The 54,564-nt window shown below is 37.2% G+C and overlaps 4 protein-coding genes and 1 long non-coding RNA gene across 5 annotated transcripts; 2 read left to right on the top strand and 3 right to left on the bottom strand.

Annotated features, from left to right (window-relative positions):
* Positions 1-2,788: 2,788 nt before the first annotated feature.
* LOC116177226 lies at positions 2,789-3,767 on the bottom strand. Its single transcript, XM_031496137.1, has 4 exons — positions 3,634-3,767; positions 3,430-3,585; positions 3,224-3,385; positions 2,789-3,175 (listed from the first exon to the last, which is right to left on the bottom strand). Exons 1-4 carry the CDS (start codon positions 3,673-3,675, stop codon positions 3,005-3,007), a joined length of 531 nt encoding a protein of 176 aa, XP_031351997.1. The 5' UTR covers positions 3,676-3,767; the 3' UTR covers positions 2,789-3,004.
* A 5,999-nt stretch (positions 3,768-9,766) lies between these two features.
* LOC116177503 lies at positions 9,767-13,739 on the bottom strand. Its single transcript, XM_031496489.1, has 2 exons — positions 13,564-13,739; positions 9,767-13,504 (listed from the first exon to the last, which is right to left on the bottom strand). Exon 2 carries the CDS (start codon positions 13,436-13,438, stop codon positions 9,866-9,868), a length of 3,573 nt encoding a protein of 1,190 aa, XP_031352349.1. The 5' UTR covers positions 13,439-13,504; positions 13,564-13,739; the 3' UTR covers positions 9,767-9,865.
* A 72-nt stretch (positions 13,740-13,811) lies between these two features.
* LOC116177424 lies at positions 13,812-14,457 on the bottom strand. The gene is made up of 5 exons (XR_004146670.1): positions 14,322-14,457; positions 14,195-14,266; positions 14,064-14,132; positions 13,937-14,005; positions 13,812-13,874 (listed from the first exon to the last, which is right to left on the bottom strand). It is a non-coding gene; the product is annotated as an uncharacterized LOC116177424 (long non-coding RNA).
* Positions 14,458-20,610: 6,153 nt separating this feature from the next.
* Positions 20,611-21,729, top strand: LOC116176251 (uncharacterized protein F54H12.2-like). Its single transcript, XM_031494735.1, has one exon. It carries the CDS (start codon positions 20,611-20,613, stop codon positions 21,727-21,729), a length of 1,119 nt encoding a protein of 372 aa, XP_031350595.1.
* A 6,282-nt stretch (positions 21,730-28,011) lies between these two features.
* LOC116176250 lies at positions 28,012-29,029 on the top strand. The gene is made up of 2 exons (XM_031494733.1): positions 28,012-28,335; positions 28,386-29,029. Exons 1-2 carry the CDS (start codon positions 28,161-28,163, stop codon positions 29,027-29,029), a joined length of 819 nt encoding a protein of 272 aa, XP_031350593.1. The 5' UTR covers positions 28,012-28,160.
* The last annotated feature ends 25,535 nt before the right edge of the window (positions 29,030-54,564 follow it).

Below are 54,564 nucleotides of genomic sequence, written 5' to 3'. Positions count from 1 at the left end.
GTTACAGACAAATAATTGTGCATGCTGGAAATGAGAAAGGATTCATACCTGGTGCAAATTTAATATTATTTGCATCAAAAACTTCAAGTCCGTTTTTCCCCCTTTCCTTTGTGCGATACAACCCATTTTCCGATAGCTGATTAATCGTTTGTGTGATTTCAAAGTCGATTCGATAGGCCCCGAATCGTGAAGCGTGTGGCCCTGTGATTCCTTAGTACACTCTTGTATACCCCCACGTGGCTTATGGGCTTTGATCCCGAATAGCCTATAAAAAAAAAAAAAAACTTCAAGTGGTGATTATCACGGAGAAATGAACCAGACGAATTTCTTACATTGGTTTCAAAATCAATTGCTTCCAAATTTAAGTGAACCGTCTGTCATTAGTTTCCAGAATTAAACCAGAAAAAACATATTTTGTTGACCAATTAGCGGAACAATATGGTCATAAAGTGTTGCGCCTTCCACCCTACCATTGTATTTTTAACCGTATAGAGTTAATATGGGGTATAACAAAAACTTATTATAATAAACATATTGCTAGAGATGGGAGAACAGAGGCTGATTGTTTAAATATGTGGCAAGAAGCAGTTAATGTCGTGACACCAGATATGTGGAAAAATTCAATCAAACACACTGAAGGTGAAATAATGAAATGGTATGAAAGAGAAAAATTGTTAGATATTATGCAAGATATACTGCCAATTATAATAAATTTAGGGGAAGACAGTGACACAGAAGATTCTTGTTAATTTGCAAATTAAGTAATTTGTATTTATTTAATTGTAAGATTATAAAATAATTACATAAAAGTGACTTATTACTGCAAAATTGTAAGCAATTGATAATCCCCTGGCTTTGATGGTGAAGTATGACATGTAAATTGTGAAGCCTTTAAACCATGTAGAAAAGTTAATTAATGAATTTATCGAAATAACCTTACATTCTTGACAGGAGACATTTCTAGAGACATTTAACTGTCAGACACTGATTGTTCGAACACGCATGCGTTACAAGTTTTTCGTTTTCGTTATGGAGAAAATATAATTACGTGTTTCAGAACGTAACCTTGTGGTGGACATTACACTAGGGATGTTCTACATCCACAAACTGGTAAGTATATTGTGCTGATTCCTGAATGTTAAAAATTATTTGTTAAGGAAAATTCTGCTTTAACACAATTTTCTTTATTGTAGATCTTAGATTTGCAACTAGTTTGCTGCAAAGTGCTTTACCAGGGAATGCGAATGAGACTCGTATAAATGGTAATGCAACGATTGATGAAAATGAGAATGCACGTTAGTTTTGAATGAAGAAGGAAATTGTTTTCGAAGCAGCATTCCCACAAGAAATTCTGGGGAGGTGTTCATTATCATCGTATTAAGTATGGCGGCAACATATATGATAGAAATTCAAAAGTCGTCTTCAATATTTTATTAACAAGAAGCAATATCTTGTGTAAAGCGAAGAAGTATGTGTCAATAATTGGTACTGAAAAATAAAAAAATATTTACTAAGTTAATGTGACTTTTGAATTCATAATCCACCCCACTTTGTATCCTTTACGCATTACGATCTCCTCAACGGCGTCCATGTTGGAAAATTGTTCACTCACACGTGACGTCACAACGTACTCAAAAGCGTTCCACTTAAGGTTTCGCCCACAACGCCTCTAAGCTAGTGGAACGACAAAACCGCGGTCGCGGTCGTGATCGTTACGGGCGTTAAGTGGAACGTACCCAACGTATTGTCACGTCATATTCGATTGAAATCTTATAAAATACACTTTTATAGCTATTTCTATTTATATACCAAGTACATAAACTGAGTCTTTATGGACGAGCCGTTTATTAAGCCGAGCGAGCTTGCGGGCGAGGCACAAATAAACAAGGCGAATCCCCATAAAAGGTTTTAAGGTCTCGTCATAGTTTGTCGAGCAATCTTTGTGATCAAATCACATTAGATAAGTTTAAGAACAAATTAACGTAGTAGTCGTTATAGTGGTTTTTATCTCGTTACGTAACACACTTCAAGTACATTAAATGCAAATGGCTCACTTGCGAAGAAAAAGCAAAAACACCTTCTCTATATCGGAGAAAAGATGAATCCGTCCGGAATCTCCCAATTAAATGAAATCAATTCCCAAAGATGAATAAAATATGGATGGCGGCAATTAAAATTCCATGCGTTTTCAACAACGCCTCAGCTGTTTTTCAAACTAAATACACTCTGTTACAGCTCTCACAAACGAAAGAAAAAGACAAAGGTCGACAACCGATAACCAAGGAGCGGCAAATTGCGTGGTTAAAATTACAACGATAGATTGAGTTTGAGCATTGTAATGAAGAAAACAGTGTGCGAGAATTGCACGTTTTTGAAAGATGAAGAGGGCCGTGTTTTCATGTTCGTCTTTTTCGGATGGCTTATGAGGTCCGAACGCCAGTTCGAGTAGGGTCATGGCTTCGACCAGGTGGAAATGGTCTTTTTCACCCCTTGCCACGATGTCGCGGCGTCCATTTCAAACAACACTGCGAGTTTTTTCGTTTGTGTCCTTACATTGCTTGTTACGTGGTAATCGGATCGATAAATGCTTGGGCGTCCTTCGTACGGTGGAAGCTGGTGGTAAATTTTGCCGGTGGTGGTCTTCTGGTCGGTGAGAGTTCGAAGGAGTATTTCCATTGTGACTTGGTGGGTTTTCTTCGGGCATCCTTGATCTTGCTCTTGTTATTGACGGAGCCTTGAAAAACACAGTCCCCCGTTATGGGCCACTGTTGCTGGATACGGGTACATAAATATTACACTGGTGGGCAAACTAACTTTATTTATTTACACACACGAATATCAAACTATATGACCGCGTACGGAGGCGTGAAGGTGTTATGTGGGTGGCGTGTGCACTTACTGTAGATACAAACTTTGTGTTTTACTATTACTAACATTAAAACACCACAACTTGCTATCCTACTAGTATTTAAAGTGTAAATAGGAATATTATGTGGTTATCGCATTACTTCCATTCCATTTTAAGCTTGTATTTCAGGGCACAGTACCAGTTAAGAGACATGATATGTATCCCGTTGAACGAAAAAAATCGCATCCCTATTTTCCACCTTCCCTCTGGCATGCCCGGAGGAAACTTAGAACTGTCAGGCACCCAATCCCTTAATGTATGTTTAACCTACATCGATGGTTACAAGACTTGTGGGCGTGTCTAATTGAATCTTACCCCTTTAATGACAGGCCATTCGATGCGAGGTGTCGTACAGGATTGCATCATGCGATCTATATCAAAGTACTTGAAGCGAATTGCATCTTTGAGTGTCAAGTTGAATTGAAGGATGTCCAGGCGATAACGATTACTCAGCCATTTGTAACCCGTTATCAAAACCTAAAAATTACTTAGTATAGCACGTAGGGTAAGTCAGTTCTTACGAGATCTCCTTCAGTTGCATCAAATTTCAACGTTGCCGTCAAAATAAACGTACGCGTTGTTCGGTTATACTTGTAGTTAGTGCAGGAAACGTTCAAAATGGTGGGATCGTAATATTCGACTTCCATACGTTCTGGAAAAACATCGTACGCATTTTGCTTAAAAAAAGTCCAGTTAGTGGTGATTTTAAAGGCAGTTACCCTTACAAACGCGTTCACTTGCGCGAGTAGTGCGAGTAGCAGCAGCATTTTTTTTTAATGATTCAATCACTGTAGGTACATCATTGTACATTTGTATAGGTAATTCATTTTTGATTCGAATTTAATTGCTGCGACAGACGCTATCTGTAACAGATTAACCATTTTCAAGTCTGGTCATCTGTTTATGATGTCATTCAATAAAATTATCTAACAGTTTGGAAATCCTTTAAGACAGGTCTAATAAAATATTACTGATCACTAATCTATTAGATAAAGTCATGGAGTTCCTAAAAATATGGAGTGTAATAATTAAATCCTCCCCACCACCATATATGAGTCTCTGGAGACAATGTCAAACTTCGGTAGAGACATATCGCTATGGGGTCCATTAGTGTACAAGACTTAGACCATATAGTACGTGGACTGCTATTCGCCCTATGCTTTCAATACAAAATGGATGGTCACGGGTAGAGGGCACTGTAGTCGTGGGTATGTGAATCTCAGGGTAAACTAAAGTCGTGTAAACACCACTAGGATCGCTTAAAGAACAGCTTTATAGTAACCGCGTAGTACGGGAAGCTTTAAATACTCTTTATTATTTGCTATACGTCCACAAATAAGAATAAGTTTGCTTTTTTTGGGATATCTAGGCGATTCATTAATTGAAGTTTGTTAATTTATAGGTTGACAGTCTCAAATCGTGTCTCATCGGACAACTTCGGACAGACTCGTTTACTCTGAAACTCACATACCCAGGCGATGTCCTTGACCATATTTTAGTTACAATTAGCAGTCCATGTACTATATGGTCTAAGGTACAAGATCATCGTAAAAATTTGAAATTGTAATAGAATAGTTATTTGTGTACCAAGGCCGTAAAGTGACCTTTTTTGGCCGAAGCTGCTGTTTGTGGCCGAGGCGGTAGCCGAGGCCGCAATTCAGATGAGGCCTAACAAATCACTTTTGGCCAAGGTGCACACAACATTTTTTAGGCGATCATCAAAAAAGAATTCAAAAATTTTCTCATAAACATTTTTTTTCTGAAAATCATAGTTATCTTAGACAATTAAAAACAAAGCATTTCCTGTCATATGTAATTATAATTAGCATCTTTGCGTGTGTTTTGTGCATATCAAAATGGATGATAGCGACAGTTCATATACCCCAAATGAAATTTTGGAAGCTGCAAGCGTTACGCTTGCGACCCTAAGTCATATATGATATAAAAGCAGGCGTTTGAGAGTAAAAGTACAATCGCAACTTCCTCGGTTGCACAAGATTTTAATAATGTCAAATGCAATAGGTCCTTCGTAACTGTGGCTTCCAAGACGTTATAGTTAACGTACAATTATTAGAAACCTGATTACCTACTTTGATGGTAGGTATAAGTAGCTACTTGTGTTCTCGGTTAATTTATTGCTGGTGATTCTTCGTATAATAATGTAAGCAATAACATCTTCCTCATGTTTTGGTTCTACACTTCAAAAAGGTCTGCAAGCAGCAAAGATTGAAACGTCAAACTATAATTTTAAATGTGAACATTGTGATTACGCAAAATAGTGTGAAACATTCCTACAAGTCCGAAAATGAAAAAAAACGCACGTGGATGGACCAATCCTTGATGTGGGCAGACCAGATAGACGCTTTCTATCAAACAGATTACTGGTTCTCACACATCAGTTTCAAATAAATCAGAAGCGCGGATCCCATATAACAGTTTGTGACCATGTGCCAACTGGCCGCCGCTAGGAGCAGTTCGATCGTTTGAAAGTCCGTGGGCGATCGAAAGTGGAGCGTTACATTGACATTAGATGGCAGCATTACAAACCATTTATTTTGACCATTCGAATATTTTCCTTTTTAATCGTCAGATGTCAGGAACTCCGGATGTTTTTTGTGTTATCATTGGAATGGTTTTATAAATAGGATTGGAATGTTCTAAAAATAGATCCCTTAAGAAGCATTGCGTAAATTTGTAATGTAAATAATAATACATTTAGACGAACGAAGCTTGCAGTCCTTGTCCTTGAAGGAATGCAATTTCATACATTCTATTCACAGGCAGTAAAATAGGCAGGTTCCACATTTTTACTGAAAGCGGGAGATTTTGTTATTAAAAAACGATCAAAAAAAATTTTAAGGCAAAATATTGTCCGTTGCAAGCAGGCAGCTACATCATTTCCACATTCACATTTGATAACTAAATTTCGCGAATCAGCTTTTTTTATAACCATGCAGCATTGTGCACAAATAAATCGGTCCCAGTTTACGTGAATTCGTATACCTACTAGAGCTGAGCGATAAATGAAATTGTTATCGATTTATCGATAAGTCTGTTCAGTCTGATAATTATCGATTAATCATTAATTGATAACTATCGATAATTATCGATAACTTTAATCACTTATCGTTAACTTTCGATAATAATCGACAATTATCGATAAATCGTAAGGCTAATTTTCGATAATGATCGATAACGTTTGATAATTATCGATAACTTTTTATAATTATCGATAACTTTTGAAAATAATTAATAATGATTGTTAGCTGCTGATAATAATCGATTATTATTGCCACGAAAATTGTCTATCTCTGATATTTATCGATTAATAAATAAGTAGCGGAAATTATCAAGAGAAAACTATCGATACTTTTTCATAAATCTCATCGATATATATTCTCAATCGATATATTACATCATCCATGCGTACACTCGCTAACATTTTTGTTTTTTTGGTATTGATATTGCGAGAGATAATTTAAATAAAACAGGATCTTTTGATGCTCAAGTTGTCTGAAATCAAAGGTGATCAAGTGGACGATAATCCTCAAAAATGAGTACAGCAGTAGGTTGTGAATTGTGATCATATGGCAACTCAACAATGCTCTTACATCGCTTTTGTTGGAAGTAAACTGGTATCCTAAACATTGAAAAGTGTATGTCGTTAAAAATTCTCTCGATAATTATCTATCTTAATAGTTTATAGTTGTGAGATTAATCGATAGATTATCGGTAATTATAGGTTTATCGACCAATCCTTTAACATTTTCGATAAATTACACCGGTCTACAGCATTTTTGCGCATGGGACATATATACCTTATTTTTATTGCTTCTATAGCCACAAATAAGAATTAGAACAAAAAATGGTTATGTATTTGTTTTTGTGTGAAAAAAATGCAAAAAACCAAAAAATAAAAATACCTATAGAATCCTACTTACATAGGCATGATTTATTAAATGGTAACGTTTCTACATTTATAATTTGTTTATCTTAGAGTCTAAATGTTTAAAAATGGAACAGTTTTGCTGTTTTTGTCATGTTCAACTGAATCTGATCTTCCATCATGCTTCCAACTTCCTGGCCTTGGGAAGGTGCCTAAGTTCCATTGTCTCGAGAAAGTGTTGTCCTTATTCCGAATAAGCTCCCATATTATCCTTAAATTGATCTAAATGAGAATGTAACCTGTGCATCTTTATTCTTTAGAGACATTCTATACCCCATGATACAAAACCAAATCCTGTCAGCTCGTCATAATTTTCAGCTCTATGGTTTCCCAGGAAACACTGAACGGGAAACCATGGACTATTGCCTTAAAACTGTTCCAGGATTTTTTTTCCTCTTTGCTAAGTAACCGCGGAAAAATATCACCCTCCATTTTTCTTTTTTTTAAGGGAAAACAAAGATTCCAGCTTTAATTTTCGTCCCTGAAAGCTTTCAATCAAATCGCTGTAACTTTTGTAAAAGCAAATATTTTCGATGTCTTAATCGCACTTTTTATTTATTTTTGCTTATTATAGTCAGAATATATATTGTGTAAATCCCATGGGCAAAAAATTCTTTTTTTGTTGACCGGTCGACCATTTTTTTTTAATTTATCGATTGACTATCTATTAATCGATAATTATCGATAAGTTATCGATTAACCATTGAGAACAAATTTCAAACGTCAGAATTTAAAAGAAAAGAGGTTAACGACCTTTTTATTTTGTATCAAAATTGCCAGGTGTGACGTGTGATCCTAGATCAGGGGTCGGCAACCTGCGGCTCTTTTGATACCTATAAAGTTGCGGCTCTCCGTATTTATCTAAAGAAATTAGTTCATTTGTTCGAAATTCGCCTTTTTAATTAATCTTATTTTGTATCAAAAGTATACTTGCAGCAAATAATTTTTGACACTTGTTTACTTTCTGGTATTCTTTTGTTTTTTTTATTATAGCCAGCCTACTCCGATGTATAAACACGTAATTAATTAATGAGTAGGTACTTTTGTGAAAAATATTGAATAACCTAAACACTGCGGAGTTTAAGCACAGGGCACCCCTTATAAACATTTAAGAGAAGACAAAAGCGAATAGCGAAATAAAATAGTGGTAGTTCCATTTGAAAAAGAATAGTTATAGCACTTTGAACAAACGGCATTGAAACAACCAAATATTCAGGATGTTCTATTTAAAAAGATCAGTTATTAATTGACATCGTAAAAATGGAACACCCTGTACATTCAAAAATAATTTCTGTAGATCCGCAACCACCAATATTTTTACCAGGTATCTATCAGCTATGTAGGAAAAACCGACGGACTGTTGCAGGACCCTGTATATAGCCAAAAACTATAATATTGAATCAAAAATTATTTGTGGCTCTTTAAGAATTGGGAAATTTTGTAAATTGTAATTTTTAGCTCTTCCGTTTCAATAGGTTGCCGACCCCTGTCCTAGGTAGTTTAACCGGTGGCAACGGTTTAACCGACACACACAAAAATTAAGAATAGATAGGTAGGTACATTTAATTTCTGTTACAGTGATCAAGGATGCCTGCGTATTTTTGCTTTCCTGTTCAAATGTAATTCAATCTTCCTTAAGGAATGTTAAGTAAGGTCACGATTCATGAAAGGAAGAATGTTTATCTTACGTCATTCAACATCCTGTGTGCCACATAAATGCCTTATAAGTACGTTTCTTGGGTATCTAGAATTCTGTATACAACAATTACAAATCGAGATAGTGGGTTCATTACAGATTCCTGTATAATAATTAACAAAGGTAAAAAACTGACATTATTATTCATCTTTCTCGATGGTAGAGACATCTACGTCTTGTAATTTAAACTATTGAAAACAGTCACATATCCTGCCATTTAACCTGCGCTTCTGATAGTTATAAATTCAATGGTATTGAATTCAATTGACAGTTTTATCCTTAACAAAATTGTATATTTCCTTCCTCAAAAAGGCTGAACTCCCAACTAAAGAAAACTGGATGTAGGTATTACCTGCATTTGACAGTAGTAGAACCCTGACACTTTTGCCGCCATCTTGGATTTTATTCGCGGGGTCAATCAAGGTCAATTAAATTGATTCGCGGGTTCGCCCCCGTGGGCGGGGGTGTTTTCGGGGGAAATTTGCTTAATTTCTTGGAATTTGGGTTTAATTAATAAAAATTTTGTAGGATTTTGGTCTTTATTGGCATTTGATTTGATTGATGACGTCATCAATTAAATTGATTAGTGTGGATTAATTTAATTTGTGGTTTGATTGATCTAATTAATTTAATTCGCGTGTTGATTTCCCGGAATTTCTGTTTAATTAATTTGATTCGCGGTTTGATTAATTTGATTCGCGGCTTAATCAATTTAATTAGCGGTTTTGATTTCTCGGAATTTCCTCTAATTCATTTGATTCGCGGCTTATTTAATTTAATCCGCGGTCCGATTAATTTAATTCGCGGTTTGATTGATCTAATTAATTTATCGATTAATTTAAATTGATCGTATAATCAAGAATAATTACACATATGTGTATTTACACACAGGTAACTCTAATTGAAAACAAAATGGCGGAAAAATAAAATGGCCGCCAAAGGCGGGAAATTTGAAATTTTTTCTATCTTTCTCTCTTACTCACTGCGTCTATCTCTCTCTCTTACTCATTGCGTCCCTCTTTTACCTATTCTGAAATAGAAGTTAGAAAATGAACAAGTTTTAATTATGTTTATTATGGTGCAACAATTAACAAAAAAAACATTACAATCAAAAATTAAGTGCAAATTACAATTTAAAATATACAATACAAACCCGTTTCCACACCACCCTGGAGGTAGAGTTGAGGCGCGTTTTTTTTAACGTGGTGTTCCCCTGTAGGCCTAATCCACGGAACGTATTTACAAACTTAAAAAACTAAATATTTACACTAATTATTTACAAAACTAATCTAATATTTACAAAGTACCCAAAAAATTACGTTTTATACCCGTATGGCAGTGTGTCATACCCCTGCTCTAAACGACGCCGCTTCGTGTACTCGACGCGGTACCTTTTCTTCTCCGGTCTGGAGATGACATCAAAGGCACACGTGCGAGCTATGCGACGGTCCGTTTCCACATAGGTCTCTGGGGCATTGTTCAATACACTGTCTTTAATAGAGTCAAAGTTCACCACGGCACTGTTTTTATAGTTTAGGGAGATGCCCTTAACTTTACATACGACACTATACTTGTTCGCACTGGGGGAAAACACTTTAAACGCATAGTTTTTGGGACCGCCACTTACGAATTCCACAATACGGCTCTCTGGACCATAGCACTCAATTTCATCCGTCATGTCGCCTAAGAAGTTTCCGCAAGGTGGCGACCATTCTCCCGGCTTCTCAGTGAAGATGACCGAGTCTGTATCGAAATACAAGACCCGATCACCCAGCTGCTCGAGGTAGCTGTACAGCTTAAGGCGGGCATGGGCGGTTGTATAAGCTGCCAACACCACATTGGTGGTCTTCAGGGGCTCGACTGCTTCCTCCGGGAGAGTCCAGTTGACGATTAGGGTCTCGTCGTTCACGGGAATGATCGAGTTGAGTTCCACGGCCGGGTCAGTGAGCATTTGGAAGAACTTCTCAGCTTCCGAGACAATGGCAGTCTTTGAGAGATTGTCCCGCTGACCAAACTTTCCCCAAAAAGAATTGAGGAACAATTTGGCGATATAGCGAAGACCTGCGTTCACTTGAATCTTGGTCCGGTCAAGTTGAACCCCTTCGTGTTCGAGGTACTCTGCCAGGTAGCGCATACACGCCTCATCGTCAACACACCAGGCTGGCCATCCACTACACTCCTGCTTGGTCTTCAGAAAATTGTCGACGTAGCCGCTGAATAAACCGCCGCTTTTTGCGGCACGGTCGTATTGGGTGGTCTCATACTCCCACACTTCTTGAAGGTCGGCAATAACGTATCCCAATGAAATGGCCTTCCGTAGCTCGTCGGCCACGTATGTCCCACCGAATTGCCGCTCCTCTTCAGGGTGCTCACATTCCCCTTGCTGCATTGTTTCGCAACATGTACGACACAGGGGAAACATCAGTTTGCCGTGGCACCTGTACGGAAGCACGGGATGGTAAAGATCTTGGGGCGGAAGAATTGTGCACTTAACCATGCCTTCTACAGTGTTTAGGTTGACGGTCCGTAGTTCTTCAGGCGTTATAAGTACACGGGGATGGCCCAGAGGGTACTTTCCATACTTGTTCACGTAGGGGTAGAGGGAGCACACGTCCAAGTATCTTATTTCGCCCCCCTTTTCGGCCTTGTGGTACAGCTTGACGGCATTTGTTCGGCCGCCAAAAAAACCATCACGAGGATTTAGGGGCTCATGCCTTAAAACATTATTTCCATTTAGCCGGTTAGCGACCTCAGGATTATTAGTGAGATATGATTTGAAGTTGCACTCCCACATTTCAATCAAATTGTATCCCGCAGAGTTTATTCGGCTGGAAATAGCTTCGGTCTTCTCACGCCGTGTGCTCATTGTGTCAGTTCTGTTGCCCTTTAGTGGCGTCGTCTGGTCCGGGAAGCATGTCTCACAGCCGTGAAAATAGCAGCCGTGGAACTGGTACACGGTGTTGGTGCTAGACGAATAACCGTCGACCAAAATTCCTTCAGGTAAACGCACCTCTCGAGTGTTCCCGGCATGTTGAAGGTCGGGGACCTCGGTGGATTGCAGATGAAGAAGCCATTTGATGGCGACTCCACTTTGGTTGTCAGCCATCCTGTACCCGCCATGTGGGATGAGCCCAATCGTATCCTCTTGAAGGAAGTTTCGGCGAAACACCAGGCTGCACGCAGAGGCAATAGTGCAGCACTCACGGAATGGGTCCACCTTATTCTCTTCCACAAACTTGCTCCAAAACTCCACGCACGCCTGGCGCAAGATATTGACGTCTTGGACACAGTACTGCACAATTTGCGATTGGAAATCGAAAACTGCTCCGCGCGACACTTCGGTGTTGTACCATTTTAAGAAATCCTCGCGATTTTTAGCAGACATTTCTTCGGCACCGTAGAAATGTGGAGCGGGTAAAGGTCCGATGTAATTAGCATTTTCCAAAGTATTAAAAAAGTGTGGAAAGTAGCCTTTACAACCAGGGAAACTGAACGTTTTCGGCAGCGCACTTAACGGGACGGGCATAAAGTTCAAACTGTCGATAAATCGCACGTTATTATTACACGTCAATGATGTAATTTTTGTGCCCGTGGCGATGATGTCAGGATTCCATGCTGAAGGAGTTTTCATCATTTCCTTCAAAATGAAGATGCTATCATACCCTTTGCTGTTGTGAGCAATAGCCACGACGTCACGACTTTTCCTGGCTAACGAGGACACGAGACTTAAAAGTTCATTAACGGGGTCTTGTTTAAATATGTGTTGTCGAGGACCACATTTATCACAAGGGATATTAATGTTTGTATTGGTTGTGATGCATGACTTACACAGTTGTTGCGCGACACATAAGTTGGGCACATGGACGTAAGTGTCAACACGATTTTCAAACTGCTCGTCCTGACGGCACTCAAAGTCATAGAAAACAAACACAAAGTCTTTGCTTAATTTCTTTTGGTCTGGGGTATTCTTTGCCATGTAGCACAGATGACGTATTGGCCGATCAGCTTGGCATGTGACACATTTCTTGAAACCGCACTTGTGAGCCTTCTTCGACTTCCATACCGTAGCTAAACACGTCCGACATCGACGTACTTGCAAGCATAAATTCTGGTCTTTATGATAGCGATAGCACTCCTGTCCCCGGAAATCGCGATTACACTCCGCGCACTTAATGTTCACAACATCCTTGTTGCACGGGGGATTGTTGTGACAACAGGGACAAATGTACTTACAGTTTTTGTGAGCCTTACGTTCACTCATGCGTACACGACACGACTCACAAAAGTAGCCACAACTAAACGCGGACGTTAGGCTTGTAATCACATTGTAATGTTCATTCTCCATGAGGAGGTTTAGCACTTGACGCTGAGGGGATCGTAGACCTTCAAAATACACCGTTTTGCCCATCCGATGATTGTAGACAACGATCGTATAGTCCGTGAGGTGGTCTTGAAACTGGCGTATGTGTTCAATGGTCCCTCCGTTACTCAAATCTACGCCTGCCGCAGCACACAATTCAACAGCTTTTTCTGCCTGAAGAGCATGGCCAACTTTCAGGTAGGGCAGATCTATAGAGTTGGTACGGAAAGCTATGGCGGTGACCAGCGCACGAGCGAGGCACAGAGTATCATTGTTGTTAATGAGAATGATACCGTGTTTTCGCTGCGAGAACTCCTCAAAAGTAACACCCGTCATGCGTTGCCGCCCCTTGCCATTAGGGAGGGTAATTAGACTCACGTCAACCCGTAGTGCATCGCTGGAGAAGAACGCCTTATTACTTTGCATAACCTTGTCCATGGTCTTCAGCATGACGTTAGCATTCAGTTGGTCGATACGGCGGAATGAAAATCCAAGAGGGTTGTCAGGAAACTCGCTATTTGTCAGCATTAATCCAATGCGATCACTCACACTACGCCTCTTAGTTATATAATTAATAAGCGCAGTCAGTGATTTCTGTAACAGAAATACACAGAATGAAGTTTAGTTTAATAAAAATAGATTTGTATGCATACCTTAAGCCATTCTAGAGGTGCTTCATTGGGCTCCGCATCATCAAACTTGATAGTTAACTGTTGGGCTGTCAAGTTGAATTTCTTTATTACCCGCTCTCCCTCTGACAACACTAAGAAACGTCGAGGTACTCCACGGCCAACTTGGGGTGATAATTGGTGTAGACCCGAAGTAGAGGGTTCGGAGTTCAGCTGCAAAGAAGTTAATTAAATTCCTTGTTTAGAATAATTAAAGCAAAACTTACATTATTTACACAGGGCACTATAGGTGCGGTTGGTTGTAGTCTCGATGTTGATGGTTGAGGGTTAAGAATCTGTAAAGACGTTATCATTTAGAACTTGCGCACTTGAAAATTATTATTATTATTCAACTTACATTATTTACACACGGAGCAGCATGCTTTCGCTTAGGCTTTGCGCCGGAAGTTGAAGGTTGCGGTGGATGCTGTAAGGAAATGTACAATTAACATATGAAGCAACTTTTAAAATTAAAGTAAACTTACTTTCACACAGAGATCGAGGGGTTGCGATTGGGGTTTGTAGTCGCCAGGGGCAGATGGCAACGGTGGATGCTGTAATGAAATTTACAATTAAAGTATCAACAAGTTTCCAAAAAAAAATAAAATGAACTTACTTTTACAGTGAGATCAAGGGGCTGAGATTGCTCTCCTTGAAGCTGACGGCTAGTGGACGGCGAAACTTCATTCTGTACAAATAAACAACATTTAGAAAACGAAACTTTAAAAATTAAATAAACTTACTTTCACACAGAGGTCGAGGGGCTGCGACTGCGGATTGTTTGCTATAGCAGCAACGTGATGGGAATTCTACAAAGAAATTTATATTTAGAAATTTATAAGTGTACAAATATTAAAAACTTACCACATTTTGTTGAAGCAGGCGCGTTTGAATGGTACCCACTACATCACGAAGACGCCTGAAGTGCACAATGTCTTCTTCTTCAGGAATCACTTAACCGGAAGTTATCATATTGTGTAGCTGCTCACACACCTTAACCATGGCATCCTCGGAAAGGCCATTGCACAAGTTTAAATACACACACAAAGCACAAACACAAAGATCACGTAAAACTCGAGAAAATACGCACGTACAAATGTAAGAACGCAAGTAATTCCGAGTCCCCGAAAATAAGATCTTTATATCAGAGCAGGTAAAATAGAATCCGATCCCTTCCGAACATTACCGAACGCTCTATTGTTCTCCTAAAACCGGTTTTCCGCTTGATTAAACACGATCTATTGTTTAAAATGCATGACTCATAACTCGCTAAACCTGTTTTCCGCGTGAATAGCCACATCTTTTGTGCTTGTGGCCGTCTTTATGGCGCCACGTCAATAATTTCTTTTGTTTCTACTTCCGGTTACATGGAAAGGCACTTAGTTCACGCTGGGCGGATAAGTGCTTTCTTTTTGTTCAGGACACCTGCACAAGTATGACTCATAACTCGCTAAACCTGTTTGCCGCATGAATAACCACATCTTTTGTATTTGTGGTCGTCTTGATGGCACCACGTCAATCATTTTCTTTTATTCTCGTTATGACTCATCGTCACCTGCACAACTATGACTCAGTTTTTTAATTTAATTCGCGATTATAGTGACGTATTAGATTTACAGTTACGCGGTGTTTATAAAGCTGATGAGGGTTGCAACTCGTTCTCATTTGTGTTCAGTTCAGTGTTCAACGTGATATTGTGTCAGTGTACTAGTTCAAAGTTACAAGTAAGTTCAATCGCCTCTGTTTTTTTATATAATTGATTATTAAATAGTCGCAATTGTTTTCTAATTGGTAATTAAATTGTTGCAATTGTTTTCTAATTTTACATTTCGTTAGAGATTATGTTTTCGTACAGCAAACCTTATTCTCGTCCATCAACAAACCCCAGAGATCCTCGTACTGCTGAAAAGTTGTCGACGACACTCAATTACTACAAGCCTATTGCATCATCGCCAGAATTCTGCTACACAGAGGATGATCACCGAGCATTCGACAGGGAAGTTATGAAGGAATACAACATCTCATCTTACAATAATCCAGTGCCCAGACACGAAGATTTTTGTTTATCAACACAAGACCGTAAGCGCATACATAACAAGTTTATGGATAAAGAACGACAGCAATTACTCAGTGAGTCGACATTAAATCTAAATAATAGTGGATCCAAAATCCTGAAAGTGGGTCTAGACGTATTTGAAGATTGCCCCTGTGTCAAGATACAAGGCAAGGATCGGAGCATATATTTTTCAAAGAGTGCCTTCGAGAGTTTTTTAAGCGAATTAGAAGACATCGTCGGAGCAGTAAAGCGCGAGGAAGAAGATGAAACTTTCGATCTAGAAGATTTTCATGTACGGTGCTGCAGAAAATATAAAGCTGCGCGTATCATTTCGAAGAAAGAAATCCACTGTGAACTGTACTTGGGACTCGTCACCCTGGAAAAAGTGATCGCTATGGCAGACTACTTACGTCAGAAGCTTAATTATTTGGGTAATTATTTGGAAGGTAATGATTGTCCTTTCAAAAACTTTGTAGAAAAAGTTGTGGACATTCTGGATAGACGTCAGCAAAAAGATGTGAGTTATAACGATTTGCTAACAAATTTAACTACTGAACCTTTAGTTATACATGAGTTAGTCCATAAGTATCCGTATTTTGTGATTGATAAGATAGAGGATTATATGCAAACTTTTGATGATAGGTTCTTGTACAAATAAATGTAAATAAATATAAATGTAAGTTCTACATTCTTTTAATCAGTTTGGTGTTATACTTCGAGACATTACAATGGAAAATAAATTTCTTCATCCATTTTCCGCTCTTGTAAGTGGCCCAAGCGGGTCGGGAAAGAGTTATTTTATTGTAAACTTTCTAAAAAATATAACAAACATCTGCTCTGTACTGTTTGAAAAAATAGTTTGGCATTACGGGGAATGGCAGTCATTGTACGAAGATCTAAAAGGTGTTGAATTCCATCAAGGCTTACCCGATATGTCCAGTTTCGATGGCTTAAAACCTGTACTGATAATTATTGATGATTTAATGCGTGAATCAAATGGAGCTATTGTTGACATTTTTTACAAAAGGATGTCATCATCGTAACCTCAGTGTTTTCTTTCTAACCCAAAACATATTTCATCAAGGAAAAGGACAGAGAGATATATCTTTAAATGCACACTACATTATTTTATTCAAAAATCCCCGAGATCGGGCACAAATAAAGCATTTAACGCGGCAAATTTGCCCTGAAAACTCCAAATTTTTAGAAGAAGCGTATAATGATGCAACGTCTAAACCCCACGGATATCTGTTATTCGATTTAAAACAAAGTACACCGGATGTTTTCCGCTATAGAACATCGATATTCGAAGAAGATGGCGCCTGTGTGGTATATATACCGAAAAAGGGTATTAAAGGTTTGAATCTTGATCAATTGGTGCATTCATAATGACATCAAAGCTGACGAAACATTCCGAGTTGCTGCGTGCTCTCTCAAATTTGGGATCAAAGGAGCGGTTGGCGTTGATAAAATGTTTGGACGATAATCAAATTGCTTGCATATGTGAGTGTATTTACAACACTTTAAAAGGACAAGTCGATTTGACCGCTGATCAGAAGCGAAGTCTCGCTCGTCATAAAACCATCTTACGGCGTATGGTAACGCCCCGTGAAAAGATAAAAAAGAAGAAACAGATACTAATTCAAAACGGAGGTGCATTCTTGCCATTTGTGCTAGGGCCGTTACTTGGCGGCTTACTCGGAAGTCTTTTTCAATAATCATGGAACACGCAAAGAAAATGTTACTCGTACCGCAGGAATTTATGCAGCGAATTAAAGCAAATGAAACTAGGAAAGACGATGTTTTATCGCAAATTGATGACGAAATGTCACAAGTATTAAATTCTAAGTTGTCTTCATATGAAAAGTGGCAACAGTATTCTCAAGTTTTACAGAAATATTTACATTTTTCGGAACAAATGCGAAAACCTGTAAGCATAGCAATTGAATCGAAGCCTACAGGAATATCAGAAGATGAAATAATAGCCTCAATTCCACAAACTTTTAAGAAAAAAGCCGAAAGTTTTCTACGAATACTCAACGCTTCGGGTGATATTTTATGGGACAATAGAGGAATTGTCACAATAAAAGGCGAAGTAATCCCGTCATCGAATATTATTGACTTAATACACGACACAGTAAGACCGCGCCAATCAACGAATCCAGAGGGCGGTTTGAAGTTTGCAGAATTCGTCAAAGAAATTAATGTTCCTCAAGAATTTATTGGTAGAAGACAAAGTGTTGTAAAATCCGAAGACATTATTTCGAAACGACCAAAAATTACCGTGAATCCCGATCAAGACGTTGCTGCGAAACGAACGAGAAGTGCACTTAAGCAACCGGATACGAGGAAGCGTTCCAAAAGTTCTGGTGGGCTACAGCGAGGTGGATGGAACACCGAAAACCCAAAAATTTCTAAACGATTGCATATTCCCGGATGGAAAACCTTTAAACTTTAAGTAGATGGAAAGCATATATTATGATCCTTCACATCCTGCCGGATTCGGTGGAGTTTCCTCCTTGTCTTCAGCGTTAAAAAATAGATATTCAACTGAGGATGTAAAAGCATGGTTACAAAAACAAGAAGCATATACTGTGCACAAGCCCGTTAAAAGAAAATTTCAACGCAACAAATACATAGTTAACAACATGTTTGAATTATGGCAAGCCGATCTTTGTGATATGAGAAGCCTAGCGAAAAACAACAGAGGCTATAATTACATATTAACGGTCATTGACGTATTCAGTAAGAAAGCATGGGCAAGACCTCTCAAGCAAAAAACCGCAAATTCTATAATTGAGGCGTTTTCGTCCATTTTTGAAGAATGTGACAATACACCTGAAAATATACAAACTGATAAAGGAAAAGAGTTTGTGGCAGCAAGCGTACAACAATTTTTTAAAAAATACAATATAAATTATTATGTAACCCATAATCCCGACGTAAAAGCTTGCATAATCGAACGGCTGAATCGCACATTAAAGACGAAAATGCACCGCTACTTTACATATAAGAACACATTCAAATACGTGGACGTTCTACAAGATTTGGTGTCTGCATATAACAAATCCTATCATTCTTCGATCAAGATGGCGCCTGATGATGTGAACGAAGAAAACATTTTGAAAGTTTGGCAGAACCTCTACGCGAAGGGTTTTGGTAAAGAAACTCGACCTATATATAAAGTGGGGCAACACGTGAGAATCACCAGAACCAAATATCATTTTGAAAAGGGATATGAGAGTAACTTTAGTCAAGAGGTGTTTAAAATTATTAAAGTTATAAAGAGACGTCCGCCTGTGTACAGAATAGTGGATTTAAGCGGTGAAGATATAGAAGGGACTTTTTATGAGGAAGAACTGCAGCTGTTACGATAGACGAAGATACAGTATTTAAAATTGACGAGATTTTGGAAGAAAAAGGAAGAGGAAAAAACAAAAAATATTTAGTGAAGTGGCGAGGTTATAGTGACAAATTCAATTCTTGGATTTCTGCGGCAGAACTCAAAAACATATAAAAATGGAAGAAGAATTCTACATTACCTGTTAAGCAATAGTTCGCTCGATTATTTTCCCAACAATACAACTTCACACTTTGTTACACAGTTGCCAAAGCGTATAAGATTAAGTGGTAATTGGGCCGTCGGGATAGCCGAAATACAATATCCTTGTGCGTTTGCGTCAATCAGTGAAACTGACAATTTAATTTACTACAGAGAAGCGCCAATAAAAGATTTGCCGTTAAATAAAGTTTTAGAAAGTGCAGCGACATTTTTCCGTAATAATCTCGGAACCTCTATGTATAAAAACGGCGGTTGGTACGTGATCAAACTTGATGCTGGTAATTATGAAAACATTGAAGATATTCTTAAAGAAATAAACAATCACGAAAATTTAGGAAAGTTAATCACAATCAAATATTACAAGATCACAAAACGTGTGGCGATCGCCTTTAGGACACCTCTCTCCGTGCTGGGATTTTCCCAAAGGTTAGCTTTACAGCTTGGGTATCGTCCAGAACAGAATGTAGTACGCGATTCCATACCCCCGCATCCTGCAAGTATTTGGTCAGGCGTGCCCTCACAGATGTTCATTTATTGTGATATTGTGGAGCCGCAAATCGTAGGAGATGTGTTATCACCACTAATGAGAATAGTTAACATTACCGCCGAAAATTACATTTATGGAAGTCATAAAGATGTAGTGTTTTCACCGTCACACTATATGCCAGTGATGACGAAAGAGTTTGAAAATATCGAAATACATATAAGGACGGATACAGGCGCTCCTATGCCATTCGAGTTTGGAACATTGAGTTTAAAGCTTCATTTTAAGAAATGGACTGCCCATATCAACAATACTACGTAAATCAAGCGGGCTCGGGTATCGGTACGATTTATAGAGGTTCGCCGTACCAAAGAGGTCATGGAATAGGAAGCTGGCTGGGCGGAGTGTTTCGTTCCATATTACCTTTGTTTAAATCGGGAATGCGAGCTGTGGGAAAAGAAGCTTTAAGAACTGGTGCAAATGTACTAGGTGACATAATTGAGGAGAAACCAATTAAAGCAGCGTTTCAAGAACGAGTTCAGGAAGCAGGAAGAAACCTTAAACGAAAAGCCGATGACAAAATTGATACATTAATGCACGGATCTGGTTATAAAAGACCACACATGATCGATTACGGTCAGTTCAAAATTGCTACGGAGAAGAAAACTACACGTCCGAAAAAAGCTCCTAAACGCAAAGTTGTCAAACCAACATTCAGTGACATTTTCTCAAAGAATGGCATTCCTTCACGCACAGTCATGTGAATGCATCAAATCTGAGTTGGATCTGTTTGCACTTCCTGCAACACAAACCAGTATCGAAGGTGGGGAATGGGTGTTTTACAAACCTTTATCCTCATTATCAGATGACGCACCGATTGAATTCGTAGTCCCCGGAAATGGAAATGATTACCTCGATCTAAGTCACACAATGCTTTACGTTACGGCGAAAATTGTACAACAAGATGACACGCCATTGGGTGCTGACGATGTGGTAGCTCCTGTCAACAATTGGCTGCATACAATGTATAGTCAGGTGGAAGTATGTTTGAATCAAAAATTAGTGTCACCACCAAGCAACACTTATGCGTATCGTGCATACATTGAAACTCTATTGAATTATGGCTCTGAAGCCAAGACAACTCATCTGGGGTGTTCCTTATGGCATAATGATACTCCAAAGCAAATGGATACATTAACAGCTGATAACAAAGGTTTCGCTATTCGTCAAAATGCTACAAAGCTCGGTAAAATGGTGGAAATGGTAGGTCACGTGCACGCGGACTTGTTTAATCAAGAAAAGTTCCTCATGAATGGAGTTGAAATGAAAGTAAAATTTGTTCGAACAAGAGACACCTTTAGTTTAATGGCTGCTGCTGGTTCAACGTACAAAGTGAAAGTTGTGGATGCCAGTTTACTGGTTAGAAGAATGAAGATTAATCCTGTAGTTCTTCTTGCGCACACAAAAGCATTAGAAACCACTGCAGCCAAATACCCTATTACTAGATCGGATGTGAAGGTGCTAACGATTCCCGCAGGTGTGCAACGCAAATCATTGGATAATGTCTTCCTTGGACAACTACCAAAACGCTGCATAATTGGTTTTGTGTCCAATAAAGCGTTTAACGGAGAATACGCTTCCAATCCCTTCAACTTTCATCATTACAAGATTAATTATATGTCTCTGTACATTGATGGGCAGCAAATTCCATCAAAACCGTTACAACCAGATTTCACTCAAGAAGGATTATACGTAAGGGCCTACCACACTTTATTTTCTGGAACTGGAATACATTTTTTGAACGAAGGAAATAACGTATCACGTTTAGACTATCCGCACGGATACTGCCTAATGACTTTCGATTTAACGCCGGATTTATCCGCAAACGCCACAACTCATTGGAACTTGGTAAAGAACGGTTCTCTTCGTATCGAAGTTGGTTTCCAAGACGCGCTGACTGAGATGGTGAATTGTCTCGTGTACGCAGAATTTGACAACGTTATTGAAATTGATAAACATCGAAATGTCATCGCAGACTTTAACATTTAAAAAAGTTTCTTTTGACGAGTCCCGGAATACAGTGCGTTACATAATTGCATGGCCACATGCTCATCATCAAGCTAGAAAAGGACCTTGGATGCAGTACGCCAGGGATACCGTACGTTTCCAAAGACGCATTCATCAACTTGATTACATCATTTCCCCTGTGTTGGAAAAAAAGCTACTGCGCAGCGCATGACAGAAGGGATAAAATTATAATACTTTATTACGGATCCTCAGTTTATTAGAAAATGTTTCATGTGATGGATGCCTACGTTGATTTTCAAGGATTCCGCGGAAGCTTAAAGGAATTCATTCCGAAAGAAATATCTATCGTTTCGTCGTAGGGACCTAGTTGCACAACTCTACTGATGAAACCACCCGTCAATTATACTGTAACCTCATCGATGAAAAAAGAAATCAAATTCTTAGAAGACTGTTATCATGGCTTGAAATGGAATTCCGGGTACATTACGTTCGAGAACTTTGAAGAAGAACTACGCACGTTACTTCAGCCCTTCAATAGAATATACGTAAAGGGAGTGGAGAAACAATACCTACTGAATTTCCTTGACAAGTTTGTAATTAATTTAGAAGACGTGGGTTGCCCTTCGCTAAAGAAGTTAAAGAAAAGTCATAGCGGTGTAAGGTGCCTCAATCATGCGGAGAACACGCTTATGTGCGCTCAAGAAAATGCCTTAATATTACACGAGTGGGCGCAAATTGATTCAACAAATGAATACCCTAGAACTTCAACGAGCGTTGAATCTGATTCAGAAGAAGGCTGCGCGTGCTGTTTTCGCATCAGATGAACTTATACGAGCAAGTGTACGTCGGCCATTTGCTGCAATTGTCAATACAGATGTTTCAACACGCACAGGGCAACACTGGAACGGAATTTACATAGATGAAGATGGAAATGGAGAATATTTCGATTCATTCGGACGACCACCTACCGGATTACATTTAAAATTTTTGAAAAAACACGCCCGGAAATTCACCTTTAATTCGCGAGTGCTGCAGCATCCTTTATCAACTTATTGTGGACAATATTGTTTAATGTATTTAGTTTTTAAGTTTAATAATTTATCACTTAAGGAATTTGTAGATATGTTTAATAATGATTTAGAATGTAACGATGATATAATTGATTTATTGTATAATATGACTTTTTATAAGGTGAATCTAATTGATTAATAAAGATCCGTATATGTATTTGGGCCTTTTATTTAAAGAAAAAACGTAAGAAAAGGATGGGTTTCAGGTAAACACTACTATTCGTTGTAAAACGATCCCTTGTTCTCTTTAACAAAAGGTTTGCAGTGGACATAATTATGCTAATTTTTTCTATCGAAACGGGTCCGGTGGAAGCGTACTACATTCATAGATGAAGCTAATCCTGGCGCCTACCCTAATACCTGTATTGTGCCCCCGAATACTTTGCTTATTTTCCATTACTTTGCAGTATTCAAAATTGTACGAATTAAGAAAAAGTAAACAAACTGTACAATACAGGGCCGTTAATGTACATGACACTAATTTGCATTTCCCGAAATTATGTCTGGCTTCAGCCCTTATAAGCCACGAAAAATAAAAATTTGCCGCTTATTTTCGTACGTTCGCCACTCGGTCCGTTCGATTTTCGTGATCTACGCGTTTTTAAAACTTTGTGTTTGTGCTTTTTTTTTTTTTTGTGTGTGTGTAAGGAATTTGTGTAATGGAAGCTGAACAAGAAGTGCGAAATCACCTCACAGCCCTCAGAGAACTAGCTGTTGGCGTTGAGCGTGTAACGGCAGACGAAATTTTGTTAAATTTGACGGCGATGCAGTGTGAAGCAATTCCCGTTCAGAGGTACAGTGTACCGACATTGCAAGATCTAACAATAAGAAGAATCATCAATGCCGAAGTACCACGAGAAACCTTACCAGTCGTGCTTGCTAACAGGATTAGGTCGCTACAGGAAGAGCAAGTAAGGTTTAGGCATGATGTCCGGGAGCTTAGACGAGCGGTAGCATACCTGAATGCTGACAGGATTGTCCTGCACAATAGCATCATCATGCGGATCGACGCCATACAAACATTAATCGAATGGTTTACTGACAGTCCACTAGATCCCGATGATGACTTTCCTGGATTAGCAGCTCATGCCCTAGATATGCTTCAATATTTTATTAATGCCAGTAATCAGCTGTTAAGCGGTTACGAGAATATTCAACGGCTCAGCGATGAACTTAGAAGGTGGTACGACAGTATTTTTTAAAGAGCAGGGGTATGACACCTTCCCGTACGGGCATAAGGCATAATTTATTGTTAAATAGTGTGTAAATATTAGCTTTGTACATATTTAGTTTTATTTATTTGTTTCTGTGATGTAATAAATATAATTAAAACTTGTTTTGCTCATTTCTAGCTTCTATTTTCAGCATACTACAGTGAGAACGATATACGCAATGAGTTAGAGAGAGAGAGAGAGAGAGAGCGATAGTGCACAAACCCAAAATATTTTTAAAGTCCTAATTTTTTTAAATTTCCCGCCTTCGGTGGCCATTTTGTTTTTCCGCCATTTTGTTTTCAATTAGAGTAATTAAAATGTAATTACACATGTGTGTGTGTATGTGTAATTATACATGTGTAATTGTTTATTACATATGTGTAATTACCACATATGTGCAATTATTTGTACAGCAAATTAATCGATCAGCGAATCAAATTAATTAGAGGAAATTCCCAGAAATCAAACCGCTAATCAAATTAATTAAACCGCGAATCAAATTAATCAAACCGAAATTCTAAGAAATCAACCGCTAATCAAATTAATTAAACCGCCAATTTAATTAATTGATAACGTTATCAATCAAATCATATGCCAATAAAGACCAAAATCGCACAAAATTTTAATTAATTAATCAAATCAAACTCCAAATTTCCCCCCTCCACCCTCGAAAACACCCCTCGTCCACGTGGGCGAACCCGCGAATCAATTTAATTGACCTTGATTGACCCCGCGAATAAAATCCAAGATGGCCGACAAGTGACGCGGTTCTACTTATGTGTATCTTTCTTTAGGTTTCGGCTGATATGTGATACAATTTTCCATCGACGATTGTCACATTCATCTATAATTAGCCCTCTTATTTAAAGAAGTGTGCACATTTTTGGTTATCAACGAAGAGGGTTACCTTTGATTTTCTTTTATGGTTTTAATTGTAGGGTTCAAATGAACTGTAACTACCAGTTTAAAGGAGACGCTCGCACAACCCGCGAACCGATAAACTTGCAGCTACCTGCCTCATTAGCGTACAGCTGCGTCGCTTCCATTCCGAAACCTGGTCGACGCCATTTTCCCTGAATGCAACCTCGCCGAGTACCACAGAATATTATAAACCATAACTAGGGCTACCAACCGAATTTTAGTTGTTTTAGTTATATGGAACGTACAATATTATACAAGGTGTAGATACTTGATTGGCACTAAATAAATCAAAGTTGTGTGTGTTTATAAATTTTATTTAGAGACTCTGGAGCACGACTGCAGCTACCCGAGTTCCCACCAAGAACCCTTACAATCTTTACCAAAAGCTTCTTCAGCTTCCTGTAACAATTACCGCAATCCGATTCTTTTGTGTATGTTTTATTGGAAAGGCGGATTTTGGCCGTGCTGATCTAAAACTTTTGCTGTTATGATTATGCTTGGGGTTAAGATCATGATCACAATAGTGAGTATACAATTTGATTGATGTGATACAAGACTCTTGTGACCCTTCACGTACGCCAGGAATTAACTTTATTTTAAAGAGGAAGGTCCAAATCGCAGAAGGTCAAGATGTTTGATTCAAAATAGAATTTATTTTACTAGTAACAATCAATAAAATATAGGAGCAATTATTATTTCTGAATTGAGTTAACACTAAAGTTCAATATTTATTTAGGCATTTCCAGTTAATACAGGTAGCGGTAGCACTGTTGGTGCCTACCATCCATTTAATCTCTATAAGGCATCCCAAGTGGTAATTTTGTTTTGAATATTACAATTTGAAAAATTAGCTCCTCTCCTAATAAATTATACACATTGAAATATTTGTTTAGAGCTCGCTCTATTTTAGGACTCGGCACTAATGTTTAATAATTCACCGCATTAATGTCGCTTGACAGCTAGCTTATACGGTTTGTAAATCTAACATCATATACTAGTAAAGTATACACAGGTAACTTTAGAGTAGTTAATTAAATCTACCTATGCATGTATGGGGTTTAATTTTAACATCAAACTCTGTTGGCTGACTTAGACAAACTTTTGTGACTGTTTAGATACCCACATCAGTTTAATTGTATTATTTTGTACGGGAGCCAAAACAAAATGTAACCGAATTCAAACTTTCGACCTTCAAAATATCTCCTACAAGCGATACCCGTTATTGATCGCAATTAGTATTTCATTGTCTTCTTCCTGCGTTGTAAATGTTGTATGATAAATGGAGATATCCTTTCATTAAGTCGAGGACTATTCATCCCCCACTAAGTTCAATACATTCGAGCATTTTTTATGAAACCTCTTGCTCGACACTTATAATTCACAGCGCGTGGTTAATTGAGCTAATACTCCATTCGCTATTCATTTATAATCTGACTCAATTAATTGCAGTGCATCGCAAAAGAAGTTGCATACAACTGCATTTTTTTACGATTCATGGAATACTGCCTTTGATCTTCGTATATTAGGTTTGCACAAAACTGTTTAGGACCTAGATCAGGAGCGAGTTAAATCAAGTACTTTGTGAACTTCATAAGTATACGTATAGATTAATTTCATTATTGCAAATTGTTAGTAATCGTTGTTTCATAAGAATTACTTGTTTTTAAAAACTGACCCATTTGCCATTCAGAACACGGTACTTCTTTAATACGATAACCCCAATGCTCGTAACGTACAAAAGCTACAATGTGAGAAATCATACCTAATTCCAATTAATTCGAACTTACGTACCCCATTAAGAAATGGGTTTTAGATTCCGATATAGATAAAACAAAGACAAGTAAATTAATTAACACATATGGCCTAACCTAAAAAGAAACGTGTTAACAAAGAGGAATTGTATGAAAATAACTTTACCTCAAGAGGATTACAGTACTTCCCCATTCGCGTAAAGACGGGACGGTTAGATAATTGGTTTAAACAATTTTAGCGTGATGACTCTGGAAACTTTCAATTCAAACAGACATTCTGCGTAAAGGTAGACCTGTCATTACCACGACACAAGCAAAAGTGAAAGTCATGTCTAGAGAGAGGAAGTTGTGGCATTTGCAATTTGTGTCTGGTTCCTTGTAAAGATTTTCTAATAACAGACTTTCATCAGACTCAATAAAAAGAAGGCATTAACCAAATTTTATTTTGCAATTTTTGCAATTTTCCATGTTCCTTAATTTAGTGCAATTTTTCGCGAATTCAACTTTAGTCAGATTATATTAATGAATGAATAATGATCCTCACTTAAATATGTTTAGCTGGTTATGAATTGCGTCGGCTGAACGTAAAACACGTACGAGATAGCACAAAAATAATCTCAGTAACTTGAAACCTAAGCAGGGAACATATTACAATAATTGCATTTTATATAGACTGCCAGTGCGAGTGAATACCTTATAAAAAGTGTAGGTGGTATTGTTAATCCTATATTTCTGTTAAAATGCCGAATGTTGCTTCATCAATTTCCCAAAAATTGCAAGAGTGGATTGGTCCTTATAATAAAAACGCGGAAGTATTTACTTCAGATGGCAAAATTATATTTTGCAATGTCTGCTCTAAATCCGTAGGGACAGGAAAAAAATATTTTATAGACGCCCATGTTAAAACTGGTAAGTTTTAAACTGTATTTATTTCTCGTTCGTTGCTGATCTAGTGACATTTTATAGAAAGCCACATACGCGCATTGAGTAAAAATGTGAAAAGCAAACAAACTTTGCTGACCATACCTGCCTTGACTTCCAGTGATAAAAAAAATGAATTTTACGAGGATTTATGTGGTGCACTTTTGGGGTCCAGTATACCTTTTTACAAAGTAAATGCGGAACCTTTTAAACAATTTCTGGAAAAGTACACAAGTCGTCACGTTCCAGATGAAAGTACTTTAAGGAAAACATACCTTCCAACAGTATTCCGGAAGAAAATGGAAAATATTAAAACTTCCGTTGGGAATAGCTATGTTTACTTAATTGTAGACGAAACAACAGATTCCAGAGGCTAGTAGAATTTTCACAATATCTTTTTTTTCTGAAATTTCATTTTATAGGTTTCTACATTGCAAATTTGCTGGTTGGCGTGTTAGACACTGATGAACCCCAGAAACCATTTCTCATTGCTTGTAAACGTCTGCCAACAACTAATTTTGAAACAATATGTCAGTTTATAAACAAATCTCTTACTGCTTTCTCGTCTACCATTAATGGGCGCGTTTTACTTTTACTTACCGATGCAGCGCCTTATATGGTTAAAGCTGCAAAAACTGAAGGTTTTTTATCCAAATTTATTACATGTTACATGTCTAGCACATGGAATAAATAGGGTTGCAGAGGTTGCCAGAGAACTGTGCCCTGGAGTTAACAAATTGGTTAACAATGGTATTACTATATTTAAGTTTTAGTGCTTGTTTGACCGTGGGATCTTTTAGGAAAGAAAGCGTTCCTTAAAGCACCTTCACGTGTGGCAATATACCAAGAAATTATGCCAGATTCGCCTCTTCCTCCGGAGCCAATAATTACTCGTTGGGGTACTTGGTTGGAAGCAGCGATATTTTACGCCAACAACTATGAAAAATTTGCTGCAGTTGTTAGGAGGTTAGAGGATGACGCAGAATCCGTAAAAAAATTAAAACTCTTAATAGAAGAACGAAGCGTACAGAATGAATTAATATTTATTAAAACACACTTGTGCTTTCTCCCTGAGTGTTTGAAGCAATTAGAAAATCAAGGAATGTCACTATATGACAGCATATCTATCGTGCAAGACGTAAAATCCAAAATAATACGTATTCCTGGCGAGAAAGGAAAACGGCTGAAATCTAAATTAGACAATGTTTTAGAAAAAAATGTTGGATTTAAAACGCTTGAACAGTATTCAACAATTTTAACTGGTGATGGGGAAGGTAATGAAGACATTAAAGTGGAGATGATTCCAAAATTTAAATATGCCCCCATTACTAGTGTAGATGTCGAACGTTCATTTTCCATATACAAGCACATTTTAGATTCGCGAAGGTGTAATTTCACTGAAGAAAACTTAGAAATGTATATAGTGTGCAATTACAACGCGTAAATCGTTAGCGATATATTTAGTAATAAGGCAATACTAATAATAAGTAATAAATAAAAATAATTAATAAAGATTAATAACTTGCAATTTTTAGTTTATTTAGAGCAATTTTTCCTTATTTTGGTTGCCATTTATGGCGCAATTTTTGTGATTTTTAGTGCCACAACTTCCGCTCACTAGTCATGTCAATGCCAATGGTACCAACTACTCTCAACACACTAAGGGCGCATTTATTCAGTTACACAAACCAGAGTACGATCAACGGAATGTTACAAACTGAGAAATCATACGTTTTGTAAGCATCTCCTACTAGGCCATCCGGGGTTATTAGGGAGGAAACGATGTTGGGAGTGTGGGACTGGAGCACATACGGTGTGGAGATACGTGAATTCATATCAAAGGCGGTATTGTCGAAAATCTATAATCAATGGTCAGTGGTGCTTAAGAGCGTTAGTTCCAAGTATGGGGGTCTGAACATCCGCGATATCGAAATTCCAATTGAACAGTCGGTGTAGGCCGAGATTCAAGGTAAGCTCTACGAAAACAACGGTGTAAGGTTACGAGAAGAGATGAAGTGTTTTCAATATCATGTTTGTATTGTTGTGAAGCTCACTTTAATGCGAACATGTTATTTGGACAATTCAGCTAACCTAGTTAACAAAAGTCCAATAAACTGTTCGCTTTTTCCGTTGGCGCTTTGCTTAACTTTGAATTTATTTCAGGTCGAGGACTCAGTAAATTACATTCAATTTAACATTATGAATCAACAGTTGTGCCTCATATATTCAAAGGCCAAAAAGGAAATATTTCACCACCAGTAAATAGAATAGGTGGCATTAAGAGACAAAGATTACTTAGCACTCCCCAAACCTCCACTAACAAGTGATTATGAAGCAAAGCACAATACCTTTCACTGTGATGGTTATGAAGTAAATCCCAGAATAATTTCCAGATTATTGAGTCTGTGTTGGCAGATAAAATTACACTGTGACAAATCTGTGCAAGTGCATATTAAAACGAAGCACACAAGTAAAGGTGTTTTTCTTCCAAAATATTGCAACTTAAGCAATAAAATTACCGTTGACAACAACTTAAAAAAATTATTTGCTAATCACCGGGTCGATAGTTTATCTATTTCTTCTAATTCTTCAGTGCCATCCCATGATTATGAACCTGAATTGATGCAAGATGATCACAGAACAAAAAAACATTCTCAAAATGTAATGCGCAGTAGGATGTCAACTACTATTGAAAAAGAGCCTAAACTGTTACTGGGATTACACTTCGGATTATACCAAAAACATTTAGTAAAACTTCTAAGTGAAAATATGTATGATCCAATAATTTTTGTCTTTTTCTTTTTTGCTTTTGCCATTGCACTAATACAATTTCTCTTATTTACCAATATTGTATTTTGATTTATGACTTTATTTTGTTTATTGTATAACTCTGTTAACAATTTTGTTTCGCTTTAGTTATAAATCTAAATAAATCATTATAATTATTTTTGTTCCATTTTTGTTAATTTTTCTATATTTCTGTGCGGCTTTTATTGAACAATATTTAAGTTTGTCCTGTATTTAGACTAGATAGTCTGTTTGGACAATAAATTATTATTATTATTAAAATATCTCTTTTTACTCTCCACTTGACGCCAAATATACTGTCCTCATGAATGCATCTATTTTCTTCAATAGATTGTCAGGTCGTGCTTTCACAAAACCACTTTGAGTCATCGCGTGCGTGAAGGTAGCCAGTACGCGCCAGTATATCAGTACTCTGTAGTACTGTTTGAGTACTATCTTAAAACGACAGCAAAAATTTGCTACCTATGAAGGACGCCGATATTTTTATGTACTGGCTGGCGGGATTTGGAAGCTAGCCAGTATACACTGGATATCGATAACCCGCACATTAATATACAACGGTACTATTTAGTACTTCTTGGGTACTGAACACATACACAATCAGTTTCTTGGTACCTTTAAGAGTTGCCTTGTACTGGCTACTGTCCAAATTCCGCTAGCCAGTACTCGAGAAATTGATAACCAGGATATAAACAAACAGCAGTACCATTTAGTACTGCGTAAGGATTGATTAAATGTAAAATCAGTTTTCTGATACCATTAGGATTACACTAGTACTGGCTACCTTCCAAATCTCGATAGCCAGTGCAGGGGATATTGGTGTACGGCACATAAATAAGCGATAGTACGATTTCGTACTTCCTAGGTAGCAGATATGTTGATTGGATATATATATATATATATATATATATATATATATATATATCTCCAATCAACTGAGTGGTAAGTTTAAGGATTGCCTTCTACGGGCCACCGTCCATATGCCGATAGCCAGTACCCCATTCCCCATTCGAAATCATTTTACCCAATCTTTCACTACAGAATAAGGTGGCGAATTTCCCCCATACACCTCATCCGACCGATCTTTAATGTTTTGAGGAGACACCTTCTGGAGTAAGGAATTTGATCATAGCTCGGTACCTGATTTTTGTAATTTTTGACAAGGTGTTAAACGAATGACAATTGTAAGAAAACAAATTGTCATAGTTATCTTTGTTTTTCCAAGACTTGAAGTGTAGGGTTGTACAGGGCCGCCGAGATGCAAATGCTAGACTGGTTATTATAGGTCCCTTACTATTGTACATGAATCTGAAGAAACCTGACGTAACCAGAATCCAAAAACGGCCATTTCAAGATCACTTAATCGCAGAAGTCAGCGCTCAATGTACATGTACATTTGCTGAAATGTTAGGAGCTACTAAATTACTTGTACAATAAACGAAGCGAATTTTTGTTATCAATTAATAAAGACAGTTTAGTGTAATTTCAAAATGGATTATCGTTACTAGATTGTAATTGTAACATTACTTACGTGACTGAGCATGCCTTACACAGAAGTTTGTATAGTTACATCAGAGAAAAGATGTGTACAATTTGTTACAACGCTTAAGAATCGAAAAGAACCTTTGTTGATGTAAATCAAGTGGTGTTGCTTTCAAAAGGTGTAACATTTTTAAACGAGTGCATTTCGTCTCGTTTAATAATGTCGTTTTAACATTTATGTTGGCCAAGAAAGTGGAATTTTTGATATTATATTTGAACCAACCAACCAACCAAAAATTTTCTTCCCCGTTCCCTTCATTGGCAAAGGCCCCAATTGCTTTTCGAATATTTTTAAACAATACAACCTTAATTTAATATTTAAAGCTGAACAATCTCTAAAAACATCTACCCGGATAAAAGAACACCTCTCCTGTATTAAAAATAACAACTCCTATAGTATTAAATCATCGTTTGCTGTCCACATTCTCCATACTGGTCACCCCTTTAATCCGCATTCTGATTTTAATGTCCTTCATAATTGTGACAAAGGTTCTAAACTTAACTTTCTTGAAATGAAAGAAATGAATTACACATAAATTTAGCCCTCAGCTCTCCCATAATGAAACTCTTAGTATCAACAAGGATTTCCTATTCTTACATAAAATTTTGCCACGCCTTGTACTCGCTAGACGTCATTTTATTGTAATTTTGCTTATCTCTAGTCTGTCATTTTAATTCACTGTCAGTTTTGGCTTGCTTTCAACATGTTCGATTATTCAAGTTTAAAGTTATTTAACCACATCACTATGTAATTTTCTTAAATTGTTTACTATTCCTTCAACAATGTGTTATTAGCGTATGTTTTAAATAATTACTTTAACTATTTAACTTAATTCTGTATTTTTAGGTTATAACCCTTTAGTGGGTATGTCATTAGTTGTTTTACATCAAATTTTACATCTTGTTACCGTAAGTTAGTGCCTTTATACATATCGTTGCCCAACCTTAAGGTTTTTCCAGGTTTTGGCAACACGTTTATAAAAAAAATTTAGCTTCTTAACCCGTCTATTTGTCAATTTTACCCTGGTGCTACCATCTGTTGTGAATGGTTGGTTTTCAGGTTTACTGCCCATGTAGGTGTATCACTTAATGTTTGTTACCGTTTTATTTTATTCAATTTACAAATTGTAAGTAGTGTTATTGTTCTCTCCTCAATTTAAATCTATATCGTTTTAGAACACCTGATGATGACCGTGTGTCGAAACGTAGTGTTTTGTCGTTAAGCTGTTTATTAAATGATATTTATTTATTATCCCTCTCTTGTTCTGGACCCTATATGGGAATGGTTTTGTGATCTTTGGATTTACTCGTATTCAATCTCCCATTTTGAGTATACAATGGACGCCAAATTACCTAAGTAAATAGACACATCTATTAATAACGAGCAGAAATACACAGACTAGCGCGAGCAATATTGTCTTAGTAAATCTTAGAACTAGACGAATGTCGAACGTATGCGATATGCACAATTTTGCTTGCAGTGACATTTGTTCGAGTGTTTCCTTCAAACAGTACGCCAATTTATTGAGTTTATCGCTATGATTGTAAAATACGAGTATATATTGCAAAAAAAATAATGTGGTTGAATAGAAATTAAAAATGCCTCCTATTTGATGTGGCACTTCACATTCTTGAGCAGTTGCTGTGACACCCACAGGGTGGAGATTCCTAGTGTATGTTGTAGATATTTCGTCCCCCTCAAAATCAAAATTGAGCTGTTTCGGAAATTCTCCGAAAAATGCCCGGTTTTCCAGAGAAGGAGGGTCGAATTTTCATTGGGACCTCCTGCATACTTACATATTCGTTTAATATCGGGCGATCAAAAATGATTGGCTGTCGAGTCATTTTTGATCGCATTGTATATCTTTAAAGCTTGTCCCTGCTTTTTTTGGTCCGTCGATCACAGTTTCAGCGGCGATTAAGGAGCTTCCATACATTCCTCAACAGTATAGAACTTTTGCTTGAAGGATTTTCTATATTTTTGTTTTAAATTTCTGAAATCGCATTGATTTGTGGATATTCCATTCAGAGATGCATGTGGATTCTGTATCAAAGAGTTTTTATACAGAATTTAATTTTCTTTGAAAATATCTAAATATTATATACGGTCGGTGGTCCATATTAGAAAAAGGGTTATTTTGTAGAATTTCTCAATCGCCAAATGCTCTAAATTGCTATGAACGTTGTAATCCTGAAAAAAAAGCTTCAAAAAGGTAGCACGTTTTTTTCAATTATAATATTGCAAATATCTTTGTAATGTAATTCTCCATTTTTTGGGGTTCGTTGAGATTTGCTTTAATATATAAAAAAAGGAACCACAATTGTTTATTGTTTCTAAAGCGATCGATTTCGGGTTTAACCACCCATCATCAGGCTATGCTAAAAAATATATCACATGAATTTGAAGTTGAACACAGAATTAAAATTATTACCGTCAATTTGAATTATATAAATGCAGCGACATTGAGTTGAATAAAATTGGATAAAAAGTATTAAAATTACATTAACGAAGACAATAGGTACATCGGGAACATCTTGACTAGGGTTACATCTGAAAAAGTAAGTAAGGTGAAAACGGGCATGTAAGGGTGTATAAGTGTGTGTGTGTAAATGTGTATGGGTGTATATTTGAATTAGTGTTTTATTTATTCTATGAAATACCTTATTTGGATGCAAATTATAAAATTTTTTAGTTCTTAAAAGCACATGTTGAAAATTGGTTATTACTTATGACAGGAGAAAAGTTATAGGTTATGGTAAGATTCATAGGCGTACGGTGTGACATGGGCGTAGTATGGGATGGGTTTCTGGTTGTAGGTTATGTATTTTATGGTTGTATTAGTGTTTGTGGATTGGTGTAATGTAATTGTAAATGTGTGAGTATGGGAAAAATAGTGTTTTCATTGAGGAGAGTGTGAGGGTTTTGTGCTTTGTGTTTCTCTATTTCGTAGTGTTCGAGTATATTTAGTTTTGAAAATATTGCAGGGGTGTAGAAGGTATGTATGTTCTAGGTCGGTGTTGTGTTTGTGTTCGAGGAGGTGTGTGCCAACTGCTGATTTAGGTCTGTTGGATATGTGTTCTTTGAATCGTGTATTAATATTTCTGGTGGTTAGTCCTATATAATGGGCTTCACAGTCTTTACACTGAATTTTGTATATACCTGACTTGGTTAAGGGATTCTCTTTGGGTTTATTATTAGATAGTATTTTAGATAAGGTTGGGTGTGATTTGGAAATGATAGAGATTTTGTGTTTGTTAAGTGTTTTGTGGAGGTGTAAGCTTTTCAAAACTAAATATACTCGAACACTACGAAATAGAGAAACACAAAGCACAAAACCCTCACACTCTCCTCAATGAAAACACTATTTTCCCATACTCACACATTTACAATTACATTACACCAATCCACAAACACTAATACAACCATAAAATACATAACCTACAACCAGAAACCCATCCCATACTACGCCCATGTCACACCGTACGCCTATGAATCTTACCATAACCTATAACTTTTCTCCTGTCATAAGTAATAACCAATTTTCAACATGTGCTTTTAAGAACTAAAAAATTTTATAAATTTTATAATTTGCAGCCAAATAAGGTATTTCATAGAATAAATAAAACACTAATTCAAATATACACCCATACACATTTACACACACACACTTACACACACACCCTTACATGCCCGTTTTCACCTTACTTACTTTTTCAGATGTAACCCTAGTCAAGATGTTCACGATGTACCTATTGTCTTCGTTAATGTAATTTTAATACTTTTTATCCAATTTTATTCAACTCAATGTCGCTGCATTTATATAATTCAAATTGACGGTAATAATTTTAATTCTGTGTTCAACTTCAAATTCATGTGATATATTTTTTAGCATAGGTAGCCTGATGATGGGTGGTTAAACCCGAAATCGATCGCTTTAGAAACAATAAACAATTGTGGTTCCTTTTTTTATATATTAAAGCAAATTGCAAACATCTCTTCTACTTTCCTTTCCCTTCTCTGAGTAACTCAGCGTTTCCTCTATATCAACTATGTTAATTTCATCCACTGAATAGCTCTTAGCAAAAATGCACCTTGTATAATGAATTCAACGAATTACTCTTCAAGCTTCGTTTTTTCGTATATACTCTGCAATATTTTTAATTAAATGCATTTTTTATACATTTGCATATTATCCAAGCTGCAATAGGAGAGTGTACCTACCGTGTATAGAATTGCATCTTTACGATTACTTTTCGTCTACGCGAAAATCGCATCTCTTTTATCATCATTACAAAACTCATTACCCTTTCTCTATTTTATAATGTAGCTCCAGGTGAACTATGTCCAACTTCTCTATCATTGTATAAAAAAGCACATTTGCCCTGAATATCCATCATTTTCAACAATACGTTTGTGTATTTGCACACATTGAAGCACTCGTTAAAAACTACCGTACAGGACATGAATATTATTTCCTACGGCTGCTTCGTCTGTAAATGGAGTCAACAATAACAGCACCGCTTCGTTTTAATTTTTGCTTTATGTCGTGCAATGCGCTCAATCATAATTGAAGTTTCATAGTAACAGAGAGTAACATGCTGTCTAATACACATACGTAGTGTGATAAATGGATTGAAAATGTTATCGATTTGTTTTAAAGATAATTTTCATCGAACAACGTCTACAACGTTGCTAATACACGTACTAAAACATCCTTATTTAATAAATAATAAATATTTATAAGCAAACTATTATATTTTATTTTATGAGTCGTTCAATTTGGCATAACAGCGTATTTGACTAAAATGTGAGTTTAATACACCGAATTAAGTAGAGGATCGCCGATAAACGACTATTTATTAAGAACCTCTACTTTCCTATTTAACTGCGGGATATTAATGTAATATACGACTATATATTAATTATTAGGATATTAATAAACAGTATTAACTTGTTCAGAAACATAAATTCTAAGCTTATCTGAGACTTCACACTTGGTTATTAACAGTTATTTTAATTTTTACATCAGTGTGGGATTAAGATGAAAAGAATGTTCCTTTTTTCCCAATATTAACTTAATAATAAAAATATTCATAGTTATGGTGCAAAGTGGTTATGACTTATGTGCCATTGTGAGTGTACCTACCTCGATTTGGTTGCTAAAATTTTCATTTTAATCGTATGATGTTCACGAATTAATTTCTTGATTTGACTTGGAGGTATTTTATTACCTTCTTTGTTTTGTTATGTATTATAACCTTCATACTGGTTGCAATTTATAACGTTAAAATGCGTTTGTGCGCCTAATAATGTTTTCTTTGTTTATTAAATCTTTACAGTTTCGGAGTGAACGTTGTTCCGAGAGAACGTGTGGTGAGTGTTTCTGCAATCTAATCTTAACATAACACGTGCTACATTTTGAATTTAAATCTATTATAATCCACTTGCGTAGTCATACAAACTACATATTAATATACAGATAAGTAATCCCAATATGAATACCACATCCATACAAACATCTCATTCCTAAATCAAAGTATCCCACCTCAACACTTCGCGGCCGCCCTAAAAAATCCAACCCCCAAACCCAAACTTTTCAGCAAAATATACAGCCCACAAAAGAGCAAGCGCAGTTGATGGCTTAATTTTAGATAACAGCAATTGCCCGAAAAACGGAACCCAACAACAAGAACATTCAGTTTGCATCGCGTATCTCCAACAATCGTATATGCGTATACTTATCATCCAAAGAACTTGCAGACAACTTTGTTGCCAAAAATCTCCCATAAAAATACGGAACATAAATATAGAAATATATAAGCTGAATACACCAGCAATACGCCTACTCACATCTAACGTCTGTCCAACAATTCCTAACACAGTACCAGAAAATGCACTAAAAGGATTGAATCTTGCACTTGTGTATCGCCTATTACGTATGTTGTTACATGTTAAATTCACCCTAAGTTACTAATGGGTCATACTATATACAGGGTGATTCCTATAGTACCTGCCACCGTTTGGGAGCGTGTAGGTGGTGCGTAGGGGAGTATTTTGATATAGGACACTTGGGGTCGGAAATCTAAAATAAGGGTGCCAGAGCCAAATTTACCTTCTGGAATTTCGCGCCTGTAGGTAGGCAACCCAACCGGCCGGCGGTGCACACGGAGCGATCTCAGGCGGCGATGTGTGGCTGACACTTGATCAGAATTTTGTTTAAACCCACGAAATCCCGTCTGCAACGACGCGTATCAAGTGAATAAACACTATGGCAATAGTATAATAATAGTTGGCTAGATGTAGGAAGTGCATTGAGAACAACGGTGACCACGTTGAACACTTGTAAACGTTATTGCTTTTGACTGTCGTTTTCCCTCCTTCCCTCCCATGTCGCTTCCTCGCGCTAACTCGCTCTGCATCGCTCCGCGCGAAACGTCGGTCGGTTGGGTTGCCTACATACAGGCGTGAAATTCCAGAAGATAAATTTGGTTCTGGCGCCCTTATTTTGGATTTCCGACCCCAAGTGTCCTATATGAAAAGACTTCCCCTAGGCAACCCCTATACGCTCCCAAACGGTGGCAGGTACTATAGGAATCACCCTGTATATTTGTGATCCTTGACCCCGAAAATCCCGGAAACGGCAACCCATGGATCAGAATCGCTACAATATTACACATATTTTCATTTCTGGCCGCCATCTTGAATTTTGAATACAAAGCAACAAGCCCCGGTTTAGAAACGTGCAGGGTCGTATTCCGCAGGTTTAAAAATAAAAGCACTTGTTACCAAAATGCATTTTGCTTTTTATCTAAGTGACTGGTCTAAAATGTTCGTTTTTTTTGGATGCAATGAAACTGAGAATAAATACCAAAATGTGTGCCACTATAAACGGTATGTTAATCACGTCCTGAATAGCTATGGAGAAGATCGAACACGCTCCGTTCTGAGTATTGTCTCGGGCAGGTGTACGGATCGGATACGTTTCATGCAGAAAGTGACGCTCTCTCTTTCATTATCCACGATTTTTATGCGTCATTTGGTTTTTAAATTATATGCCTGGATATAAACGCCGCGCTCCGTTCAAGCGTGTGTACCCAATTTCGTCAAATCCTAATTTTAGAATATTTACGTTTCCATCAGATAGGTGTAATGTGTGTCTCGAAGGGTACCCTGTTTACCGGTCAAGGCCGATCTGTCTTGATCCCTACTTGACCTCACTTGTGCCACTTAATCCGTAACGGATAAAACGCCCCAGGGTTTCGTAATATTGTTAGTCCACAACCTGTACAACGACATTCACATCAAATATTACTGAATGAAACTTTTTAAAGCGCACGTATGCGTATTTTACAATCAAAAGACATATATCGGGGAGAGCAGTTGGTTTTAGTGAATCAACTGGTTGCTTAGATTATTAGATAATTAATTAAACTTGTACATGATTATAGTGACATCGTCCTCATTCTGTAGTGAAAATCTTAGTGAAACTTTTCTCCTAATTTCGTAAAATTACTACCCACTGCTAATAATTGTAACATTACACTTGAAGTATGTCAGTCAATCCATAATTGTTTTCCGCAATTGGGCTGAAATATATCACGCGAACACACCTTCAAACTTTTTATACTTATGGCTTATCGAAACAGAAAATATGGCCATTACAAATCGAGTTGCTGTCGCCCATGGATGTATTAAGGCAATGCAAAGTTATAGAAGCTATACAGTTTCAAAATACTTCGTATGTGGTCTAGCAAAGCCAAAATTTAAAAAACCTTTCGCGTTCATATTCTTCTTTTCAATTTCCGATATGCAACAAGTTTCAGGTGTTGCTTATGTACCCAATCGAGCACTGATGCATCTGCATATGTGTTTAAAATATTATTAATTATATAAAGGTATTACTCAGTGCTTTTGTCAGTAATGACGGTGGCGTTTCTCGGATAGCGATATGTACTCCATGATTCACCAAAAAATGAGTATTCATAAAATTTCTTTAATACATCTAACTTCACCAATAATAGATAGATCGTTCACAACCTTCTAGGCGTATCTAGTAGGATTTGAAAACGGTGCTTAGCAATGATATAACTATGGGAACACCAAATTGGTTATGTTTGTAGTAAACCACCCTTAGCATATTGTTTATGCTCACTTTGTACTTATTTTGCACAAACCCCACAATTTCGGTACCAATATCGAGACATGGAATCTTTAATATATGGCTAAAACTTAATGCCTGGGCGCCCCCTCTCACGCTTTGTGCTTCAATATTCGAACGTTTATTTATTTTCACTAAACAATTATTAAACTAACTATATTGGTATAAGAACTTCCTCAGATAAACTGGTTCCGTGTTATATTGCAGTACCTACGTAACACTGCCCCCTCCTTAGAAGTGACACTTCCAATTTCAATCAGAAGCTCGTAACGGTATGGACAGAGAACTCCTTTCTGACATCCTGTAGTTTGGAAGAAATGCCAATCGACGACAATCTTGCGCGACGCAATGGCCGATGACATAGTTAGATGTGACTTGACATCAGCTATTTCTTTTACGATGCCGAAACGAGCTTTGTGTCCGGCCCCATACGTACTCATTAATTGACTAAAAGTGTTATGCAATTCCACTCCATTTACTTGCTCTTGGTTACTGTTACTGCCCATGTACTAGGCCAATATATTAAAATGAACAATTTTTGCTTTACCTCGAGGTGGTTCTCGAATCTGGTAAACTTCATCCTTTATTATACGCATGATATGGCCCTTTCATGACGTTTGTAGCTTTGGAAAATGCCCACGTCCTTTTTAGGGATTAAAGAACCAGACAAAATCTCCAGCTTGGTAGTGACATGTAATGGTTCCAGCGCCAAATGGGGTAAACGGAATTAAGTGAAAATCCAAGATCTTCCCATAAACTATAATGAAGTAAAATTTGCAGAAGTTGTTTACGCGACATGTTTCGGAACGAACCTCGTTCCATTTTCAAGTGTTCAATGTTATGTTATGTTATATCCTCTTTCATTGAACACTTGAAAATGGAACGAGGTTCGTTCCGAAACATGTCGTGTAAACAACTTCTGTAAATTTTACTTCATTATATTTTATGGGGAGATCTTGGATTTTTACTTAACTCCAGCTTGGTACCTAACTTCGAAGTCATACCGTTCTTTCATACGGTACATGGTTCTCTTAATATTTGAAGGAGTCTGTAAGTCTGTAGTTTCATGCACCGAATCTATAATGTATAATGGTGGATGTTGATCCCAGTTCGTTGACGGTCAGACACATTGGAGACTGTTCTGTTCATTCTCTCCACCATTCCAACGGACACATACGAACGTCCACGATATGCTGTAGAAGTCAATCACAACCACAAATGTACATGTTTTCTACATCAGTTTCTAGGAATGTTTCAGTTATGTCTATTGCAACTAATTCGCAGGCCCTTCCAACATGGTATTGTTTTATGAGTGCTTTCGGGCGTCGCTGAAGGACATTGCTTGTAGCGCAAAAAACACACTGGCGGCACCATTCAGCTACAGCATCTTTGAGATTGGCACACCGGCCGACTCCATGTCCATGTGTAGCTTCTTCGGCACTTCTGTAACTTTCTTTCTATACGAATCAAGAGCCATCTTCGTTTTGTATGATTCGCTTGAGAAGGCAATTGTCCCTAATATTGGAATCCCACTGTGCCTAATAAGATTTGAGAGACATGTTCTACAAACAACCTGGTTCCATGTGGCCGTTTCACAGTAGTTTTCCATTACAGGATCAATGTTAAGTCAGGATCTCCTGGTGGTCCCATTAGCCAGGTCCGTGGGCTGCCATTTTTCATCTACCATCTGAGTTCTTTGGACCAACTCGTCTTTCTCCTTGGTTCGTGGACATAACTCACAATTTTCCGAACAAGCTCTTCTTGAAAGGGCATCAGAATTTCCATGATACGATAATCAAAGTCGTACTCATGCAGACGTTCGATTCATCTTGCTACCTGACCTTCGGGATTCTTAAATTGCAGTAGCAATTTTAAAGCGGCATGATCGGTCTTTAGATAGAACTTTCTTCCATACAATTACTTGTAGAAATGCTCCAAGAACTTGACTATTGTTAATAACTCCCTCCATGTAACACAGTGGCTCTGTTCTGCTTTCGATAACGTCTTGCTGAAATAACTGATTACTATTTCTTATCCATTTTGGATTTGAGAACTTCTTTAGGACTACTCCAATTCCCACGTGGCTAGCGTCCGTGTCCCAAACATACTTGCCATCCCTATCCGAACATCCAAGGTTGTGACGCTACTGTGGCCGTCTTGTTTCTGGGCTTGCGGATGCCTATCGACTATTACTCCATTTAATCGGTCATGCTTACTTTCATGAATCAGTAGATGATCTGGGATCTTTGCATGCACTCTTCAAATCCCCGCAGTGCCAAAATCGAGAGCGGTTCTTTCCACATTTTTTGTAGATTTTCTATTTTCCTCAATAGCTCATTAATTGTAGTCTGGAGATCGGTTTCTTCCATCGCGGTCCGGAGTTTTGCATGTAATTGGTGTATTGATGGTTTCGTGCTTTCAAATTCTATTGCTACGGTCTTCCAGGACAAGATCCTCTCACTACTCTCTGAATGTCAGTATCTCGGATTAAGGCAACGAAAGTTTTTTCGGCACACTCTCTGAAATGCATCCAGATAACCAGTTTCTATCAGTTTCACTATATTCGCTTCATAATCTTTGCAACCGTTAGGTACCTTTCTCTATTTGGGTGCAAAATATTATTCCAATGGCTCAAAATGGCCAGGGAAACAATTAATCAAAACTCAAACATTAAACAGCACCACATAAATAATCTAAAATTAATCCTCGCTACTACTATATGCAATACATTTATAAAATGCCATTTTCGAAAGTCCAGAATATTTTGCAAAAAACACTTGTTTTATTAATTACAAAATTAAAAATTTCTAAAGATCAAACATAATAAATAATAAATTTCTTCCATGGGGATCGCAGTTGGAAGCGTCCCCATTACACTTGCCGCATTACCACGTTGTATAGCAATACTTATTCTTTGTCGTAAGTCACTGGTAGCTCGGGGTTCTCCAGTAATATTGGCAATACGTTTTCCTAGACACTCCACAAAATTACGAGCCTCTCTGCACCAAGGTCCCAAAGTCTCTTCTGCGAAAGGTGTAAAAATATGGTTCTATAATTGAACCATATTTCCTTATTTATACCTGCTGCAGGTTCAGCTACTGCACCACTCGTTTTACTTGATAAATTAACATGGGATAGTGCTAGAGTGTCAGTGCAGGTGGCATCCCAAACTAGCATTTGTCCTTTTGTCCAGGGCACAAGGGTCATTCCATCAGGACGTTTATTGTCGTCACGTCTTAGGCCTACAGGTTCCAACACAGCGGAGTATTTTGCCGATGCAACTGAACGATGTTTTATTTCATTGTGTAGATGAGTGTCGAGAATGTCGACCTGCGCTCATTGAACAAGATAGTCCGTGTATTCCACTGCTGTCTACTTGCGTACCACAACTGCAAGTATGAGGAACGCAAATGTTTGTTCCAAGGCGTAAGCTGATGGAAATACGAAACGTATTGTTGTCCAATAACAATCCAATGGTTTTAGAGGGAAGTGTATTTAACCATGCGTTAGATTCTGGAACCACCGAAGCTTTATATCTCACGATATCGAGTTTACTTGTCAGTGTCATAGATCTTACTACACGTTCAACGTTGATCAAGTCCCAATTTCTTTGAACGGAAGGTATAGATGGAATTTTTAGTTCTTCTTCATTAAGGCTATTGGAACTTTGCTGTAATGTTTTCCAGAAGTTCAAAGCTTCATCGTAAAAAGGAATATCAACCTTAACTGTTATAGATTTATATAACATGTCACAAATAAGGTCGTAAACGCTATTTACTGAAGCCAAAAAAGCTGGTATTTCTAAATCACTTGCTTTCTTCACCCCTAATCCACCGACATTGACAGGTAGGGATGCTAAAATCCATGTTTGCTCTGATAAAGTTGTGTTTAGTAACGTTTGTAGAGTTGATCTGATTTCTGTACCAAAAGAGTGCAGGATTTCCTCAAAATTCCACGTCGGGGTAGTGCGTAGAAGGTATATTAATCTTGGTATAGCAAAGCAGTGCCTCAGTAGGTAGAAAGCAACATGATAGCTATTCAAGCTAGGTAACCGGGCAAACAAAATCTTCATTTCCTCTAGTTTAGTGTTTCAACAGCACTTTACTGCTTCCGATGTCAAGATTGTCTTTCGTGATACTTCGGATTCCTGGAGATAATAATTGAAACTTCTTTAAAACTTCTTCGTCGGTATTACACATAAAATGTAATTCACATTTTGAAGGATTAATTTCAAGTCCTATCTTCCTAGATTCATGAATTATCTGGGCAAAGTCAGAAAGAACTGATGCTGAATCTCCGGCTAAGGTCCCATCATCAAGATACCAAACATTAAGTTCTGAAATTAGTGAGTTTATAATGGGATGAATCGATAATGAAAAAGCCATGGGTCCTATTGGATCACCCTGTTGACAGCCAACTTGACTGTTAATTACTTCAGGCCCAAAAAATAGTTTTGATGGAGTAGCGTAGCACTGCCAGAGGTAATGATATAGCTCCGAAGTCTTAGCTTGTGTAGCAGCTAACATTGTGTCGCGTTCTACCGAATTAAATGCGTTCTTAAAATCAATTTTCAAAAGCACTTTGTTTGTATGTTGATTTGATTTTAGAAACGTTCTTACAGTGTGAACGGCAGCTTCGCAACCTCCTTTTGTGCCAAACTCCAACTGTGTAGGCCGAAAGTATTCTCCAATTCTTTGCTGAACTGCTTTACATGCGAGCTTGGCTGACAGACGACGAAGTGTATTACCTACAGCTATTGGACGAATTCCTCCACCTTTCTTATTTAACGCGCACAAAGAGGCACCGTGGAGAATTGGCAGAATATATTCATTGACATCTCCTCGTAATATTAAATTGCATAGCTCTGTTATAGTACACAATAATTTCCTTCCGGATTCGCCATTTCCGTAAGATATCAAATCCTTTAAAACCTGTGGTGCTAAACCATCAATTCCTGATGCTGATCCATTTGGAAATGATCTAATAGCTTTAGAAACGTCTTCTTCGGACACTATCAGGCACGTTTCAGCTGAGGAAGGTGGCATAGGAAAAGTAAGATTTCGTGATGGAGCTGGATGTTTATTTTGAAGTTGTTGAATGGTGGCTGCATCGTGTTTAGCAAGTGAATCGGTTGATGAAAGTAGTTTCCCAGCCCCTTTTACATCACCATCTGCAACTTTGGCTTCCACGCGTTTAACGATATTAGACTTATTTGGTATAATTGTTGCTGTTACAGTACTTTCATTGAAAGACGTGACATTTTTTTTAACTAATGAGGTCAGAGACTTCAACTTTGTTGTACGTTTTGGGACCTGAAGAGCGATGTAGGAGAAAGTCATCAAATCTTCCCAAGATTTTTTGTCATTTTTCAAGATGCATGCATTCAAAAAACAATGTAATTTTTCTGCGACTACGTGACGAGCACCTTGAGGGATCCGTTTCAACACTCGAACAGTTTGCTTGTACGTTCCTAATTTAACTGAAAAAGCATCGAGGTCATTTTCTTGAGATGGTTGTTGCATCAACTCAGACAAAAATTGGTTATGTGCATGTCTATAATGTGCTCGGAGTCCTCGGATTCCTTTATATTTTTTTGTTCCTGGAGGACAGTGACTGCATACTACAAAAGTGGTAGTTATATTGGCTTCACTTTGAGATAGTTGAGTATAAATCGAGTCTTGATTATTTGTACAGCTTTCATTTAAAATTGATGAGCTTGTTGACATTTTAATTTTAACATAGATGACATTACCTGCTTTTTGTAATAAAGAAGAGCAAAACCATGTGGAAGAACTTCTGTTGAGACGGAATATATTGTAGAACGTTTTCTTGGCACTAAAAGTCTTCTTAAAAGAATAAAATGTTCAATAATACTCGTAAATAAATATAAAATTTTATACATTATAAAAAAATTGTCTAAATTAAAGGAATATATTCTTACAAGCTTCGTTTTTTTATTTATTATAACAAAAAAGTTCCAAGAAATCAAACTAAAATTTGTTTTTCTCAATATCTTCTAAATGTTACATAGACCCTTTATACACTTGTGTCTTCAAATATGACATTAATTTACAGACCTTGATGTAAATACAATTAGTGTAATTAGAAGATTAAGATATTCAACAAATTTATGTTAGGTACTTACGAGACAATTTATAAAGTAAGTTACATTAAGGGAATTTTATTTAATTTCTAAGAACTCTAATAGCTTAACCTTCAATTCCTTATTACAAAAATGCAAAATGATTAATACAATAATTTTATTACAATTAATTATTTGTATTGTTATTAATTAATTTATAACATTATTATAATTATAAACCATCGGTATAAAAGGGAATTAGGTTTGATATAAAACTTAGTACGTCAAAGGTTTTTGTACCGAGCGTTTAACGATAACATTGCGTAATGGCTTTCGTGAATTCCAAAAGAGGTGGTAAAAAGTTTGTGTGCGAAGATAATTTTGTGTGTTTTTTCTAAAAAAACTGCTAACGAGGAAAATTCTATATGGGTATGCGAACGAAGGGGAAAATGCAAAGGTCTTGTCTGGACAACAGGTAAATTGATATATCTAGTATAATATAATAGTTATTTGCACAACTAGTTTTGAAAGTGAACTTAGTGAACCTCCTAGCTTGAGCTATTGCTATTGCATTCACCTTTTTTTGGACATCGCAAAATTGATCAAATGTTACGTATGGTACGTATACCCACGTATTTTCAACTTCCCGAGAAAACGGCTCAACAAAAAACAACGGGTCAGATTTTTGAAAAAAAAATTCTATTAAATTATTTCAAAGATCTTTTTTTGGGTACAGCTTGACCTTAGAGAGTAATAAGTATTAGATAGTAATAAACACAAACAAAAGCGGGTAAACCGCGCTTTTTGGTTTGAGTACGGAGCTGTTCTATTAAGAATTTGGCACTTGGTTTTTATCTGCATGGATTTAAATCAATCAAATAAGTGAAAAAAAGACACTTTCAAAACGTGTTGTACACGAAATTCTTTGCATAGTGATTTAATAACTAATAATTGAATAATATCATTGCCATTCTCGATTTACTGTTACTAAAATATTGATCCTATTGTTCATAGATGGACCTAAACGCCGTACAAAAGCATAGTAAAAATCACGAAAAAAGTAACCCTTTCATATGATTTTTTGACAAAAAAAGTTCGGTAACTTGATCACTATGCAAAAAAAAATTATTAGGTTAGTACCTATCATTGCTATTTATTTTTTATTTAGGAGATGCTCCCATTGTCAGTCGTGTCATCACTCAACATAATCGTGCTGCTGATGCAATAAGACCGGAAACGTTAAGTGTCATTCAGAACATGAAACAGAGGGCCACTAATACCGAAAAAACCCCACAACAAATAATGGCAATATGTTTGGAGAAAATTCACGATAATGTATTTATTGTGTCGATTACCCCGAAAAGATGCCATTGTACGATTCGTTCGTCGAGTGCGTAATGAAGCTGGAATTCCTCCTATTCCAGCAACGTGCCGATTTGGTGATTCCTCAGGAGTATCAAGAAGTTACAAATAATGGAGAAGATCATCCATTCCTTCGATACGATTCGGAACAAACTTTGTTACCTGGTAGAATGCTAATTTTTTCAACTACGCCAAATCTTAATATTTTGGCCAGAAGTGACAAGTGGTACGCCGATGGAACATTTTCTGTTGTCCCGAATTTATTTCACCAATTATACACCATACATGTGGAAGCCTATGGAGGCACAGTGCCTGTGGTTTACGCTCTACTACCCAACAAGACTAAGGCAACATACCGCAAACTCTTGCAAGAATTAAGTGATTTGCCCTGGATTACAAATTGAATCCAATCAATGTCTACTCTGTTTGAATGGACAGGAGCCAAATAATGCACATGTATGTTTCATTTGTGGGAAAACTGTCCATGCGCTTAATGAATGTTACCGATCGTCGAAAAAGGTTTTGGTCAAAATTACCAAAAAACGGGCACTGAGATAATATAATTTCCTCAAATGAAATTGAAAATTGGCGTGACGGGTAGAAACACACAAGAAACAATAATTCAAAATGAGTTTTTACTCGAAAAAATACAAAAAATTCCGGGAACAAAGAACGGTGGTAATATTAAAAGCTGTGATTTTAGGTAAACAAAAATGTTCCTTCACCAATATGTGTGTGCTTCTCTTTATTGCTGGATATTTATTTTGATAAAGACCATATTAATTACTTTATTAATAGCCAGTGAATAGTGAAGTGATTACGCAGGCAATTTTTTAATGACAACCTAACCAGACAATCAAATGACGAGAGGTTGATGCCAGCGTTGCTATACGACACACCATTGCGGTTAACTGGTGGTATGGAACCTAGTACTAGTGGTTCAGCGCAGCACAAAAGGGCTACAACGCCACAGATTAGTCAATCGACTTCTACTGACGACGTCCCCCCTCCCCTCCCTGAAACGGAAGGGATTGTAGTTTCATATCGAGACGATGACGAGGATGAGGCACGAGTGTTGTTCCCTACGACAATCAGAGACATAGAGATGCCCGTACCCGGATTACGACCTGAGATCAGGAATTTGCGTATCACCTTTTTAGCGCATTTTTGCAAAAATTTTTTTTGTAAAAAGTAGCTTTTAATCTCACTTTGGCTGGCTGGCTGGCTGGCAGTAAATGCGCGCCCGTAGAAAAACGCTTGTAAAAAGACAAGGAGTGTACATGTAACTATCGGGGCCGTGTAATTAAGAACGTTAGGGATGGGGCTACCAGATTTGGAGTCGACGACATCTGGACGCCATCCCCGAGCGTATTATACTAACCTGGAGATTTTTCAGTTTTTATCTATCTTCTTCTACAGTTTTTCTCCGATTGTTTTCAAATTGGTGTCGTCGGTAAGATCTTGTCAACGCGCACAACTCCTGCGTGGCCGAATTTTGTTTTTTTTCCTAGGGGTGAAATAAACCACCTTTTGCGCGGCGCGCTTCGAGGGGTAGTCGACTTTGGGCGCCCAAAAGTTTCTTACAGCGCGAATCGCGGTCTCTCTTTCTCGTGTCACTAATAGAAGGTCGAGCTATGTGAAGTACCCAAAAGTTGAATACGATTTTATGCCGGGATTTTAGCGAAATCTACCAAAATGTGAATTACGAATGAACGGGACGTCGGAACTGTGTATCGACAAAGGGAATGTGGTAACCCCCGACGAGATCTTACTGATGGTGGAGTCGAAACTTCAAATCCGAATTGTTGCGGGTGATCAGAAGTGGGTGTCGACAAAGGGAATATGGTAACCCCCAAAGGATTTTACTGATGGTGGAGTCAAAACTTCAAACGCGAATTGCGAGTGCACGGTAAGTGAGAAAATGGTACCGACAAAGTGAACGTGGTAGCTTTCGGCAAGATCTTATTGATGGTGGAGTCAATATTGGCTAATAAAACACTGATCTGCCACACAAAAATGCGCTGAAGTCCCTTCGATCTCACACGAGGACTTTGATCATTTTTAATAATAATTTCAGACCCATGGTGTACGTAAATGAACTACCAAACAACTGCATATTACTACTGTCCAGTGGAAGTTGGATATTTATGTAGTAATAAGCCAAAATTTGCATGCACTATAATGCTTTAAATAAATTATGCCGTTTTTACGTTTAAGTTCCACGTTATGTAGTCGGCGTGACAACAGTAGATAAGTACACATTCGTAATGTAACTCCGTCTTTTGAGAATATTACTAAACATCTCAACAATAAATAATTTAATCCGTACACAAACGCAATGAAACTGTTGTTCCGTTTAGGTTTTCCGTTGCAATTTTCTACGCGCAACGTACATCGTAAAGTATCATTAAGAATTTATTAAAACCACAACATTGACCATGCTTTTCAAGCACACAACATGTACAGCAACAGATTCATTATCTTTTTAATTACATTTACAAAATTTAAATCCCCACAAAGTGAATATTTTGATATAAACTGCTGCTTGGGTGATTGGATTCCCCAAGCAGTTACAATCAATTATTCAATTAAAATGTCTCATTTATTTTTAGTGGTGTAATTAAATACAGGATACGTTCATTTCTATTAATTTTAGTAGCTGCTTTCTATACAAATTGACAAATGTATTTGTAAGCGAGAATTTAATTTCATTATTATGATTATGCATTGAAAGAACTGTCAATACATGTATACGTTTCGAAATGAAATGTAAACTACTAGAGGTGTTACATACCTTGGAATCATATTGACATTTTAAATCTGGCCTTTGGCGTAGGTATTTAATTTCATACTGCTATGGATACGTGACAAGCTTAAATATCATGAATGGAGCTGAATGTATACATTTTAGAACAAACTTTAATGTATAATATATGTAAGATTCACTAGCAACATAAACGTCTGCATATTAATTGGACTTAACAAATATAAACATATAAACGGATACAACGAAATATCGAAGGATCCTTAGTATTACAGTCACTTTTAACGACAATTTATTTTAATCTTACAAAATACATTTTTTTGTTAACAAAAATGCATGAAATTCATGTCTTGGGCATTGAGACAATGCTCTTAATCTTATTCCCAACAATCTTGGTGCATGAATAACCATTTTGATGTTTTGATTGTTTTTGATGTTTTCATTAAAATCCATGTGGTCGCCAAACATGCGTCAAATTCATGTGTTGGTAATTGAGATGATGTTCTTGGTCTTTTTCCCCAACGATCTCAGTGCAAGAATAACGATTTTGACATGTTTTGATCAAAATCCACGTGGTCGCCAAAAATGCATCAAATTCATGTCTTGGGCATTGCGATAATACTCTTCCCAACGATCTTGGTGCATGAATAACAATTTTGACATGTTTTGATCAAAATCCATGTGGACGCCAAAAATAGATCAAATTCATGTTTTGATCATTGAGATAATGCACTTGGTCTTTTTCCCAACGATCTTGGTGAATAAATAACGATCTCGACATGTTTTGATTAAAATCCATGTGGTCGCCGGAAATGCATCAAATTTATGTCTTGAGCATTGAGATTATGCTCTTAGTTCTTTCCCAAAGATTATGGTGCATAAATAACGATTTTGACATGTTTGATCAAATTCCACATGGTCGCCAAAAATGCATCGAATTCATGTCTTGGGCATTGAGATAATGCTCCTAGTCTTTTTCCCAACGATCTTGGTGCATAAATAACGATTTTGACATATTTTGATCAACATCCATGTGACCTCAGAAAAATAATTTAACATCCTTGAATCACACACATGCGGTTGGTGCCTCTGAGCGGTCTTCGGATCTTCCTCCCTTGACCGGGAAACGAGCAAAATGCCGGCTCTCAATGGCATCTTGCAGTTTTGGTACCTGCTTTCGGATCGCGCCCATGAAGCAAGCAACAGGAAATAATTAATCCTTTCAGATAAATTTAATATAAGTTTACGCGCTCGCACATTTGGGCAAACTTAATGCCAATTACAAATAATTGACGTTAGCCGGACGCGTAATTTTGCAAAGACTAAATTATAATTAATAATAATAATGTACCACGCGCAATTGTGTTAAGTTTAATTAACTCGTGTCCTTAAACCACGCCTTCACCGGCTGCATTTATGCATTTCAGACCACACGTAAGTTTACATACAATTATAAACGTTACTTACAAATTATTATTTCATTCAATTAATTAATGTTAAATGAAAAGAAATCATTTTGAAGTGAAGCACTCCGGTGGTGGTTTCGAACTGAATATAATTAACAAATGCCCGACTAAATTGCGCATTTCTACTCAATAAGTTCACTGTACAATATTCGAATTTCATAAACAGTATACATTTTTACTAGAACGAAGTCACTAGTCATGACCTATAATCATTATTATAGTTTATGGGCATAGCAACTTTATAGGAACATCGTTTAGACGCATTTTTAGATAGGAATTGGTGAATTAGTGAATTTTAAAACTGGGTACTTCTTAATTATTAGTAAATAATTATGCAGTACATATGAAAAACGAGAAGCCCAAAGCGCGATGTTTCCTGCTTTATTGGCCTTAGAGACTGTACGTCACTCACGGAGGGTAATGCGCTTCAATATCGCCCCCTGGAGATATAGCACAAGTTTAACCCCTAAAAATAAAGTACAAGTATGGGTTCATGTAGTTTCTTCTCAATCTATCGCGTTTGTTTCGGGCCATCAGCTCAGAACTAAGACTTGTGGAGCCCTTTAAACCGAATTGATGTTAGTTTTAAACATTAAGTGAGGTTTGTACACCATGAAAGGGATAACTCGGTTTAAGTTCATTGTCGGTTTAAACTCTAATTAAGGTATACTACAGGCCATTAGCGTTCTTATTTAATGGTCGGTACTAATTGATATCGTATGACCATTCGGCACACCAGTCACGTCACAACGAAACTTTTTGGTGCCCTTGTCGTCCAGTTTGAAGTTTTCCCAGAATCCCACGCGCGAACGGCTTATCACAAGTAAATTACAAACTATTACATTTACATTAAAAGTGTGGAATAGGGCCAACTTTACTTCTGTATGAAAAAAGGTTTTAACTACAGGTAGTTAACGGCATTAAATATTGGTGTTAATGTTACACGTGTAAAAAACATTTTAAATGGAAAATGCACTCTTCCTTTAAATAAAATTGTAAATTTTGTCATAGGTACATTTCAGAACGTTAAATTTTGAGCAGGTGCATAAATACACTATTAACACGGAAAATAACAATCTGACTGCACTTTTCCTGCATAATGTATGCAAAATGGATGTTGAATGTCTATGAAAAGCTTGATTCCATTCGATTTTGTATGCGTACAATTCCACACATACATTCACCGATTGTTTTTGTAACTCCCTGCTGAATTACAATATTTTTTCACTTTTAATAGGGTTTTACTGAACGGTTTTCGTATTTATGGCACAATCATAAATTCGCAACTTGGCAGACGCCGTATTCAAAAATGGTAATTTTAAGGAGACTTAGAGGACCACTGAGACCTACCTAGGAATTGACCTTCGTCTGCTCCGACCCTTTCTACTTTATACCTTTGCGTGCCAAATTAGTCTTACAGCAAGTAATTTTCGTTATCGACACAATTACAACTGTTGGTTAGTAGCTTATTAGTGGTTTTGCAATGATTATAATGTATACATTCACTCGGTCTAAAATATTTCTTTACCTTGCTGAACCAGATTTACCTTCGTGCTAGTTTCACTGTTATATCTCGATACAATTGAGGTATCCGAGGTGCATTAATTATGTGTGACTGTAGGTGTCTCGTAAAACTATAATCATCTGTCTGAGTATTATTGAGATTGGCATATGTTTGCGAGACTGCTTGTAATCTAAGTTCGCTGATTAGAAGGCTGAAAATAACGGTGAAAGTTCCCACTATCCAACTATTTTTTTAATCGTAAACATTACAGGTCGTTGTAACGAATATATAACGAATAGAATGTTTTATCCCCTATTTTCTGCGAACTCGAGAAATATTGAGCGCATAAAGTGAAAGTAATTAATTAATATTGGAATTGATTAGAGTAAAACTTTTTTAATAAATGAAAGAGGAGAAATGCGCTAACTTTTGTCCTTGCTGAATTCTCCAATTTATTGCATAGAAACTAATCAGATTGGGGAGTATTGATTGTAACATATTCTTCCAACCCAGTTAAGCTCACGTGCAACCTTCATCCTTATCTCGACTTCTGACTTATATTTTTCAGATATTTTTATTGAAAGTGAATTCTAGCTAAAATGTGGTGCGCTAAAACTCAAACAAATAAAAGTTTATTACTAACGATAACTGAAACGATGGGTTTCGTGCGCCATTCTTTAAACTCACTCTAGCATGTGTTTGTGGAATTAAATTAAAATGCGAATCGTCGAAGCGCAAAAATAAAGCATTAGGTAGAAATTGAGTAACTAGTTCTAGATGGATACCTTTATTGTAAAGCAAATACAAACGTACGCCTTTCCGAAGGGCTACATTGGCTATACGCCAGAGAACGTAGGTTGCCCATAATCGGCTCCACCGGCAAAAGTGATACTAAAGTATCAACAACAACACACGCAATATTCAATATCGACGCTACGCCAGTTTGATATCCAACATTTTTTCTCTTCTCCATGTTTATCCGAAAATAAGTCGTAAAATATGATTGGTCAATTGATCCAAGGAGTCTGTCTGAAGGCACGTCGTGGAATTTGAAATTCCCAAGCCGGTATTGTCAAAGAAGGTCCCAAAATAGAGGTGGGCCATTTAAGCTTAATTTTAATCTTAGTCTTGATGTGGATTGGCCAAGTTGTATTGAACTGTAGCGTTAGGCTATTTGCACACTTGAGTGTTCAAGTCGCGCTTAGGCTTGTTTCTGTCATTACACATTGGAGCGGTTTTTGAACCGCCGAACGCTGCCGACGCTGCTAATTATATAAAGCCGCATTCCCTAA

The sequence above is a fragment of the Photinus pyralis genome, unplaced genomic scaffold, assembly GCF_008802855.1.
Source record: "Photinus pyralis isolate 1611_PpyrPB1 unplaced genomic scaffold, Ppyr1.3 Ppyr1.4_LG7, whole genome shotgun sequence".
NCBI lineage: Eukaryota > Metazoa > Arthropoda > Insecta > Coleoptera > Lampyridae > Photinus > Photinus pyralis.
Note: the sequence above shows the minus strand (reverse complement) of the source record. Positions and strands in the feature narration are given on the sequence as shown.

Coding starts and splice junctions, on each gene's coding strand:
- LOC116176251 (XM_031494735.1), top strand. CDS start 20,611: ATGCTTTACGTTACGGCGAAAATTGTACAACAAGATGACACGCCATTG.
- LOC116177503 (XM_031496489.1), bottom strand. CDS start 13,438: ATGCTGACAAATAGCGAGTTTCCTGACAACCCTCTTGGATTTTCATTC.
- LOC116176250 (XM_031494733.1), top strand. CDS start 28,161: ATGGGCGCGTTTTACTTTTACTTACCGATGCAGCGCCTTATATGGTTA. Junction 28,336..28,385: donor TAACAAATTGGTTAACAATG/GTATTACTATAT, acceptor GGGATCTTTTAG/GAAAGAAAGCGTTCCTTAAA.
- LOC116177226 (XM_031496137.1), bottom strand. CDS start 3,675: ATGCTGCTGCTACTCGCACTACTCGCGCAAGTGAACGCGTTT. Junction 3,586..3,633: donor TCGCGCAAGTGAACGCGTTT/GTAAGGGTAACT, acceptor ACTTTTTTTAAG/CAAAATGCGTACGATGTTTT. Junction 3,386..3,429: donor ATGCAACTGAAGGAGATCTC/GTAAGAACTGAC, acceptor AGTAATTTTTAG/GTTTTGATAACGGGTTACAA.